The sequence below is a fragment of the Malus domestica genome, chromosome 09 (assembly GCF_042453785.1).
Source record: "Malus domestica chromosome 09, GDT2T_hap1".
In the NCBI taxonomy this organism is placed as follows: domain Eukaryota; kingdom Viridiplantae; phylum Streptophyta; class Magnoliopsida; order Rosales; family Rosaceae; genus Malus; species Malus domestica.
This window is the reverse complement of record NC_091669.1, coordinates 18,967,830-19,039,918: the sequence shown is the minus strand read 5'-3', so window position 1 is coordinate 19,039,918 and position 72,089 is coordinate 18,967,830. Positions and strand designations below refer to the sequence as shown.

Below are 72,089 nucleotides of genomic sequence, written 5' to 3'. Positions count from 1 at the left end.
CACACTCAACATGGCTTGCCAATGTTATACTGGTACAGAAGAAAGAGAAGGGTAAATTGAGGGTTTGTGTAGGCTACATCGACCTCAACAAAGCATGCCCAAATGATTCTTATTCGCTTCCCCGAATCAATCCATTAATATATTCAACTTCTGGGAACCAACTGCTTAGTTTCTTGGATGCATACTCTAGCTACAACCAAATAACCATGTACGAGCCTGACAAGGAGAAAACCATGTTCGTGATCGATCGAGGCACATACTGCTACAAGGTTATGCCTTTTGGCCTAAAAAACGTAGGAGCCAGCCACCTAATGGTGAAGGGTATGTCGACGACATCATGGTGAAGGGCAAACAGCGATCAGACCACATCGGTAACTTGGCGGAAACTTTTAACATCCTTAGAAAGTGCAAGATGCAGCTCAATCCCTCCAAACGAACATTTGGAGTATCTTCAGGCAGATTCTTAGGCCACCTAGTAACCCAATGAGGAATCAAAGCACATCTTAAGAAAATCCGAGCGATCTTAGAGATGAAATCTTCAACTACCTTAAAGGAGATCTAAAGCTTAACCGGACGAATAGCCACCCTCAACCATTTTCTCTCGCGGTTCATAGATCGATGCAAGCCCTTTTTCAAGGCCATCAAGAAGGCACAAAGAGACAAATGGGATGATGAGTACGAAAGAGATTTCCAAGACTTGAAGAAGTATCTCATATCACCTCTCTTACAATCTAAGCCGAAAGCAGCGGAGAACTTATACATCTAATTGGCAGTCTCAGAAGTAGCAGTGAGCTTTGCCCTTATATGAGAAGAGTTGGGGGCCCAACTACAGGTATTCTACACTTCTAAAACTCTTCTCGATGCTCAAACTAGATATCCAAACATCGAGAAATTAATTTTAGCGCTGGTTATTGCGGCTTAGAAGCTCAGATCAGACCATACTTTAAAGCTCATACAGTCATCATCATAACTCAATATCCTCTACGATCAATCCTACATGGTCCAGACACTTCTTAACGAGTAATGAAATGGACATTGGAACTTGGCCAATACCGTTTAGTTTTCGACCCCGCACGACGATAAAGGCCCAAGCTTTGGCGGACTTCATAGTAGAGTTCACGTCTAGCCTAGGTGATGCAACAGAGTGGCTCAACGACACCCTAGAGGCAGCTGAGCACACCTTAGCTGAGCCTGCTCTACCCGATGGAAACTTCTGGCACTTGCATGTTGACGGTGCATTCAACTACAAAGGCTCGGAAGCAGGCGTGGTCCTTGTCATCCTGAATGGTTCGATGCTTGAGTAGGCGATCATTCTAAGCTTTAAAGCATCTAACAACGAAGCGGAGTATGAAACCTTATTGGAAGGCCTCTAAATGGCAAAAGACTTGGCCATGAAAAAACTTGCAATTCATTCCGATTTCCAGCTAATCACTAGCCAAACTACTAGGGAGTACACGGCAAAACATTCAAGCATGTCGCAATACCTAGAGAAGGTACGTAACCAACTTGAGGCATTTTAGACTTACACTCTCACTCAAGTTCCGCGGGCAGACAACGCCCACGCAGATGCACTAACCGGCCTAGGCTCTGCTATTGACCACTAACGCCCACGTAGAGCTGGCAGCTGAAGTGTCACATGTTAGTACAACTCTCAACTGGCAAAGTTCTATTATAGACTACCTGGTCAATGACACACTCCCCACGGAAAGATTGGAGTCTAGAAAACTCTAAATAAAGGTTGTTTGCTACTACATGTGGAATGGCATTCTAGTCCAAAAGGTCCTACACCAGACCACATCTTTGCTGCCTAACGTCTCCTAAAGACCTAAAAGTTCTAAGCTCAATCCACAATGGCATTTGTGGAAATCACTCCGGAGGCAAATCGTTAGCGCAAAAGGTTTTTAATGCAGGCTACTATTGGTCTACCATGCATCAAGACGCTATGAAGTTAGTTTAAAAGTGTGACTGTTACCAACGCTACAAGTCAGTACCAGCACTGCTTGCCAGTGATCTACACCCGCACACAAGTCATTGGCCGTTCATGCAGTGGGTAATCGACTTGGTAGGGCCAATGTCACCCGCTACTAAGGGCAGGGGCATGATGATAATGGCAACCGATTACTTCACCAAAAGGGTAGAAGCAGAGCCCATGACGACCATGACTTAGGCAAACATAGAGCGCTTCATATGGAGGAACACCATTTGTTGATTTGGCATCCCTTAATCCATCGTCACTGACAACAGCCTGAAAATTCTTGAGGAAAGATTTGGCGAAGTTCTTCCAAAAGTACGGCATCAAGCATCATATGTCCACGTCGAGATATCCTCAAGGCAATGGGCAGGTCAAAGCATCTAACGAGACGATTCTCGACTGCCTCAAGAAGTCTTTCTTCGATAAGAAGGGAAAATGGCCAGATGAACTCCTCGGATGTCTATGGGCGTATCGCACCACCAAACAACGAGCTACGACAAGACTCTTTTCTCTTTGGCATTTGGTTAAGAAGCAATCATTCCTCTCAATGTCATTATGCCAAGCTTCAGCACTCTATTGCCAAGCATTGGGCAGAATAGTAAGGAGATGGCCACAAGCTTAGATCTGGCAAAGGAGAAGCGCGAACATACCATCACCCGTATCACAGCCTACCAGCAGCAGCTCCTCTCCAGCTACAAAAAAGGGCCAAGATCTGGCAGTTCCAACCTGGAAATCTAGTTTTAAGAAAATACTTCACCATTGCCCGTAGAAAAGGCTCCAAAAAGATGGATCATATCTAGGAAGGTCCGTACAAGATCAGCAGAGTAAGCGGCAAAGGTAATTACACATTCGCCATCATGAACGACAAAGAGATCGAAAAGCAATAGAATGACTACAACCTGAGGAAGTACGATATGTAACATCTCACTACATCAAAGCCCGAAGAACTCAAACAGCTCAATGGGCACCACATCACGAGCCAAGGCTTATCCAGTTGTTATGTAGTCTCTACTTTATAGGTAAGTTTTCTTTTGTTTCACTCGTTTTTCAATGAGGAATTCAGAAGTAATTTACAACTTGGCTCGACTACATGTTTACAACAACTGAACACTCATGCACTTCGAAAGAAAACCGCGCCCTTCTTAGGGACTCATCCAAAAAATTGCACCCCTTGAGAGACCAACCATGTTTTCCAGTGCGAGAGGGTAAACCAATTCCCTGACACCCACATGGGTCTACTTTCCAAAGTGGGAGGATAAACTCAACACTCCAAATATCCAGACATGGATGAGCCGGGCTGCCCTAGTATAGCTAGATGCACAATAGCTTATGCTAGGATTCCTAGAAGTAACACAATGGTCTTTTTCAAGGCTTAGTTAACTGAAGGACTTTGGGTCTCTTGGCCTAATTTGCGGGGAATCGGGTCCTAGAGACGGAGGGGGCACATTACGCAGTACACCCTATGGACAGCTGCCTTGGAACCCTAAAATTGCTACTGAGTGCACTAAGGTAGCCTACGGTTTTTGGAATACTGCCTACAGCTTGCCCTTCGAGCAGTAAGCTGCGCTAAACTTATACAATCGTACATTTTTGTGAGAGGTTAAACAAGTTAGCGCGCATATACGAAGCTTCATCCACTGTTGACATGCTACATAGTTGATGGGTTTCATTTCTTCCAAAGCGCGGAATGACCTACATTAAGTCCTAAAGTGTTGTGATACTAGTTACATAACCTACGGTATTGGAGAAAGCCAACGTTAACATCATAGTGGTCACGTGGACTAGTCTGCTTCTGTAAGTAAGACGTCCGGCTACCAACCCTATGGCTAACAACTTTGCAAAGTTCTAAGCCAACACCTACGGTTGCATAGGTTACGCAAGCCTGTCTGCTTATAGAAAAGTAGCACGTTTGCCACTGGCCTATAAAGTCTAAAGGTTAGGGCATGAACAAAAGAAGCGAAGGTGGAGAAAAATGAAGGAAGCAAGTTTATTAAATTTTCTAGCAAAATTGATAAACAACTAGCAAAGGCCAAAGGAGTTCAAGCAAAGCAAAAAACAACAAGGAAAGCAAAGGAAATCCTAAAGACTACCTAGAAAACTACTATTCAGCAGCTTGACCATCCCATGACTACTCGATCGCCACACCTTCAGCAGCTACAGCATCCTCAGCAGTGTCACCATCTGGTGTTTCACCCCCGGCTGCTCCATCTTGGGCATCAGCCTCTCCGACTACTTCACCAATGGAAGCCTCGAAAGTAAAGGCAAACAAGTCTTCCAAAAAAATGGAGAAGGTCTCAAAGTCTTTACCAACAAACTCAAAGTCAGATGGCCTTTCAAAGAGATGGTCTACATAACCCAGCTTGTAGAAATCGGCTTGACTCTAAGTAAGCGAAGCATCGAACCTGGCCTTCTCACTCTTCAACTGCTCATTCTCCTCGAGTAGACCAACACTGACTCGCTGCAACTCCTCCACTTCCTTATTCAAACTGTCGTTGGTCTTCAAAGCACCTTGGAGTTCCAACACTTGAGGTTCAAGCCTGTCAACGACCTTCTTTATCCTTTGTGTAAGCAGTAGAGTGGAACTCAGCAAATGGCACGATTAAGATCTTGAATCTAAGGTATGTAACACCTGATCTCTTTCTCTGCACTTTCATACTTTACTTGGATTGTGTCAAGCCTAGTCTTCAAATCCATGATATCTTGGCGAGCGATCTCAAGTTGTAGAGAAATGGGGGCAGAGATATTAGACCCCTTAAAAGCAACAAGCTCAAATTCCAACATCTTGACTTTCTCGGCCGAGGAGTAAGCTTCGGATGCCACAATTCTTGCCACCTTCTTGGCAGCCTTGGTATCCTCTTGATTAAGGAACATAGACTCAGGTGCTAGAATCATTGTTTTCTACATCATAACTAGCAGAGCAGTCCTTCTATACTCGGTCGTAAGCTTCGCAAAGGAACTTGTGTCAACGGCCCCTTTGACGCCATCAACAAACTTGGCGCACACATCCATGTCCTCGAGCAGATCTAGTCTCAAGAACACACAAATCTCAGCAGCTTCCCCAGGAACAGACTTGGTGGATTTCTCACAACTGCCTGCACGAGCAATTTCTTTCTTCTCAACAGGCAAATTAATCCCGGCAGCACGGGAGAGGGTTTTGGCGCCACTTTGGTAGTAGAATCTGATGAAGCGATATTATACTATATATTTTACCCTATTCTTAGTATTAATTTATTGATTATTTTGGTAGATTTTTTATACTTTGTTATGTATTTTTAATATAGGACATTCGACTTCATGTAGAGTAAAAAGTAACCAAATTGATGAATTTTGGAGTGATTCCAATTGAAGAATGTTCGTGGGTCTTTCAAGATGATTGTATCAAAATTCCAGATTTTTCTATCAAGCTATTTAACTGTGGTGAAGAAATAAAGGCCCAGCGTGCAGCTTTCCCAGATTGATGTTTCTGGACATTTTGGGTATTTTGAAGGTCAAAATGACATATTTTGAGGAGGATTCCTTCTGAATATTTGTAGGGGACGTCTTCAGCTTTCAAAAGAGACCTTTTGGGACCAAATCGGAGTTGATTTGGTCGGTCAAAATACTAATTGTCTGAGAACTCCGAATTCTAGTTCAAATAGGAAACCTTTTATTTTCTGTTTTATCATTTAATTATTTTTCCTAGTTTTATTCTAAGACCTTTTCAAGGTAGGGTTTTATTTTCTAGTAGTATAAATAAGACTTTTTAGCCATTAGGTTAGGAAGAGGAGAACGCACGCACTATTTGGAGAATTGCTTTTGACAATTCAAGTTTATTTTCAAGGTGTTTTCTATCCATGTTCTTAATAGTATTTTGTTTTATGGTTGTTAGTAGCTAATTTTCGTTTGCTAGGGCGAAGCCTTGAGCCTTAGCATGAATAAGTAGTTTTTATTTAATTGCTTATGATATTATGCTTGCGTGCTTTGAATTATTAATTACTATGCTTTAAACTGTCTATATATCTTAATGCTTAGCTACCATTAGGATGTTTAGATAAGTAATCGGATGCAATTCGATCGGAATACCACGGGGAATTAAGTATTGCTTCTTGTGATTAATAGTTGTAATTTTACTTAGGATGAATACCATGTCTTAGGGGTTGCATGGTTTTTCAAAGGGTTTTCACAAAGCGTAATGAGTCATGCATGTTTATATTTGATCTGAATACCACAGACGGATTGCATGTTTGATATACGTTCTATCTTGAATACCACGAGTAGAATATGCATTAGGAAAACCTAACCTTCAAAGTTGCATGGGTAATTCATAAGTAATTGGTAAATTTACATAGGATTGTTAAGAGGACGGCGGAATCCTAGTCTTTTACAATTTGGTTTTCAAAACGTTTTCCTTTGTTTTCTTTACTTTGCTAATTTCTTTAGTCATTTTAATTATTTTTAAATTAAAAACCAACCTCTTCGAATCTTTGTTTTCAAATAATTCATTAAGATTTGATATTTACATAAATTATTCATTCAATCCCTGCGGAAAACGACCTTACTTAAGCTGCTATACTACGATAACCTTGTACTTTTGCAAGTATTTTTAAGTGTTTTTATCCCTATTTTTGTAGGTGGTAAAAATCCTATCAGAATCCACCTTATCGCTTTTCATGGTAGTAAGTTTTTCCGAAGGTAAACCAGACTTAGCCCCTAACCGATGTTTGGGCATAAATTTCAGCACTGGGGGCACGGCGAAACTTCTACATTAAGCAATACTGTCAGCAATCAAACCCTTCGAAATGGCATGCGTCATTGGCACAGATCTAGCAGCCTCCTCTTTCTCACCCTTGGAAAAAGTTAAGTTAATCACAAGCTTGGGGGCAGTCGGCGAACCTTCGCGAGCAGCGGAAGAAATCCTAGACTTTTTCTCAGCCAACATCTCTTGAGCCGATGGGGAAGATCTTTTTTCCCACCTTCATTTGCAGTAGGCTCCACAATGGTGATCAGGTGAGCCAACGCGTCAACCTTGATTCTATTTACCTCATCTTTTAAGGGCATCCCACCTTTCTCCCAACGAAGATGACTGAGTAGCCAGCATCATTCCTGGTACTCGGAAGGAATACCCGGTGCAATATGCACCTTCTTCATGTCTGGAGAAGTTTTGGGAGTCGAGCCAAATTCTGAATCTATAAGAACATAATAAGACAATCAATAAATCAGAGAGCAACTTAGTAAAAGTACAAAGCAGCCGAGGGACTAGTCTACTTACCGAAGATGAAAACTATCAGAACACGTAGCTCGGGGGAAGAATTAGACTCTCATTCTCCACTTATCTCCAAAGTTTCCTTGGCCCAGTCATGATCTCCCTTGCTCGAATTGTCAAATAGCCTATGGCGGGATCGCAACTGCCCAACTCCCTCGATGTGGCCTATGTCAAAGAAGTACCAGAATTCGTTGACGGTCATGTCTAAGTCGAAAAGTTGGCTTAGATTAAAGAACCCCACCATTATATGGACCGCGTTCGGAGAACATTAAGTGAGGGCACACTTCATGGAACATGGCACTTCTTGGAAGAAACACAGCATATGAAAAGTGAACCCCAACACAAAGTAGTAGGGGTGAAACTTAATGGCTCTCCGAGCCCCACTACAAGGCTCATGGCTCCCACCATCCTTGACGCGCTTCTCATGCACTCTTGACGGAATAACGTGCTTATATGCCTTAAGGAAGTCTCTAAACAAGTTATCAGAGCTAATTTTGAAGTGAGTAACCTTGAAGTAGCCAACCTTGCTCAAAGACCTGCCTTAACGATATAATGGCGGCACACCATCATCATTCTTATGGCTCAAAGAAGACATGCTTGAAGAAATTCTATAAAGACGCAAGGAAAATTCATTAGACGGCTGCACACACACAAAAAAAAAAAAAGGAAGACACGGCACAGCAAGCCCCACGGCCCAACAAGGCTCTCGACCTCTCTCTCTTTTCCCTCAAGCACGGGCTCGAGCCTAGCCTAAAAAAATTATAAGGCAATTTTTGGTCCAATCAAGCGGGCCAAGCCTAGCGGCCCGCTACTCTCTCTCTCTCCTTTCATGCACGGGCCCTAGCCCAGCATTCAAAAAAATAAAAAATAAAAACAAAAAAAGACTACTCATGGCCCAAGCCATAAAAGCCTAGCAACCATGCCAAGCCCCATGGCCTGGCTAGATACTTCCTCAGCCCGCAGGCCTCACAGCCGAAATAAAAGGAAAATGAACCAGACCCCCGCTCTTCCACTTCTTCTAACGAGCCAAAGCCTATTCATCTAGCCCAACTTCTTAGCCCATACCATCCATATCAACCTTCGGCCCAAGCTAAGCCGAGCCACCACCACTCCGCATCTTGCCACCCACGGAAACAATGTCGTGAACTTGTCCAAGCCCTTTTTCACACATCCTCGACCCCCGTCGAGCCAAATTTCAAGCCTCGAGGCTCCCAAAAATTGAGAAGACAAGGACAATTAATTTTTTCTTACCTCTGAGTGGCGTGAAGACGAAGAAAGCAACAAAAGACGGTCCTTTGCACGGGCATGTGTAGAAGATTGCTAGGGGAGGGGGAACAAATATCCTCTAACTTTCTCTCTCTTGTAGGGTAGAATAAATTGCACTCCAAAGTTGATTTAATAATCTACTTAAGGTAAACTTAAATAGACTTTGGGAGAAATTTATTTCCCTTTCCTTGAATAATCTAATTTCCAATGAAAGAAGGAATCTACATCAAAATAGGAAACAATCTTATGTTTCCCGAAGCAAGAAGATCTCTACACCTGCTGCCTGTTCCTGCAAGCAGCCCAATAGGTGTGGGGGCATTTGTGGAGCCAAAAATAATGGAGAAAAATATGGAGGCAACACGTGGATTCTTGGGTTAAAAAGACAAAGTACCCTTGAGACACTCCGGAACTCCTACTCGCAAGCAACAAACAATTGCAACTCAATCAAGGTCAAAAGTGATCAAAATAGGTATTTATTCAAAACCTATTCCATCCATCCTCATCAAATCCTCCCCACAAGGTAACCTTTAATTATTCATTCAAAATATGATTAATTATCTAAATTAATTGATTAATTTTCTAATTAATTTCATAATTGATTGCAAGATATTATGCAAGATAGATATTATGCAAGATATTATTTTGACATAATATCTTGCAATTACACCAAAAAACCACCATAAGTGGCTGGACCCCTTTACTCCAAATAGGGGTGTTTGAGCCCAAAAATATTGTTTTGAGCCAAGTTTAGAATGATCTCGGCCCAGTGTTGGTTAGGCCGAGTTCAGAGTCCTTCTCGGCCTAGAAGTCGTGGATGGGTATCATTGGGGGTTTTTTTAGTTTATGGGTTACGCAGTCGAAATTGGCCATATCTCGTCAGGGAATTAGGTATATGGATGAGTCCTATTATGAGAAGGAGTTTCGACATGATCAGGATGTTGGAACTGAATGAAGGAGTTTCGACATGATCAGGATGCTGGAACTGAATACGGCCTGATAACGAGTTGTGTTCAAAGTCCTAGTATGAGTAAGATTGGCCGAGATAAAGCTGGATCAGGGAAATGAGTTCTAATCCTGGAGTGATTGGGATTTAATATAAGTTGGCTGTTATAAATAGGGAGAGAAGACATCGAAACAACCCCCTCCAATTCAACACACAAATTGCTCTGCGCATTCTCTCGCTCTACTCAAAACCTCTCAACAACCTTGAGATTTTTGTTTTCCTTTCTTCACCAAAACACCTTCAGTTTGGATAAACAGCACTGTGGAGGTAACCTGTGAACATCTTCAGTTTGGATAAACATCACTGTTGCCGTAGAATCAGCCGACCGTTAAGCACCTTCAGTTTGGATAAACAGCACTGCGACAGGGTCGACTGGTTATCTATTCAAGTCTCGATTGAGAAGGATTTTCGAATCCTTATCAGCAGAGGTTATTTTGTTAGCCTTCTTGGCGAAACGAGGTTTACAAGTTATTATACTCGGCACATTGAACGCCGAGTCGTTTATGATTGGTTATTCGCAAGTGGGTTTTAGAGTTTGGCATTCTGACGGTCGAACCACTTTCACAATCAAGACACACATTTATTTTGAGTATTTGTGCCCTTACACTTTGGTGTCGATTCGGCGTGCTTATACTCTCACGAATATAATCACCATGACTGAATCTGACGCCGACGATTATTGAACTTTGTAAAACTAGCAGCCTTGTCTTCAGGCTTTAGAACCCGAAGGCCAAGAGTGTTCCTTCCTAGGCCGCAGTCGCGAGATTCAGAAGTCAGCAGCGCACCTAACACATCAACAAATATTACTCCTCGGCAAAGCTCGGCCGACGAGTTAGCACGCCCCGCATACAACCGAAAGACGTAGTTAGCTTATTAATCACTCGTCCTATGAACCACGTAGACTCGGTAGTTTTTAGGGTCAACATTTTGGCATGCCCAGTGGGACCCAATGCTAAGACTATGAAGTTCATGACCATCGAGACACGACCAGTAAAAAGAAAACAACCATGGGAAAATCAACGACTGATCTGCCGGTTCAAAGTTCTGGACAAGAGGTGTCACTTGCGTGAAATCTTATCATCGCAGTGACCTTTGAGGCTATAAGTGTGACACACCGGGAAAATGAGGTGTGCCTCGGTGGCCAACCTCGAAATACAGAAATACATAACCAAACTGCAGGCGTTTTCATTGAAGGAATAGTGGAGGATTGCGATGAAGACGGTGGCAAAGGTTCTGATCCTCCGATAGGTCGTTTCTTCGAAGACGACTTGACGAGCAGTCTCAACAAGTTGAGCAGACAGTGGGCCATAAAATGAACTGTTTGCTTAAAGTGATACAAAGCAATGGTGAGACCCAAACCCGATTGCTCGAACTAATAGTTAGTAAAGTCTTCGAAGAGAAACCTGTTGATCAAACTTGGCAGCTTCCGCTTAAAGGTAATTCCCTACAAGTCGAAGTGGTATCTATTCGGCCCAAAACAATTGACTTAGAAAAAATGGGAGGAAAAAATGGGAAGATCAAGTAGTAGGTTAGATGGATCCGACCAGAGAGTGGAAGCAACACCGTTAATATGACTGAGGTCCAGCGGATGATTGATTCGGCCATGAAAAAGGGGTCGAAGTTCCCTAAATTCATCCACCTGTATCCAGCTTATGTGGAAAAGTTTGAATATCCTAAAGGTTTCAAGATTCCAGATTTCAACATTTTCGCTAGAGAATCGTCCTTATCGTTAGAACACGTGGCTCGTTTCACCGCACAATGTGGAGATGTTAACAGTGACTTTCACAAGTTGTGGTTGTTCAACTTTTCGTTGACAGGCTCAGCATTTACCTGGTATATCAACCTCCCACCTAATTCTATCCAAAGCTGGGAGGAGTTGGTCGAGAAATTTCACGAGCAGTTTTATCGACCAGGGATGGAAATGTCAGTTTCTTCATTAGCAAGGATGGCTTAAGCGTCTGATAAGTCACCAATGGATTATCTTACCAGATTTAAATCGGCCAGAAATTGATGCCGAGTACCTCTCCCCGAAGTTGAATTTGTTAGACTTGCTCTGAACGAACTCGACGTAGAATACAAAAAGAAATTCTTAGGGGCAAACTGTCGGGATATGTATAGCACGTCGAGCAATATGATTATTTACTCCGATAAGAGAAGATCTCGAAATCGCCATCCCAAGGGATGATTTACAAAAATCCCATGGTCAGCTACGCATCGACCAAATGCGAGGATTCTCAATACGTTAGCGTGGACACGGCCGAGATAGTAATAGATAAACCATACGTTTGCAAGGCATTGACTCAAATTAACTCCAAGGATGTCAAAACCCGCTCGGCCACTGAAGAAACAGCAAAAACATCGAAAGTTTACACTTTTGATATCACAAAGGCCGAAGCAATTTTTGATCAATTGTTATTAGCAAAGATCATCAAACTTTGGCCTAGGCATAACATTCTTAAGGCAGAAGAGCTTAAAGGAAAGACTTATTGCAAATATCATAAATTAACCAAGCATGCCACAAGCAATTGTGTCATATTTCATGATGATATCCAAAGCTGGATTGACAAAGGCAAACTAAAGTTTCCTGAAAAACGAATGACGGTTGATACGGATCCATTCCCTTCGGCAACAGTTGGCATGGTAAAAGCCCGTTTGCCCAAGAGCAAAGGGAAAGAGAAGGCCAGGTTTGCCCCAGTATAACACATTCTAAAGAAAAGTTCCCAACCACGACTCAAGATCGACCTATTTTCCAATGCGCCACCTACCTAGTTCTCAGGACCGGCCATAGTTGAATCCATGTCAGACTCCAGCGAAGAAGAAAATGGCGGGCTGATAGTTTTGTGTAGCAATTGTAAGACATGTGTTGAATTAACTAAGCCCAAGGAGAAACTGCCCCAGACGTCGACACCGACGTCACGACAACAATTGACGACCACGACAACACCTTCAAAGGAACCTAGTGAAAGCCAGCGCCAGAAAGTATTCGATAGGCTCGGCCCTAAGAAACAGATGGATGGACCTACCTCGGTCAGACGGTGTCTTGATTTCGATGCACCGTTTTATAATGAGGATTATTATTCACGTAATTCCAGTAGCCCGAGCTCATCAGCGAACCCAAAGACTTTCAGGCTGCCTGAACCACGTGACCAACGTTGGTATAGCTATAACTCCCCCACCGGCATGTATACCGCACTTCCAAATCTCAGAAACACCGACGTCAGCGTATAGATTGCATGGCTCGACGGTAGGCAGCCCAGACTGTTTCGGCTATTAAATGGCAGCCAAAAGAGGCGATAGGGAGCGGAAATGACCGGCTAACCCCAACAATCATGACTGAGTTACAAGGGCAGAAAGAAACCAATCGCGACTTCGAAACTACCATCGAAGAGTTCGAGAAGCGCATCAAACTCCTCATTCGGCCTAGAGAAATGAAAGCTCGCTTCGAGCAATTTAAGAAAGAGGTAAAAAGCCAATTGTCCTTGTTACCTTTGAAAGAACCGCTAATCAGAGTTCGGCGGAATATGCACCCCCCATTCCTCAGCAAATCTTTAGAGTACATGAAAGAGTTTCATAAGAAATATTCTGCCAACGATTTGTATAGTTTGCCCAATGCATGCCAAGAAGCTCTTGACCTGGCATTAACTTGCCCCGATGCTGAACAAATCATCCAAAAAACCACTAATCCAGCGATGAAAGCTAGATTCCAGCACATTCGAGAGGCTAAGGTTCTCAGCTTCAAGGTCGACCCATACACGGACATTGACATAGCCGAACTTCTTTTTTCTCTCGAAGACCTTCAACACCTTCGATATTACTTCGAAGTCTTCTTGGTCGCATCCTTATTCGATTTAACGGTCAATGAGAAAGATCGGGTGGCACGTCTAGATGCCTACCTAGATACAAGGGACGCCCGAATCACCTATGAGGAACGAGCTCGTAAGACACGGCATGAGCAAAATCAGCCACTAGATGCATACAAGCCCGACGACGACAGTCAAAAGGACATAAAGTCAGATTACATGGCACAAGAGCAAGAGCATGTTGAGACACACAATAATCAGGCTAAGGATGCTCTGACACATGATGCTATAGTCCTCACTAACCCGGAAGACGACGACCAGGATCCAATGGGCCCTTCAGTCCTTGAAAATATGGAAATCAGCATGGTTCATGTTTTACCTACTGAATTCCAACTGACTACACACTAACCAAGTTCCTTGGATGGCGATGTGGTCACCGAGGAAGCAACACAAGTTGATTTCATCACCACCACTGAAGATGAGTCAGCAAACAACGACGATAAACTTAAAATAGCCTTAGACATCTTGTTTCCTCGTCCCTCATCGGCTAATCTTCAGCTTTTAAAACCATTGTATGTCACGGCCCACATTGAAGGTTACCTAATCTCCAAAATTTTCATCGATTGTGGGGCAACGGTCAATATCATGCATGTATCCATCATGAAAGCATTACGACGATAGAACGACGAACTCATTCCTTTAGGAATCACCATGAGCAGCTTTGTCGGTGACAAGTCTCAAACCAAATGAGTACTCTCTCTAGAGGTAAACATTGCAGGTCGCACTCATATGACCATATTTTTTATCGTCGAATCCAAGACCGAATATAATGCTTTGCTCGGTAAAGATTGGATTCATTAAACAAATTGTATCCCTTCTTCTTTATACCAAGTTCTCATTTTTGGGGATGGTAAATCAGTCGTAGTCCACCCAGCCGATACTCAGCCATTTAAAACCAACATGATTCAGGCCCGTTATTACGATGATCACGTCGGTTACATTACCTTATAAGGTTTTAATGAAGATGGACGACCGACTCGGATCTCAGTCCAGAAAGCCATCGAGGTAGGTGCCGAAACTGTCCACCAGGATTCGGTAAGACTCAACTTGGCCAACTTGATCCCTAAGACTGATGATTGATGTCAAAAGTAAGAAGCGTCAGGCCTCGGTTTCATCCACGATGGAACGCTTGCTGGCCTATTGGTATGCTATTTCCAAGCACCCATATTCGGGCATCTACTTAATTGAATTTTTGGCAGAAGAAGATAACGGCCCAATACTGTAGTTAGACAGAGTTCAGGCCGTATCGGCTGAACTCGATGACAGTCGACCCCAAGTTAAGGACCCTTTAGAGGAAATAAATGTCGGAACGATAATGACCCTCGGCCGTTATTTATTAGTGTGTTGTTACCCCATACCAGGAAGGTCGAGCTCTGTCAATTACTTAACGAGTTTAAAGATTGTTTCACTTTGAGTTATCATAAGATGCCGGGTCTTGATCGGACCCTGGTTGAACATGAATTACGCATCAAAACGGGTTGTAAGCCTTTCCGCTAGCCCCTTTACCAGTTCTCGACCGAAGTACAACTCGGCATAAAGGACGAACTAGTTTGACTTTTAAACATCGGGTTTATTCGAACCGCCCGATATGTCAAGTGGTTGGCATAAAGAAAAATGGCGCCCTGCGCATATGCATCGATTTTCATAATCTAAACTTAGCAACGCCCAAAGACGAGTACACGATGCCAATCTCTGATTTGTTAATTGATGCCACAGTACATCACGAGATTCTATCCTTCATGGATGGACATGCCGATTATAACCAGATTTTCATCGCCAAGGCGGATGTCCACAAGACTGCTTTTCGGTGTCCCGGGGCACTCGGCACGTACGAATGGGTCGTCATGCCCTTCAAACTCAAGAACACCGAGGCTACATACCAACGAGCTATGAACATTATTTTCCATGATTTAATAGGTACCATCGTCGAATTCTATATTGATGATGTGGTCAACAAATCAGCACGACAGCAGACGTATTTGGATTACCTACGTCAGGCATTCTTGCGCATGCGCCAGCACAATCTGAAGATGAATCTCGCCAAATGTGTGTTCGGCGTATCAGCTGGGAATTTTTTAGGCTTCCTTGTCCATCACCGTGGGATTAAGGTAGACAACAACAAGGCTCGCACAATCATTAATGCTCCACCGCTGATGACCAAGAAACAATTACAGTCGTTGCTTGGCAAGATTAACTTTCTTTGACGATTCATTGCTAACTCGGCCGGGAAAATGAAAGCCTTTTCCACACTTTTGAAACTTAAGGACGCCGACACCTTCGAATGGCGTGCCGAACATCAAGTGGCATTCACGCATATCAAAGTTTTTCTAACGACTCCACCCGTCCTCGTCCCACCACGACAGGGTCAACCTCTTAAGCTATATATCTAGGCGGTCGAAGAATCCATCGGTTGCCTTCTCGCCCAGGATAATGACGTCGAGCGAGAACATGCTATTTTTTACTTTAGCCGGAACCTCAACCCACCAGAGATTAATTACTCAGCTGTTGAGAAGCTCTGCCTGGCTCTATTTTTCACCACGTCAAAACTAAGACATTACATGCTCCCATCAGTCACTCAGGTCATCGCCCAGACCAATGTCATCCGTTACATGCTCACTCAGCCGATCGTAAAGGGCAGAATTGGCAAATGGACAATGGCCATTTCTGAATTCAGCGTGCAATATGTACCTCAGAAAACTATCAAAGGTTAAGCTCTAGCTAATTTTTTGGCCCACCACCCTTCCCTGTACGAATTCGGGAGCAATAACGTTGACATCGGCTTGATACAAAAACATGATAATTACTGGATGATGTACTTTGATGGGTCCAGTACCTCAGTCTCGGTTGGCGTTAGGATTGTTATTCAATCCCCCACTCATAATCGTTGGTATTTCTCTCTCAAGCTCAATTTTGATTATACAAATAATCAGGCCGAATACGAAGCCCTTGTTATCGGCCTCGACGTACTGCACGATTTGTGGACAACTCGTGTACTTGTGCTTAGTGACTCCGAAGTTGTCATTAATTAACTCAACGGGACTTTTCATTGCCTGAGTTGTACTATGGCGCCTTACCACATGGTTGCCAGCTATTTGGCCAAATCTTTCGACGGAATAACCTTCAAACACATTTCACGCGTTCATAACACCGACGCCAATGAATTGGCTCAAATAGCCTCCGGAGCCCAACTCATGGGGGCAAATTAGACCGAGAAATACGTGTGTTATGACAAGTACATTCAGCCTTGATTAATCAGCAAGTTCTCCAACAAGATTGCATGATTCAGACACGAGTCATGTCCTTGCCGTCGTTCTTAGAACGTAAGGACATTGTCAAGGTTTATGTCGTCGAAGCATTACCAGACGATTGAAGAATGACGATTATGCAATATATTGATAACCCCAACGACAAACACGACCGACGGACAAGGGTTCATGCCACAAATTACGTATTATACCAGAATGAGCTGTATCGAAAAGGTGAGGATAGGTTACTGTTGTTGTGCCTTGGCTCGTAAGAAGCTGCTCAAGCAATGGCAAAAGTGCACGAAGGAATTTATGGAGCCCACCAATCTGGACGGAAAATGCGTTGGTTACTTCAACAACACGGCTATTTCTGGCCGAGTATTCTAAAGGATTGTATTGAGTATGCAAAAGGTTGTGTATAGTGTCAAATCTATGGTTGTTCCGAGGATGGGCTATGGATGTTATCGATAAAATTACACCATCTTCTGGTGCAGCCAAACATGCGTGGATACTTGTTGCAACGGACTACTTCACCAAATAGGTCAAAGCCAAGTCATATGCCGAGCTAACGTCTAAATAAGTCTGTAGTTTTGTTGAAGAAAACATTATGACTAGATTCGGTGTGCCAGAAACAATCATAACAAATAACGGTACGATTTTTACATTCGACAGATTTAAGGATTATACGGTAAATCTAAATATTCGACTCGAGCAATCTACACCATACTACCAGTAGTCGAATGGACAGGCTAAAGCAAGTAATAAGGTTCTTATCAGTATTCTTGAAAATATGATAAAAGAAAGACCAGGTATGTGGCATTTAAAGATAAGCGAAGCATTATGGGCTTATCAAACCTCTCCACAGACAGCCACCGGGGCGACTTCATACGCGTTGACTTATGGACACGACGCAATGCTGCCCCGTTGAGCTAAGTGTAAACTCGTTATGAATAATTGAACAAAGTAGTTTATTCAGCGCCAAGTACAGTTAAGCCATGAGACAAAAGCTAGAAGATTTGGAAGATGTTCGGCTTGATGCTTATAATTTATTAATGGCTCAAAAAAAGATCGCCGAGCGTGCATATAATCAACGAGTTAGACAAAAAACGTTCGGTGAAGGTGAATTGGTTTGGCAAACCATACTACCCATAGGAATTAAAGACCCCAGGTTCAGCAAGTGGTTGTTGAATTAGGAAGGGCCATTCGTTATTCATAAAGTCCTCGGCAAGGGGGCATACCGTCTTATAGATCGAACCGGTATTATTCATAAGTTGCCAATCAATGGAAAGTTTTTAAAGAAATATTATCTAGTCACATGGGAGATGTAAGAATAAAAGCCCATTTCATTGACAGGTCGGTTTACAATTAAATAATTCTAGGGTGATGAAGGAAGAAGAGTTCCAAGAATGGCTTTCAGCTCCAACCACCTCACCTCACCCATTATGACCTCAGCTTACCGGTTGCTCTTGTCCATCTTAAGCTACTCGACCCACTTCACGCTCACCGCGTATTCGGTTAAGTAAGATTTACCGACCGACTCAAAATCCCTCGCAAGCTTAGAAGCAATGGCCGACCTTCGATTTGCCAGTTTGGCCATTGCTTTTGTCAGGGCCTTTTTTCACCTTTAAAATGTCGATCTTCAGACGAAGAGTGTCTCGAAGGGCTATTGCAGCTTTCAAGTCATCGTCAGCCCGAAGAGCGTTCTCGAAAATACTGAAGTATTTCCAGGTTCGTTCCAAGGCGAACGACGCCTGAATGATAGATTTAGCGCTCAATTGACCATCAGCTCCGAGGTCATTTAGGCATGCACCCAACGAATCAAGGCCTTTGCGCTCGAGGACTTGTGAAGCTGAGAGAGACAAAACTTCTTGCAACCGAACAATAACAGCTGACTCGGAAGGTTCAGTCGTAGTTTCTGAAGGACCAGCCGCTCCATAAGTGCTTGGTAGAAGAGCATCAAACTCGATTTCCCATGAAGGATGCACATGAAAACAGTTTAAGCGCAAGGAAAACCACAAAAAATATAGCAAGAAGGTTTTTGTTTTAAACCTGCCGAGATGAGACTTTGGCCATGTCTTCGGGTTCATTGTTCGAACCTAAAGAACTTAATGGCCGAGCCCAATGTTTTAGACTACTTCTTAATTCATGCGGCTGATGAAGGTTATCTACGTTTGATGGCCACTGAGGTGGCCAGGAAATATAGATTACACCTTTCGGCGTATAAAATTGTTGGTGAAATGAATAACTGGGCACCTAACATTTAATGTTTTCTCGGTTCAAACATGTTATAACAAATTGACAACAGAAACTAATCGAGCCTTACAAAAGTCGAGGTCACTTCTTGAGAGGGGATGCCAAGGTCTTGGTCCTGTGGGTGAATTGAGGTTTCTGACGTCGCTTCAGGCTCAACAATAAGCCTCTTTCCGTGATCGACCGCAGGAGGATCAACCTGATCGGCCGCCTCAACCACGGGGGAAAGAGCAACGGAAGGAGTTTGGGTTAGCCGAGGGCAACTTGCTAGCGAAATCTCGTCACTCTCATCATCCTAAAACAAAAAGTGTTAATATTTTTATTTAATATGGGAAGGGATTTGATAGCATAATCATACCTCTTCTAAGATGACTGCCGAATGCCTGGGATTCTTAGGGAGATCTTTCTCAATCGAAGGGGTTGTCTTCCCCAATACGGGTACTCCTGTCGACCCCGGAGCTGCAAGCAAGTCGACCAACGGTACAACAACCGGCTCAACCACAACCTCGGGAACTTCAGGTATTGGTCGAGCTTGGGTTACCAGGTTGGCCAAAGAAGGCCGATTCTCCGCCGAAGCCTGAACAACAAGAGCAGGAAGAGAGGCACTCGGAGCAGTTGTCCCAATGGTGTGGCTGGAGATAACATGAATCTCCTGTGCTCCCTTCTTCGCCAGTTTCTTGACGCGTTTTGGGGGACGGGGAGTTTCGCCTATTGTCTTGGCGTCCAGGCGAGGTCGTTTGCTCGATGGGTTATGTGCGGTGGCATTGGGTTTTTTGAAGGAATGGGCCAATTTTTTCTTAACCACTGTCGAGACAGTCACGTTAGCCTGTTTCAGTACCCGACCACCTAAGAAATTGAAGGTTTGTTAGTAAAATCATTCAAATATCTAAAGAATAAAAGTAGAAACAAGGGTATACCTTGGGGTGCCATTTTAGATTGAGGGACGGATGGTTTTTTGGGCCGGTCACCAAAAATTTTGTTGACTACTTCCTCGATTGAAGTGCCAAAAAAGTTGTGAGTATATTCTTCCCATTAGTCGCTGAAGATATCAGTGCCGAGAGATTCAGGAGAATTTGGTTGAAGACGAAATTTCTTTCATCATTCCTGAAATTCTTTCTCAGCATCTCTACACTCATTTTCTAAAGAACCAGAGACGCACCCTCGGTCTAGAAGGGAGCAAGAAGAAAGTAAAGGCAATGGGCAACCTTGGAGGTAGCCGAGCTGTCAGGCGGCAAAGTGGGGGTGATAAACTTCCCAACTTGCTCGGCGAGCATCACAACCAAGGGGAAGGTCACGAGTTAACACGAACGACCCCCAGTTTTGACGAAAAGAGGAATCCTCGCTTTCACTCCAAGTTGATGTGGGAAGTCTGATGGAGCGAGGGTATTCTCGATGATGATATATCAAAAATTCATCATCAGAAAGGACATCCAGGCTGAAGAGGTGTTTAAAGACTTCTTCGGCTCGATGAGGGGGCACTGGTCAAGATGCCAATTGAAAGTCGAGCACTACGATAGACTGGAGGTCAGAGACTTCTGGCCGAAGTGTAGTGAGGGGGCAATGTTTGAGCCCAAAAATATTGTTTTAAGCCAAGTTTAGAATGATCTCGGCCCAGTGTTGGTTGGGCCAAGTTCAGAGTCCTTCTCGGGCCAGAAGCCGTAGATGGGTATCATTGGGGGTTTTTCTAGTTTATGGGCTGCGCAGTCGAAATTTGCCATATCCCATCGGGGAATTGGGTATGTGGATGAGTCCTATTATGAGAAGGAGTTTCGATAGGATCAGGATGCTGGAACTAAATACGGTCTGATAACGAGTTGTGTTCAAAGTCCTAGTAGGAGTAGGATTGGCCGAGATAAAGCTGGATCAGGGAAAAGAGTTCTAATCCTGGAGTGATTGGGATTCAATACGAGTTGGCTGCTATAAACAGGGAGGGAAGACATCGAAACAACCCCCTCCAATTCAACATACAAATTGCTCTGCGCATTCTCTCGCTCTACGCGAAACCTCTCAACAACCTTGAGATTTTTGTTTTCTTTTATTCGCCAAAACACCTTCAGTTTTGATAAACAGCATTGTGGAGGCAACCGGTGAACATCTTCAGTTTGGATAAACAGCATTGTTGCCGTAGAATCAACCGACCGTGAAACACCTTCAGTTTGGATAAACAGCACTGCGACAGAGCCGACTGGTTATCTATCCAAGTCTCGGTCGAGAAGGATTTTTGAATCCTGATCGGCAAAGGTCATTTCGTTAGCTTTCTCGGTGAAACGAGGTGTTGGAAGTTATTGTACTCGGCACATTGAATGCCGAGTCATTTATGATTGGTTATTCGCAAGTAGGTTTTAGAGTTCGGCATTCTAACGGCCGAACCACTTTCACAATCAAGACACAATTATTTTGAGCATTTGTGCCCTTACACTTTGGTGTCGATTCGGCATGCTTATACTCTCACGAATATAATCACCGTGACCGAATCCGGCGCCGACGATTATTAAACTTCGTAGAACTAGCAACCTTGTCTTCAGGCTCTAGAACCCGAAGGCCGAGAGTGTTCTTTCCTCGGCCGTAATCGCAAGATTCAAAAGTCAGCAGCATACCCAACGCAACATCAACAAATATTACTCCTCGGCCGAGCTCGGCCGACGAGTTGGCATGCCCCACATACAACCAAATGACGTAGTTAGCTTATTAATTACTCAGCTTGCGCGCCATGTAGGCTCGGTAGTTTTTAGGGTCAATAAATGGCTGGCCACAACCATATAAATAGTTCCCATGTCTCCCAAAAGTCAAATTCCACTCTTTTACAAAATTCTCCAAATTTCTCTAAGCACTTTTCCCTCAAATTCAAACTTTGGCATCAGAAGTTCTTCGACCAAGCCCCCCCTACCCCAATTCATCGTGGGCGCATGAGGCTCTTGGCCTTGACCTAAGATGTTAATTGTTTTGCAGGTGCATTTTCGTCCAAGAAGAAGATGGCGGAAATTTGCATTCACACTTAAGTGTAACTAAGCTAGTTTCTTCTATTTGTGTAGGATTTCAAAAAAGAAAAAGAATATGTAGAATAAAAATTAATATTACGTAAGCAGTTTGAGGTTTAGTTTGTAAGTGGCAAAACTCAAGAAACAAACCGGTCTAGGCCAAAATTGATTATTTCGGATCTATTTGCCTAAAACCAAGCATAAACAAATGGAATATTTCGACATTTGAGAAGAGAGCACATCATTTACCAATAAAAAAACACAGAATTAATGAGTTATTTTTTTCTTTCTTATTTTCAATATTTACGGCAAAGAACAATAGATTTGAACTAGATAAATGCTAAGGGGACTCACTAACCAATGGAACTATCCATGGATTTTCCGTCACTTCATATAAAATCTCACTTTTGTGAGAGTCTCCTTATCATTTCTCTTTAAACTAAAACACACAATGAGTATCAAACTATTTGACGTCTCTAAAAGTACTGTATTTGAGAAGAGAGCACATCATTCACAAAACAAAAACACGAAATGAGTTTTTTCTTCTTCTTATTTTCAATATTTACGGCAAGAACTATAGATTTGAACTAGATAAATGCTTAGGGGACTCTCTAAACAATGGAACTATCCATGGACTCTCTGCTATTTCACGTAAAATCCCCCTTTTGAGAGAGTCTCCTTATTATTTTTCTTGGAACTAAAACACACAATAAGCCAGATAAAGTGGATGAAAGTAGCATATGAGAATAAAATAAACTTCCCCATGGGTTTCTTCACAGGCAATCATTGTGCAAGAAATTGGCGAGTTAGAGACAAAATTTTATAGATTGATGAATCTAGCTAGGCCTGCATAAACCAGACCCATTAAGATCATTACAATTCCATCCTCCATCACAAGTATTCCTGTTCGGGGCAGGAATTCCCGTCGGGGGTGTTTCCTGGCCGACGAGCACACAGCTCCCCTGGAGGTTCGGCGTCGGTTGAGGACTACTGTCGGGCTTCTGCTTTCCTGTCGGGCTTTGTCGGGCAAGTCTCGTCGGGCAAGACTCGTCGGGCGAAACTCTTCGGGCAAGGCTGAAAGAGAAGGACAGCGTTAACTTTGAGAGGGTGCCTTTGTGGGGCCTTAGGTGTAGGCCTTGAGGCTCACAATCAAGGTTAACATTTTGGTGCTCAGGCGTGCCACTGCCATCTTCATTATGGCAGATGTCGAATAGATGTCAAGTTTTAGTTGTGAATATGCATATGCCCGAGAAACCGTGTTAGATATAACAGGTGCCTTTGTGGGGCCTTAGGTATAGGCCTTGAGGCTTCCTGTCAAACTAAACCAGTGCTTGAGCATATTTATTTGGTCTTTATGGTTGTCGGGGTCTTATAACTATTATATTTCTGATTATCCGAGCCTGAGAGGTAGAGCGAACCCAAATAGGTGCCTTTCTGGGGCCTTAGGTGTAGGCCTTGAGGCTTCCCATTAGAATCCGTTCTTATACTCAAACCATCTAGACCGCAGAATAGAATAAATCCAAATAAGTGCCTTTGTGGGGCCTTAGGTATAGGCCTTGAGGCTTCCTATCAGAATCCATTCTATACTTAAGCGTTCTATAATAATCATGATATAATAGAAATAAAACCAAGAGGTTGGTCGATTACTTGCGCCCCAAGTAACTTCGGACTTCTCGTTTATCAAGGATTGTCGTGGATGGGTTAAGTCCACATAAAGTTCTTTTTTATGCCTTGAGGCCAAGGACTTTTAAACTAATCAGATTTACATGCCTGCGGGCTTAGGACTTGGATCTGATTTAAGCATTGAAGATATATTTAAATCGGATCCAAGTATTGAGAAAGCTTTGTCATCGTGATTTTGCTAGAAACGACTTGCATATAACTAAAAATATACAACATATTGCTAGACTTTAAAGAAAGAGAAGACAAAGACAGAGCAAAGCAGGTCGGGCAAGATTAAACCTTATCAATTAAGGCTGATCGTCTTGCAGGTCCCTATCTTTGTGGTTCTATCAAAGGTCTGAAAGCTTAGAGGGGGAGAGGGGAAAGGAGAATACAAAGGGTGAATCGATACTACAACTTGTTCGAACAAGGTAGCAGAGCTATTACAGGGGTTGGGAGAAAAGATTATCCCGCGGGGGATGAAGGCTTGGGCTGACTACAGCTTCGTTTTGAAAGGCAAATCTGGCTTTTTGAGCAGAGTTTGTGCTTTTGTTTGTTTGATTGAGTGTCTTTATTCCTGTCTTCTCTTCCTCCTTTTATAGACGACTCGGTTTGGCTCCTGTAGCGACAGCTTTGCCCGAATGCGGTCTGAGGGTGATGACTCATCAGTTTTATTAAATGTAATGCCATCATAAAGTACTTTATGGGCTGTGCAGTCTGATCAGTCTACACCACTTGGTCCTTGGGTAGGTAGGCAAGTGGCCTTTATGAATTGTATCAAGTCAAAAAAGGTCATTTCCTGCTTTCCCAAGTTTCGGCTGGGCTTTGATCTTCTATTCCTCCAGGCCTCCTTTTGGGCCTACTCCATCCTTGGGCCAAAAATCAAGTTTTAATCCAAACAATTCCACACGTTGGAGCATGTACGGCCCAAACCGTGAACACTTCGGAAAGGAAACTCCCTCGTTCATATTAGATAGACAATTTGAATCGTTAAAATACATTACGTAATAGGTTAGGTCTCATAAAAATGTGTCAAAAGTTGTCTAAAAAAGTAATGTTACGAATCTATTCTCTCCTCAAGAAAAATTGTTCTGAAATAAATTGCAAATTAGTTACCCATACATACCCTCAAACCTATCCTCCCGACAACACAAAATGATTAATGACCATGGTATCTCATCGCTTTTTTTTTTTTTTTTTTTTTTTTTTGTTAAAAAGGCAAAGTTCATTGCCAACAGAAACAAAATTTACATAGCATAGGCCCCAAACAAATATACAAAGAAAACGTGGGCCTGCAAAACAAAACACCAAGACCCAACCAAAGATTATGCTCACAAACGAAAACAAACCAAAAGAAAGAGAAAACCGTAGCCTTTTGCAACAACAGCCGTCGCAACACCTTCCGATAAACAACGCCTCAGAGATGGAAGGAAGGAAGACTCCATCATCCAGCAAAGAAACCCTCACCGATTGCAGCCACCAAGTTGAAAAAATCAAAGAAGTCAGTGGGAAACCCACTTGCGACACTGCCAACGAAGGTAGATCAAGAGAAGGAGGTGGTGCGAGCACCCGAGCCGGTGTGAACACCGGAACTCTACACACCTCGATGTTCCGCAACAGGTCGCGGTTAAAAGTGATTGCAAACCGGATTAGGTATAATATTGATGGAGGATGGAGCCAAATCATAAAAGATGGAGAAGGATGGAGAAGGGCCTTGAAGATGGAGTGATAGCAGGGATTAAAGAAAAGATAGGATTGGTTCTGAGGACATAGGTGAGCAGGACCAATGGCTTGTGGGGTGGACAGAACACACTGGTGGGAAAGGATAACTGTAGCACAAGGAGAGGAAGAGAACAACAAAAAGCAGAAATGAAGGACCAAACCGACCTTCTTAGCCATAGCTAAGGCCCGCGGCTGAACAAACCAACCTGAACTGGAGACCCTCACACAAGTTGTGAGAAAAAACTCTCAGGGAGAGAGAGGAGCTCTCAAAGAGAGAGAAATGTGAAACGTAAATACAGACAAAGCTTTTTCCCGTCGCAAATTTTGGACTTGAAGAATTCCCTAGTTACTTTATGCAACCAATTTGCAAAAACACACACAAACAAATGTAATTCGATAAGTAAACCAATTCTACAATTCGCACGTCAACATGAACAACAGACTCATACAAACAAGCATGTAACTTACATCAACTTCTGTAGTTTAAGTAAATAGAGTAACTTGCAGGATATTACGGCAATGTGTCTTGCGCGGCTGCAAAATATTTTATAAATATCGAAAGAAAATAAGGACTTGCAAATCAAACCATGTCCAAATGTCAATAGAACCAAAACAGTCAAACTGATTGTAGTGCATATCACTCGTACAGACATATCAACAGTAACACAGTATGAAACTTTTAGGGTTCATCAACGTCAATCAAAACTGATAATTTTTATGATACTTTAATGAAATGAGCTTCATTGTTAAAGAGGTTCATATATAATCTGCTGTAACAGAAGAAAAGTTCGAAAACAAGTTTCTATGGGTCAACTGTTGTCACCTGTTGCCATTCCCCATCTACTGCTTCCTTCCATAATGTCACGCTGTTGTTCCCATCAGCCACAGCCAATATGTTTCCAGTCAGCGACCATGAGACCCTCCAAACAGGTGCATTGAAATCATGCAGCACCTTACCTTCCCATTGATCCCCATCCTTGCCCACGGTCCATATAATCACTTTACCATCCTGTGAGGCACTGGCAATGGTTGATTTTGGTAGTCCCAAGTTGGGTGCCCAAGCAACATCCCTGACCCAATCAACATGCATATGAAGAGCCGGAAAGCAGTCCAGCTTCCAAATGCCATTACCAAGCTTCCACACTTTTACAGTGTTATCACAACCACCAGAACACAGCTTCTGGACAGGGTCAAGCAGACCAGAACCAACAAGAGCACCGGGGGCTGTTGAGGGAGCCCAAGAAACAGAGGTGACACCAACTGGGTGAGCTTGATCGATCCTCGAGGTATCCCAGCCACCATCAGACCTTGCAGTGAAAACTGAGATGTTCCCATCAGAAGAACCACACGCCAAACAAAGACCGAGTTCATGAGGAGCCCAAGCAATTGAGTTCACAGAGGATTTGTGATCATCAAAAACATGAGCTTGGGTCCACTCATTCTGATTACCTTCCTTCCACAGTATGACACGCCCATCATAAGAACAGGAAGCAAGTAAAGACCCGAATTTTGGATGAGCCCAAGCAACCTGCCAAACTGGTCCCTGGTGACCAGTCAGGGTTGCTAGATGCTGAGAGGATGAATTGCTCACCCCAATTATCTTAATTGTGTTGTCGGATGAAGCTGTGGCGAGGCGCTTACCATAGTAATCCATGACCACATCATGGACTGTGTCCTGGTGGCCAGTCTCAACCTTTTGTGCAGGCATTTCTCTACTCCTATGTTAATGTTTCAACAATTTGATATCAATAAGGTCGCCAAAAATTCAATCAAAACTAATTCTAATCTTATAAATTCCAATGGGTCCCTCCAGAAAATCCCAAATCCTACAATTCTCTTTTTCTCAAAAACCCATCTGTTTGGTTGCTGAGAAAATTCAATAAAACATATACATCACAATGTAGAAAGAAGCAATGATGTTTTCGTATTTCAAACATTAACATTAACGATATCAGAGCAAAAGCAACCAAACAGAACAATTAACCAAATTATGTACTCAATATAATCAGCAAATTTCAATGAGATCTCCTAAAAGGAATATCACACTTCTGCTAAAATACTATGAAATGGATTGGGAATTTGGGACTAAAAAAATTTACAAACCCTAATCGATTTGAGCTAATATCAAACGCAGAAATTGATCAAATTCAATATGTTACGGATTTAATACAACGATCTTACAAAAAAACAAAACACCCAATCCAAAATTCTACAAGAAATGCAGTAACAGTGAAGAAAAAAAGGGATCTAACCAGGGAAGCAAAGATTGGGATCGAAAGGACGTAGTTTCAGGACGAAGTGGATAGCGAATTGCTCTGCTGCTGTGAAACCAAGAAACTCGCATAGGCACAAGACTTCCTCTGTGATTTCAGTTTCCATACGTTCCTACGCTTTTGCTTATGAACAAGTGGGCCTTGATATTCGGCCCATTATTATTCCCAATAAGCCCAGTCGGTGGAGAAGAGCAGCCCATTGGGCTTGAGAGACAGACTTCAAAAACACGCAAGGTGACATGAGTGCGCGGGTGTGCCACGGTCCCACGACATGGCCGCGCCCCACCCTGAATCAGAATCCATCATTGCGTTTCGTCGCCACGTCGTCGTTTCGTTTCTTGATGTCTTGCACCCTTTGTGGGGCCCACCGTCTCCTTGTCAGGTCATGCCTTGTCCCCTCTCGCTCCCTCTGAGCCCACGTCCAGCCTACCAAATTCATAAGGCCCCTCTGCGGTTCCTGCTCTTCCCACAAAACACTTTTAAAATAAAATATAAAAATAAATTAAGAAAATGTAAAATATTACTATTTGGTAATTGCCTTCAAGTGCTCGTTATGTAAATATATGTATACCCATTTTGTTGGGATGATTGAATTTTATATTTAAATTAATAAAAAATTATTTAAACAATTACCTAACTAGCTATATAATTTACAAAATATAATATTGAAACATGATTTTTATAGCATTTTCCTAATGGAAACTAGCAGATGCACACATACTGTGTGTGAACAATTTCATTTCATTTTGTTTTTTATTATGAAGCGGAATTAGTTTTTAAATTTTATTTTTAAAATAAATCTGTTAATGAAAACTGGGATAATGGTGAGTGGTTTCTTCCAATGTGGGAATACTTTTTATTTTATTTTATTTTATTTTTATTTTAAAATAAGGCATGTTATACTAACCTAACTGTGAGGTTACTGTAAAAAATAACAAAATTTATGTTCATTTAATTACTAAATTGTCCATATCTTTTATTTGAATTCAACTTTGGTGAAGGGTTAAAATGATAATTTTCAAACATTTTGGTTGACAACCAGAATTTTATTAATGGGTAGTGTAGATATGCATACATATCCGAAAACAAAAAAAAATTAACAATGTATGGAATACAATACTCTTTTTTTTTTCTTTTTTTTTTCGGGGAGAAGGGAATACAATACTTTACCGGGAAGTAGATTTGTAGTTTTGTCCAATAATGAAATGGTAACCCAATTAGTTAATTTTAATCTAATACTAGAACTCTTGATTTACTAATCATCGTCCATATTTACTAAAATTAAATTTTTACATTTTAGCTTGGATCCTAACTGGGGGAAAAAAAAATTAAATTGAAAAAACTTGACGTGCCTTTTTTGCATCAGTTACTTCAAAAAGTTTCGGCCATCTTTTTCTTTATAAATGGTAAAAGATATAAGTTAAATATCAACTATTAAATTCATGCGAGATTTGTTATGAACACAAGATACTCCAACTTTGGACACTTTATACGTCCCGAAAAAACATACTTGGAGAAAAACATATTATGTTTATGAAAGAAATAATCAATAATACTTATTTAATGCGTACAAATGTTTGCCTATTTTAATCCAAACATTGAAAAAAATGTTCATTAGAGTTTCTATAAATTTTTTAGAAACACTACGAAGATTAGTTGTTCAATATACCCTCTTATTAAGTAAACATGCCATAAAAGCCTAGTTATTTTAACCTTCATTCTTTAACCTCTTACACAATAATGTTAAATTTGAAGTGTGTGATAGGAAAGAAAAGAAAAAAAAAACAGGAGTGAGAATGAGTATACATTTTTGTGGACCATGATTTTTCATGACCAGAATAAGACAGATCAGAATAAGAATACTTTAGAATTCTTGTTATAGACTCAACAGCTACGATCAGATTGAGCTACACAAACGGATCAGCGATGCCAGTATTATCATGTGTTCTAAAAAAGTAGACAAACTTTGCTAAGATTAACTATTCTTACTCTGTAAGTCACAAAAACTTGATCCGATTAGGGATCATATAAGTTTCCTCTATTCTTTGAGATTCATACAATCTAGGGATTGACGTGTGTTGTAAATAATTACACTATTAAAGAAAGCAATATCTATCTCTAAATATCCTTTCAGGAATCTTCCAATTTAAGACATATTCTATATTCTAAAAGATTTCTCTGCTTACTAGTATAAATACACCTACCTAGGAGTTCATCTTTGATATCACAATTAACGCATACTTTATTATGTTGCCCATTGCTTGAGTCTCATATGTTTCTTATTAACTTGATCATCGAAAGACCTTTGGCCGGTAACTCACCATTGCAGGTTGTCTTACGATCATTTGTTCTTTTACATGCATTCGAGGTTGTGCATCTCCTCCACATATGGGTAGTGCGCAAATTTGGTTCTAATAATTTTAGTCTTTTTTGTTAGAGAGAATTGACTTTGAAGGAAGAAATAGATGACAACTTGTTTATTTTGTCTAGATGTATTTTCCTTATGAGTAACCTTTAACTTAGATAAAATGTTAAAGTTGTTATCCATTGAGAGTGCCATTCACATATTCTTCTTATCATAATGTATACAAGATCTCTTCTTTAGAGATGTTCTCACCTCGTCCCTATTATTTTGTTCTTTGAGTAGTGCTAAAAACACAATCCTCCACTTCTCCAATAAACATGGGTTCACACATTTCATTTTATTTCTCACATTTTTTTTTAATTTTCAATCATCGAATCAAATGAATTGAACAAAATCAAATAAAAAAAATTAACAAAAAAATGTATGATAAATAAAAATAATATGTGAATAGCACACTATATATATATATATATAAAAGTAAAATTGTAAAGTATCTTGTGATGTGAGGCCATATAATATCAACGAACCGCTACCAGTTTGGACTATTCTGTGACTGATTCTTATCCTAAGCCTAAGCCTAACCCTCCCTGACTGACAAACACACAGAGACAGAGCCAAAAGATAAGGCCTCCTAACCCCTTATTGTCGAGAAATTTTTAGTTATTACAGAAACATAAATGATATGTCACGTGTTTTAATAAGATTGATAGGAAATTTTATGTTTTAAATTATTAATTTTTTATCACACATACCTCACTATTTGTATAGTAATACATGATATACCATCCCATATACCGATTACACTGAAAAATCTTTCTTCGTTATCCCTACAAACACCTTACATCACCACCACACCCAACCAAACATCCAATCACCAATTTTTATTTTTCATCTCAAATGTCACATGTCTTGTCAGCTGCGAGAGTATATTGTGCCTGCATTCTCTGCATTTTACTGCAATATATCGAAATATTTATTAATTTATAATTATAATTATTATCATGTAGTAGGATCTATTCCATAGCCTAGTGATGATGATGACGTAGCCTCCTAATAAATAACAAACAACAACAAAAAAAAAGGCTTAATTCCCCTAAGACCATCTCTAATCTCTGAGTTAAAACTTAAATAGTATTTCTCTTTATTTAAAAGTAAAAAGTTTTTAAATTCAAATCTTATGGATGACGAATTCAATATCAATTAGGTTGCTTATTGTATGGTTTAACTGAACTTCCCCTTTCTCTAATATAAAAATATCGATGTACTAATAAAAAAAAACTAAAATTTTTAGCTCATAAAATTTAGGTTTCAACTCAGAAATAGTTTTTCTCTCCCAACCCTTCTAAGTTAAATATTTAGCCCGATATTATTAAAAAATAAATTTAGGATAATTTATTTCTTAAAGTAACTTTTAAAAAAAATAAATAAATTATCTATACTATCCTAATTTAATTTTATGAATATTTTAACCTAAACATATTTAGATTCCGATAAATATTAAAAAATTACTAGATCGATATCATGAAATTTGTGGAACACTATGAAAGAATATGAAATACATAAATATTTTTTAATTACTTTAACCGTTGGATTTAAATTTGGATAGTAAGATATTTTTTTTATCATTGGATTAGATTAAATTAGATCTTAACCGTTGGATTCAATTAATTCATAAATATAAAACTAAAAAATAATATACATATATAGTGGGCCAGCCCCACTAACCCAGGGGAATTCTGGACTAAATTTGTCCTATAAATGAGATTTGAGTTTTACTCCAAGAGTTAGAGTAAATCTAAGTAAGGTTGATTATATAAATTTTAGAATGCTAATGTGCTTAGCTCAGTTTTGTGTTACGTCTTTCATTAGATTAAAATAGTTCAAATTTTTTTCTAGAGTATTTTTTCAAGTCTTCTTAGGTCTTCTTCTATCTCTTTAGTTTCTTGCTCCTGTCTCGTAATCACATCTTTTAACTGGATCATTTGTAAGTCTTCATTTTACATCAAGGCATACTGACATTCCGATTAGAATATATGATTACGAGATAGAAATTCAAAGCAAAAAAAGTAGAGGAAAATCTAAAATTTTTTGAAAAGAGAAGCTAAAATATAAATAAGAAACTAAAAATAATATATTGGTGTGCGTCTGGTGTGTGAGTAATAATCTTTGGTTTCTTTTTCGGCATAGCTTTGAAATCGAGACGCATGCAAAAACCTAATGATGATGTCCTCTGCTCCTCCTGCTCTGCTCTCCTCACCACTCTCCCACGCGTTTTTAGTATTTCTACAGATTTTCTCATTTATTTATGAGAATTGTTATTAATATTTTAAAATTATCATTATATATTTTAAATTTTTTATATTTAAAAATAAAAAATATTTATAAGAAATGTAGAATGAGATTTTTAAAATATAATTTATTTATTTATATTTTTCTGTTTATCTGCAGTCTGCACTTCTACCTCTGCTTCCCAAAATTTGAACTTTCTCCTGCTCTAAAATTTCTTTGACCAAATTGCCATCATTCCATTATCCGTTAATAGTGGCTACCTGGAATCAAACTCGCTCACTCTCTTTTAATAGAAAGATCCTATAAAATCTTTTGGGCTGGTCGTCTGGACCATTCATTCAAATTGTATCTTCTAAAGATTTCATCCTATTTAATCCATAAATGTAATAACATGAATGACTCGTTATTTTGCATGCACTTCAATAAAGCAATCTTATTAGGTCTAATTGAATTATTAGTTTACATGATAATAGGGTAGTTGGATAATAACTCTGTAGTAAAAAATTAGAATTTAAACTCCTGTGGTAAGTGAACCTCACGTGCTAACAATTAATGAAGAATTGTCGGAACTTTTAATTATGGGTCTAAATCCGAGCAGCCTTCACAACAGGAGTTTAAGTTCTAATTTTTTTATTGCACGAGCTATTTTCTGATTACCCTAGTACTACGAAAACTATTAATCTAATTGAGCCTAATTATGTAATAACAAATTCTAAATAAGTCATTTTGCACTTCAAATTTTCTACATTTCAAAAGAGAATGCACTTATGAAATGTAAAGCCAATAACATCTCTTTTTTTGCCAGTAATTTTTTTAGAGATTTTAAATCCTATCTATTGACATGAGTTTGTAAGTAAGTTATAACACTTGAAACCAACAATGCTATTACTCATTTCTATTTAGATGATTTGATAAATGAGATTGTACAAAGTTTATTACTTTCAACGCTTTTGGTGCATTAGAGGTGACTCTATAATTCTAAATATTTCTAAAGTTTCTCTAATAGAGTGATTTTGTTTGTAGTTTCTACTTCTTGACATGAACTTCATTTATATTTTTATGATTCGTTGATACATATTGTAAATTCAAATGGCATCACATTATCAAAAAGAAAAAAATGATAATAATAACCAATGCCGAATAATCTTTGTTTGTTACGAAAACTTCTCTGTACGCAACGTTTTTCTCATAGCAGATCACATAATTAACATGTAAAGAAACAGTTAAAAAAACATTATATACATTTGTAGTTTACACGAGCTCACATATAATAACATTTAAGAAAATCGATAGAAGAAACATGGTATACATTTTTTGTTGGCAAGAACTCATTGCACATGTAGTTGTATCACAATTGACACACTTTGGTCTTTTTATCTGTGGCTGGTCTGAAAATTCAAAGGCATTGACGAAAGGGTAATCATGCGATTTGAGTGGGAAAGTTGAGCAAAGGTTGTCTTTCTCAAACTTGTTCAAGGGTATTTTGGTTAAATCAAGAAGCATGAAAGAGAAACGAAAAAGATATTTGAAGGTAAATTTTATTTTTTCCTCCGTCTTCCTACACAGTGGAGCGAGCAAAGAACACCCTCTCTCTCTCTCTCTCTCTCTCTCCCTCCCCTCATCCGAGCCGAAAGTGACGAACCAATGAAAACAAACAACAGCAACAACAGCATCATCAGCAACAGCAAAACCGTATGAATCCGAAAGCAAAACCAAGAAAAGCAAACCAAAACCAGAAACAGAGCAAAACACAATAATAGTGCTTTCCCTTTTCTTCTTCTTCTTCCTCCAGCTCCAAAGCCTTCAACTTTCAGCTCCCAAAACCCAAATCCCACACACAAAGACCATGCTGCTTCAGCCCTTTAAATCGTAGAAAATGTCTCAGGGGTTGGGTATGGAAGCCATCGAAATCGGCCAGACGGTGACGTTTCTCTGGTTCTCAGGCCGTAGTACAGAGATCGGCTTCAACCCGGCTGGGTGTATAGGGAATCGTTCCACTAACTGAGTCCACTGACTCAGTAACTCGTCCTTCGTCGGTAAACGCTTTTTGGGTAGTGGTCTTTTGGGGAGCGGATCGGTTGTGTTTGCTGATCTCGAAAGATTTGTACAGCTTCTTTGTGTTCGGTGCTAACTCCGTTCCAGCTAAGGATAGTGCTTTCCCTTGTTGGTTTATCTCTATCCTCGAAAAGTTTATTTATTTCTAAGTATTTAGTCATCGAGTTCTGCAAGTTAGCACATTTGGTTGAGACCCAGTTGCCGTTTTGGTGCTCTGAGGGTTTGGGAATTGGTTTGGATTTCTGGGTTTGGTGTAATTTTCTGTGGTTTGGAAGTGGTTTCTGAGCTGAGAATTTGGAAATGGCTATGTCCTGCAAGGATGGTAATAAGCATGCATTGGATAATGGCAAGTATGTGAGGTACACACCTGAGCAGGTTGAAGCCCTCGAGAGGCTTTATCATGATTGCCCCAAACCCAGTTCGATTCGCCGCCAACAGCTTATTCGGGAGTGCCCGATTCTCTCCAACATCGAACCGAAACAGATTAAGGTCTGGTTCCAGAACAGAAGGTAAACAAAGATTGGATCTTGAATGCTAGTTCATGGTTTTGATTCTTAAGGTTTGTAATCAGTTGGAATTTACATATAATAATGTTCTGGATTATGGTTTCATGAGGTTTGGTTTCCTTATTTATGCGAAGTTAGTTGTTCAAAAATCTTAATTACATTGCATTTAATGTGTTTCCTGAGGAAGGAAATTAATTTTGTGGCTTGGGTTTTACAGATGTAGAGAGAAGCAGAGGAAAGAGGCTTCACGCCTCCAAGCTGTCAACAGGAAGCTCAGTGCTATGAATAAGCTACTAATGGAGGAAAATGATAGGTTGCAGAAGCAGGTGTCTCACTTGGTGTATGAAAATGGTTACTTCCGTCAGCATACCCAGGGGGTGAGAATTCATTAACCATTCCAAACCCTTTTTGGGTGTTGATTAGTAGTGGGCGGCTGGTCTGTCCCTCTGAAATCTTAACATTCTCGTTTAGAATCTTAGAATAGCTAAATTCATTAGCCATTCAAAACCCAGGATTAATTTTTTGCCTTTAAAGAACAATTAGTGAGCAACTTGAGATACTCAAATGCGTATTGTTCAGATGTGGGTTAGGCCAGTTGGCTGAACGGTCTCCTTATACTTAAGTTCGAGTACCTCTCTGTGTAAATTAGAGTAGTTTAGATTAACACTTTACAAACAAAAATGCCCTGAATTATAATTTTTATTTTTGTTATTTCTGAACTTATGGGGTAAGTGACATTTAAATGTTGTTTATTTTTCTTACAGACAACGCTTGCAACCAAAGACACGAGTTGTGAATCAGTGGTGACGAGTGGCCAACACCATTTGACACCTCAGCATCCGCCAAGGGATGCAAGTCCTGCAGGGTTAGTAACTAAGTAGTGGGATGTAGTTGTTAAATCCTTTTCAGTTCATTGGGCTTTCTGACAGGAGCTTTTGTTGTTTTGTGTTTTGTGGCTTATGGCTTCGTGCTTTGTTTGTTTGTGTTTGCTAGACTTTTGTCCATTGCAGAAGAAACTTTAGCAGAGTTTCTTTCAAAGGCAACTGGAACTGCTGTTGAGTGGGTCCAAATGCCTGGAATGAAGGTATTTCTCTTTCTATACTTTTTTTAAGTATTCGTATACGTATTTGATTGACTGAGGAAGAAATGCCTGAACAATGTGACAATGGAATTATTATTCTGAACATTGACATTTCAGTGATCTGAAATTAAATCAGAAATAAAAATTGTACCTCTTGAGATGATGTAATTGAATTGTTATAAATATGGAAAAGTACTTTTTGAGATGGTGTTTGTTGCGCTCTTGAATGCCGTTTATTTACCATGACTTCCATTTCTTCTTTGTGGTTTTGTGGAATGCTGTAATATGCAAATTTTTATTTATATATTGTGTTTCAAAAGGGGATACCTGCCCTTTTAATATGTTTCTCTTCCTGATGTTCTCAGCCTGGTCCGGATTCCATTGGAATCGTTGCTATTTCTCATGGTTGCACTGGAGTGGCAGCACGAGCCTGCGGCCTGGTGGGTCTAGAGCCTACCAGGGTAAGTAATCACAATTTGTTTGAGTCTGTTTTCTTCTTATTTCAGCTTAAGAGAATTTATGAATAACTAATGAATATATTATGTGGCTAGGTTGCGGAGATCCTCAAAGATCTGCCGTCGTGGTTGCGTGATTGCCGCGCTGTAGATGTTTTAAATGTATTGCCTACAGCTAACGGTGGAACCATTGAGCTGCTCTACATGCAGGTAGGCTTTACTTCCATCTAAAGTTAGAGCATTGTTTTATCAATTTTGTTTATTATTAGTAATTTCTTAAATTTTCTGATATAGCTATATGCGCCGACAACTTTGGCGCCTGCTTGCGATTTCTGGCTACTGCGCTATACGTCTGTTTTAGAGGATGGCAGCCTTGTGGTATGCTGTCACAGAAGTTATGAAATTTGATTCGTATTGCCAAATAACTATCAAGTTGATTGAGCAATTTTAATACCTTGCGCAGCACACAAGTAAACATACATCTTCACTTACTGGTTTAACTCAAGTTGTTCTCACTATGTTTACAATGCTCAGGTATGTGCGAGATCTCTGAAAAACACTCAGAATGGTCCAACCATGCCTCCAGTGCAGCACTTTGTCAGAGCAGAAATGCTGCCTAGTGGATACCTTATACGACCCTGTGAAGGGGGTGGCTCGATTATACATATCGTTGATCATATGGATTTAGAGGTTAGAAAGTTATATGTCAAGTGTAATGGGTTAATCTTCTTTAATTCATTCTTGTTCTGATACATCTGTTAAGAAACGAATTATAACTCTACATTTGTTTCATCAACTAGCCTTGTAGCGTGCCTGAAGTCCTGCGCCCATTGTATGAATCATCTGCTGTTCTTGCTCAAAAGATGACAATGGCGGTAAGATTACTACATATGGTGGATATTTTGACATTGTTTGTAGGGGTCAAAACGAACAAAGCTGCATGTTAATCTGTCACACAAGCATGCTGTGAAGGTCAAAGAGGAGAGGTTAAGTTTTAATTAGTCTTTCTTACTTTGGTTCAGGCTTTACGTCAGCTGAGACAGATAGCGCATGAGGTTTCTCAATCTAATGTCACAGGTTGGGGAAGACGACCTGCAGCTTTACGAGCATTAAGCCAGAGGCTTAGCAGGTTAGTATATTTTGGTGGTTTTAGTAAATATCTTTCTGTCAGAGAAGGGTTCTTTGTTTCTTGGAAGCTAATGGAGTTTTCTGCCAGGGGTTTTAATGATGCACTTAATGGATTTACCGATGAGGGTTGGTCCATGATGGGAAATGATGGCATGGATGATGTTACTATCCTCATAAACTCGTCTCCTGACAAGCTGATGGGCTTAAACCTGTCCTTTGGTAATGGATTCCCAGCTGTCAGTAATTCTGTCTTATGTGCTAAAGCATCCATGCTGTTACAGGTCAGGGTGCTTTCCATCTTTCATTTCAATCAACTGGAGATTAGCAATAAAACACTAAGATATGCATGCATGTTATTTTTGTAAATTATGTATGTGGTAACCTAATGGACAATGACTGGAAAATTTAATGTCGAGCCTATCTTCTAACCTTTCCTGTTTTGCTGTGTACTATTTTTTTCCAGAATGTGCCCCCTGCTATCCTTCTTCGGTTCCTGCGCGAGCACAGATCAGAATGGGCAGACAACAATATTGATGCTTACTCAGCTGCAGCTGTTAAAGTCGGTCCTTGTAGCTTAGCTGGGTCTCGAGTTGGTAGTTTTGGAAGTCAAGTTATACTCCCTCTGGCTCACACTCTTGAGCATGAAGAGGTAAGCAAGTTGGTATCAAGGAACTTACTGCATTTAAAATGTTTTCTTTTACAATGGTAATACACTGCTTCAATTTTTCTTTTCATTGTTTAATATGTTTCTTTTCTGTGCTTATTAGTTCTTGGAAGTCATTAAATTGGAAGGCGTTGGCCATTCTCCTGAAGATGCAATGATGCCAAGAGAAATGTTTCTCTTGCAAGTAAGCATCAGTTATTCTTGTTGTGTTAATGATGGTACTTATTCATGAGAATGCTTGTCTAGGGTTGGTGTCGTGTAGCTTAACTGGTACTGTCAAAGCCTAATAAGATAAACTAATACTTAATCTGAATTTATTTCCTTCTTGAAAATAATAGGTGTGTCTTGCGTTTAGCTTTATACCTCTTCCTGCAATCGGGAATGTTAGGGATAATGTTCGTTTATGATTCCTTTATTTTCTTTTTTAATCTTAAACATGTTCAGTGCCTTACAAAATATCCTATGAATCTGTAATAGAGTATTATCGGGAAAAAAAGCCATGAGAATTTGCGATTTTGTTTTTTTATTTTGTTTTGGAGAGATGGTGAGTTCTTAAATTACCAAGGGAAAAGCAGAAAACATGGACAAAACGATATGGATAAGAAGTAATATCCAGTTTCTATTTAATTTCTTTTATCGTCTTGAATATTCAGTTTATTCGATGTTTATTTTCTGACTTGTTATTCTGCTTAAATTCCATGGCTGTGTTTTTTAATAGCTATGCAGTGGAATGGACGAGAATGCTGTGGGTTCCTGTGCTGAACTCATTTTTGCTCCAATTGATGCTTCTTTTGCTGATGATGCACCCCTTCTACCTTCTGGGTTTCGCATCATTCCTCTTGATTATGGGAAGGTTAGCCTCTAAACTAAATCCCATTCCCAAGTGATGTTATAGGACAGAATTTATGTCTTTATAGGAAATGTTCATTAGTGCGCTGAAAAACGTTTCAGGAAGCTTCCAGTCCAAATCGCACCTTGGACCTTGCATCTGCTCTTGAAATTGGGCCAACTGGAAATAAAGGATCTAGTGAATATTCTGCAAGTGCTGGTTGTGTGAGATCTGTCATGACTATAGCATTTGAATTTGCTTGTGAGACCCACATGCAAGAGCATGTAGCATCCATGGCCCGACAATATGTTCGCAGCATTATATCTTCAGTTCAGAGGGTGGCATTAGCTCTCTCTCCTTCAAATTTGAGTTCACAGGCTGGTCTTCGGTCACCACTTGGTACTCCTGAAGCGCAAACACTTGCTCGTTGGATCTGCAACAGTTACAGGTCTTGTAACTCTCTCTCTCTCTCCCTCTCTCCCCTTCATTTTATTTGGACCGAGATATATGGTGCACTGTGCAACAATTAAAAATGGGCTTTTCCCTACACACCCGCACCATATTGTTATATATTCTTTCTTCTGTTGCAATGAATGTTACAAGTTGTAATAAGAAACTTTGATCAGTGTAACCATGTGATGATCATATAGGTGGCTTAGCTGCTAATACTATTGATATTGCAGGTGCTATCTGGGTGTGGAGCTGCTCAAATCGGGCAATGAAGGAAGTGAATCCATCCTCAAATCTTTGTGGCATCACTCCGATGCAATTATGTGCTGCTCTCTGAAGGTGAGCATATTACTCTTAACCTTGAAAAAACACCCAATACAACACTCAATGAAGGTGCATCGTTCTTTGAGTTACTCTCTTGCCTACTTATCTTAAGCAAATATACTATGGAACTCCAATTTTTCAGGCATTGCCAGTTTTCACCTTTGCAAACCAGGCAGGGCTTGACATGCTGGAGACCACCTTGGTTGCGCTGCAAGACATAACTTTGGAGAAGATATTTGATGACCATGGACGAAAGACTCTGTGCTCGGAATTCCCCCAAATAATGCAACAGGTGTAGTAAAACATCTCTGAATTGTATAATTTTTTTTTCATGTCATTTTTACCTAACGTGCTAAAGACGAGCTATGGTTCAAACATCACGAGAGATTTTTCATTGTGACTAGAACACGGGATGGTACATCACGTCTTACTATACAAATGCTGAGATGTGTGTTCAAAAGTTAATAACTTAAAAAATACAATTTCTCACCACTTATATCAAAACACGTGTACCATCCGTGTTTCGATCAGAATGAAAAATTTCTCCAACATCACAAACTCCTGTTGGAATCCATGTAGATCGAATTGCTAAAACACGATAACCAATAGAGTTGTAAACTTTGTATTGATTTCTTCGTGCTATTTTTGTAGGGTTTCACTTGTCTTCAAGGTGGCATCTGTCTTTCGAGCATGGGGCGACCAGTGTCATATGAGAGAGCAGTGGCGTGGAAGGTGTTGAACGAAGAGGAGACGGCTCACTGCATGTGTTTCTTGTTTGTAAACTGGTCTTTCGTCTGATATCAGGACCAGGTCACTAAGACTAGAAGATATAATGTAATAGGCTTGAAAAGAGGAAGACTTTGAACCTTTCATGTTTAAACCATCTCCTGTCCTTTTGGTGTGATTAAAAATGTTGTATGGATGTTAAGACTTAAGTTGTGTTAGCTTGTTGCGTACCCTATAAATGCTTTGGATCTGTCCTGTTTTACGGTTTTTACTTTTCGGGTGGTTTTGGATGGGAAGATTGCGAGGGGTACCTACACGCAAGTCTGGCTCGAGGTTGTGAGTATGCCTGTGTGGTGAGAGTAACTAATCTTCGGTACATTTTCATAACCAAAACCTAGACCGGAGACCCTTTGGTTACACCAGCATTTGTTTGTATGGAGTATTGGATTTAGGCGTGTTAATATTAACCTCCCACAAAAAAAAAGGAGGATTGCACGATGATTAGGACCGTCATACTTTCACATTTTAAAAGTCAAGTTTTTTAAAATTTAATTAAATAAAAATTGTTTAACAGTTATCACAATTTTAGTGTTTAATTGAATAACTATTTTGGTGTTGGCCACCTGAAATAACCCTATATATTTTTCTCGTTAGATTTTAGAAAGTTATAATAAATAAAAAAAGACAATTATTATTAAGACCTCAATTTCTGATATTTGGTTCGTCCATCGTCCAATTCAGTTACAACAATGGAGGATGGGGTGCCATTCTCGCTGATGTGTATGCTCGTAAGGTACTTCATCAAATTTGTTCTCATCATCTCTTTTAAAGTATTACTTATAGTTATGTGGCAAGACTTGATTTGTTGGTCTTTAGGTCTTAGGAGGTCATTTTACATAAGGATAAATTTATCGTTCCCAAGTGGATGAGAAAATAAGATAATGAGGTGGGCTTATCAGCACTCGAATAAATTTATGGACAAAAATAAGTATGGGTTTGCAAAAAGAGAAAAGTGATGCCGGAAATCATTTTCCCATAACATACCTCTTTTTACCTTCTACACATCATTGTTAAGTTTTATCCATTGATCTTCTTCAATTCATTTAGTTCAATAGGCGAAAATTGAGAGGGGTGTGAAAAGTAAAAATGTGTGGATAACATAATCCTACAAAAATAGTAAAATTTCACAACTTACAAAATGATACTAATTTGACCAAAACATTTTACAGGAAAAAGAAGTTTCACAAGTGATCAATGGAACCGCTTTCATTCAAACTAATCTTGTTGAAGCACTGAAAACTGTACAACTCAAACCATAGTGGCTAGAAGAATATAACACACGAAATTATTAATGAAAACCGCACGTGCACACACACACATATGGTTCCGATACATATATCTGGACTGAAAATTACATATATCAAAGACTTGAGGTTGGATTCAAAGCGAGGATCGAAAAGGTAGTAGCTCTTCACAAAATATAACAACTAAGCCTTCTTATTTATACTCAAATACCAAATAAGCACGTTCGGTTAAAGAAAAAGAAAAATGAAACCGTAGAGGAAAACGGCAGTGATGGGCATTTAGTACTAATTAATTAACCCCAAAACCCCATAGGTTATCATAAGTACGTGCATGGTGTGAAGTGAAAAATATATGACCAGCGAAAGAAAACCCTAGAGGGTGACTGCAAGAGGGAGCATTGGAAAGCCCAAGGATAGCTAGGAGGGATTGGACTAACCCAAAAAACCAAGAAGGAAAAGGTCGGTCCATTAAATAAGTTTATTTAGAGGGAAGCTTTAGTACTAGTTAATGATTAGCGTATAAAAAGGGGAGAGCAGGTTGACAAATACAAAACCATGTCCCCCAGATCATGATCAGATATTATATGCCTTAGCTAGCCTTTTAGAAACTCATCATCAAGCCATGGTGAGATCGTTCATCTCCCTCGTGATCGCTGGAATGCAGCTTGAACTCCGAGTAATCTTCCCCTTTGGCTCTCCTTTGTCTCTCGGATTAAACGACTTAGCCCTCATGACTCTCCCCTCCAACTTGCTCTTCTTCAACATCTCCCTCATAGCCTCAGCTTGAAACAACACTGGATACGCCCTAGTATACTTGTTAAACCTAACACATGCACTTATATGTGAATTTAAAGCCTCTTCCTTATTTCCTCCATTTTTCTCCACCTCTTCTTTCACTGCCTCAGAACACAACCCGCATATCCACTTCCCAAAGAACTTGTCTCTCACTCGGTCTATGTACTCGGGCGTGTACTCTTCACTCATGCCACAGCATTCACACTTTGCATCTTCAACCTCCGATATTGGCGGGAGGGATTTCAGGTCCTGATCAATGTCGGCTTCTTTGCTTAGCTCATACGAGATGTCGGACATCGTTCTTTTCAGGCTATCGGATGAGAATGAAAGCCTTGGTGGCTTAGACATGGAGGTGTTGTTGGCCCTAGAGTAGTTAGAGCCAGAAATAGACTCTCCATGAGGTGCCATGTTTGAAAATTTGGAAAATACAAAAAACCCTAACGTAGAACTCAAGCTAATTGGATTGGGTGACAATGGGAAGCAAGAGTTAATTAACTTGGCCAAACTCTGAAGATTGTCGCATGGTAGTAGAAGGAGGTCTATAGTAAGCCTATTTATAGTAATCACTTCGGCCTTTACTGGAAATCTACAGCCATTATTTATTTGAATGGATCTTGTTCATTCATATGTCACTTATCAACGGAAGGGCTGAATAGTTTCGTGACCGTGCTAGAGATTTCAAGAAAGTTTTGAAAGAAAAGGAAATATGTTTTGCTTTTTTAGGTTTGAATAAATGCCAGCTGAAATTTGTTACACAACTTTTCATGGGGTTTCTAAATATTTTCCCAATGGATCATGTGGAGGAGGATGTTTTAGCTTCATGAAAAGGTCTTACATCTATTTTTCTTTTGAAGGATATAATATGAAAGGCCATGGCACATCCTATAGCCCATGACTATATATGTTTTGTTATTGGAGAAGGCCTATTGACGCTCCGGTTTGAAGATGTGACTACGGGATAGAGGTTCAGGGCCGAAGGGGTAGAGGAAGACCTAGGAAAACTTTGGAAGAGACCCTAAGAAAAGACTTAGAGTACTTGGATCTAACGGAGGACATGACACAGAACCGAGCGCAATGACATTTTAGGATTCATATAGCCGACCCACTTAGTGGGAAAAGGCTTTGTTGTTGTTATTTGTATTCAAGATCTCAATTAATAAAAGAAATATTAAACATTTATTAATTAAGTGGGAATGCCATACGTTAATCTTTTGTTTTGTCATAAAAAAAATATAAATTCACATTTAAACTGTCTTTACTTGATAAAATCAAAGTTATGTATTGAAAGCATTACTATATATCAAAGTAATAGCAACAGAAAGTATAAAAAACTATATGCTTTATATGTAAAACTAGAGCAAAACACCGATGAACTGGTGCGAAACACGCATCAAATTAATATGAACATGAAAAGAAACTCATATTGACCTTTTATAATTTGATAACTTCCATTATATATTTACATGTTATTTCTTCTGAAAATGAAAAAAGTGAGACGTACGCAGCCTTTTCAGGATGTACAAAAGGGTTCTAAAAGAGAAGCATTGTTTGGTTTCTGGCTTGACAACCATTGTCCTTTGCTTTCAACAATTATTTGTCCTTGTAAAAAGCTGAAAGTTGCATATTCACGAGTGAGCCTACTCAAACCGTATACACATCACGTATGGTCCCTATATCTTCAACTATACTAGCAGCATACAAGGCCAACATGAAAGAAAATGACTGCCTTGCTCACTCATGGGTTCTCTCCCACAGCCACAAGTCTAATTTCACGAGCAGTTAAATCAATCATATCCCTATATGCATGAGAGAGAGAGAGAGAGAGAGAGAGAGAGAGAGAGAGTAGGGTGGTGTATGTGAGATTATGGTATATGACAAACCTAAATCATGAACCAAATCAACAGTCTTAAGCTCACAGGTAAAATGGCTGCTTTAAGTATGTGGGTTTCATTGGTAGATCGCAATAAGAACGTAGATTCTCCGTTTTCTTAAACATTTTCTAATTCTTAACTTGTACAGTACAATATAAATCAAACACTTTTGTCTAATAAAATTCACGAAACAAAAGTTAACCTATAGATTTGTAATTCAAAACTCTAATAAACCTCTAACTTTTGATGGATCTGGCTGAGTAGATGTTGGTACTTGTAAACCCACGTTTGGCGCAAAGTCTTCGGATAAATAGATCAGGATATTGGATGAAACAGTTATCGTGTGATTGGAAATGCAAAATTATATCTTACGGGAACTGAGTTTTGCACTATTTTTGACATTTGAATTGAACAAGTCGAAAGAGAATTTGTGGATAAAAAAATAAACAAGAGTGTGAAAATTATTTTCTATCTTTATTTTTAACTAAGTTGAAACTGGCTTGGTGAGGTGATTTCGAGTAATTAAGCAACAGTCTTTCTCTCCTGCGCATCACCCACATTCGCATAGATTGCTCATCATCAACTTAATTAAATCTCAGCCTTCTATTTTTTCAAGTGAAAACAAGTAACTGTGATTTGACCAAGTTGATGCGCAACCCATGCGGAGGAGAGAAACTCTGCATTGTGCTATGCTATATTGCTGCAGTGCCATATTCCTTTCCCCAACATTGCCGCATAACCAATAAACCCAATTAGCATCCAATGGCCAAAACCCAAAGGCAAACAGAGATAGAAGGCCCAGAGATGTAGAAGGCCTAGCCCACATTGGGAAGTAAAGTCACCTTCTTTATATTCATTGTTGGGCCCAAAAAACGCACATGCAAAACCAATTACATCTCAAAGTTTGATTGTCGTAAAAACACCTCAAACCAAGTTTAAATACATGCAAAGGTGCAAGATTGAGAAGAAAAGATATTTACAATCACGACATAAATTGGCGACTTCATGAATCAATGGCTCCAAGTTCCAGAAGAAACGCTACCAGGAATGACAATGCCTCGGAAGAGGTAGGCGAGTCTGCTTTCCGGTTGAACGAGTCCCAATGCGAAGAACAACATTAGGAAAGCTAGGAAAAGTTGGACGCGTACGCCATGCCAGATATCATCGCTCCCATTCACGATATGGGAGAAGCCCAAAAAGAAATCGTATCATTTGTGAAAGAGTTGAAAAACTCAATCCCGATGTCAAGTGAAAAGATGAGTGAGAAGCATTACGCACACAGAGAAAATATTCCCAAGAAGAATCAACCGTTGTTGTGAGGAAGGGTTATGAGAAAGAACCATCCTTTGTCACTTATGAAGATGTCACTGCTATGTTGGAGAAAGAGTTGCATGTTTTTGAGCTGCCATACCCTAAGGGTTATCAAACCTTTAACTTTGTCCTCTTTGACAGAAGGAAGGGCATCCCTAATGAGCTTATAAGTCATTTCATCGACGTTTTGGGTCTTCATGCCCGCAATTATAACCCTTGTCTAAAGAGTTCTCGAAAAGCCTTTTTGACTGTGCCTACACTTGGTATACTACACACGCGTTGGGATCCATTCGAACTTGGGAAGAGTTGACAAGTAAGTTCTTCCAACACGAAGATAGGGTCACCATAAACCAACTCAACAACACAACCTGAAGCATGAGAAAGACCCTATGACTTTTGTTAAATGCTTCTGGGACCTTGCCCTTGAATGCTACGATGAAAAGGATGAGGAGACGTTTATGGAAATTTACATCAGCAACATTGTCACAAATTATAGAGTGTATTTGGAGAATGTTGGTATTAGCCAATTCTTTAGGATCCTAGAAGTAGTGAGGAATATCAGAATGTCGGTCAAGTTTTCCATGGGAAGGTCTTAGAAAGGTGAAAAGAATAAAGCTCACCAAGCCTTGGTTATGGACGACAGGTCCGATTACAATCAGCAAAAGAGTAAGGAAAATAACGAAAATAAGGAAACATATCCTCCACTATCATGCAGTGACGAGGAATTCCATGCTATCCTTGACACCATGTTCACAAACAAAGTCATCAAGCCGCCCAGACATTCTAAAGTTCCTTCTAGGGAAGATAGGAAAGACCCCATATATTTTCCATACCATCAACATGTGGGACACCCTTCCATTACATGTTAAACCCTGAGATGTATCCTCCATGCAAAAATTTATGACAGAACACTAGAGATGCCATGTAAGAAGCAAGCCATCGATACTGACCCTTTGCTGAAACACCGAGGGAAAAATGTGGTAATTGGGATAACATGCTCCAAGGACGATGATGTTTATCGTCCATAGAATAACGGCCTAAGCCATATGAGGCCATTTGAGAGCCTTATGCGAATAGGGAAAAAGCTTACTGGTGCAAGTACTCATAGCCTTGGAGTTACGACACGCCATGGCCCCAAGCCGAAGGATGAGAGACGAAGGAAATAACCTTATGGACTTTGACCTAGGTTTTGTGACGAGGCCTTTGCCATCGAAATGCTAGAATAATACGTTACAGGAACCTCATGAGGACAACAAATCAACCAGAAAATTGCAGTTGTGACTTTGCACAACCTTTCTAATGCGAAAACAGAAGCGGTTGAGCGTTACCTTGCCCATAACCAAAGACCTACCGCACCGTAAGTCCTCCAAAGGAACCCAAACCTAACAATATGCAAGAAGACTTTGTCGATCCAAGGTGGAAAACATCAAAGGAACAAGAGATGAAGTCTTTCAACAAAAATGAGATGGGTTTACAAGATGAAATATTATTCTGATAGGTTTAACCTAGGTAAAAAACCTAATGGTGCCGATGGGTTTACACGGTGCAATATAATGCTGATGGATTGATCGAAAGATACAAAGCAAGACTTATGGAAAAAAAGGATATGCTCAGACATATGAAATTGATTATGACGAGTCATTAGCTCCAATAACAAAACTTAATATCAATAGAGTTCTCATCACTGGTAGCAAATCTCGACTGACTATTACACCAGTTTGATGTAAAGATTGCATTTATGTATGGAGAAATAACTAAAGAAGTGTACATACAGCTCATGCTTGGTTCGAACAGGCCGACTGAACATTGGATTAAAGTTTGTTAATTGAAGAAATCATTGTATGGTCTCAAACAGTTGCCAAAAGCATGGTTTGAGCGATTCAAAAATTCTATGAGAGGCTTTGGTTACAAACAAAGTAGTTACGATCATACTTTGTTCCTAAAGAAGAAGATATGTAAGATTACGGTACTCATTGTCTATGTGGATGATATAGTAGTAATTGGTGATGATCTTGAGGATCGACAAGTATTGCAAAGTTATTTGGCACGCAAATTTGAGATGAATGATCTTGGTCTACTAAAGTATTTCTTAGGTATTGCAGTGGCCCGTTCGAAGAATGGTTTCTTTCTATTACAGATGAAATATGCTCTTGATTTATTACATGAGGCTGGAATTTTAGCCTGTCTGCCAGTTGATATGCCATTGGAAGAAGGTTAAATTTGTGGTATGATCTGGTTGGGAGGAAGATTGATGTATCTGGCGCGTACGCCGCTAGACTTGCCTTATGTTTTAAGTGCGGTAAGCTAGTTTATACACGATCATAGGAAGCAGCTTATGGAGGCATTGATGCGAATTTTATGATATGCGTCAACTCAGATAAATGGGTTTTTCTCTCAAAGATTATTTGGAGGTTGAAGTGTATACAGATGCAGATTAGGTAGGATCGATTGAGGACATGTGATCAACATCAGGTTACTTCATATTTGTGGGAGGTCATCTGGTTACTTGGAGAAGTAAGAAATAGAATCTTGTTGCTCGCTTAAGTGGTGAAACAGAGTATAAAGGAGTTGCTTTGGGAACTTCTGAAATGCTTTGGTTATGAAATATCTTGAGGGATTTGGGATATGTGATCCGAAAAAGGACATGAAGTTGTATTGTGATAGTAAAGCTGCATGTAAGATTTCTGCTAATCTAATTCATTATGATCGAACAAAGCATGTGGAAGTAAATAGGCTCCTTAACAAGGAGAGAAGCTAGACAGAAAGATTATTGAGATACCAAAAGTCAAGTCGGAAGATTAGTTTGCTAACGTCTTAAGAAAAATAATGTCAAATAGAATATTTGCAAAACTAGTGAATTAAAAACTTCCTTTTAATTCACCTTTCTTCTTTGATGACTACATTTAATCATCTAGAAGAACTCACAAGCTATGAGTGACATCTAACCATATGTCATAGCTACCCAAGCTAATGTAGAAGTTGTTCGGAGAACCTATTCAGTTGGAATTACAATGTAATTCGATCATTCTCTAAAACAATACTCTCAATCACATTACTAGGGTATGGATATATATGTCAAACCCCTAATGTGATTATTCCTTCTTATATGATTCATTTGAGTCGTATAGGAACACTTTCCTTTATTACGCTCGATACTTCGGCCGAAGATTCCCGAATCATATCTTAGAGTATTCTTCCTCTCTAATCGAGGATTAGAGATTCCTTGTTGCGCATTCACTTGCCTTCATGACTAAGTGGCTTAACCCCAATTATGCCGTGGACATCCGCGAATGGGGTGACTTTGACATAATCAAAGATTAAGTACTTAGCCACAAGACAACGACGATGCCTCAGGTCAAAGGACTACTTACATTATTCCAACCATTAGAGTTACTTGCTTGACATGTGAGTAGACCTCCATGCAAGTACTCTCGTTCGATTGCGTTCAGTGAACTCATTCTCTTAATGAGCACCTACATACTTGTCTTAGTGTCACAACACGAATGGGATGAGACTTTCCATCCTTCCATTTGAAGCGGACACAGTATGTACCGGTCTAACCATTGTCAGTTTCCATCCAACAATCCAATGACTAGGAACCTTTTGGACACAATGGTTATGTGAAGAAGGTCTCTGTAGTCTAACATCATTAGATTACTTCTTCAATCGATCCATTGTCCATGGATACACTATTTAGGACATATATCGGTAATTGAGATAGTCCTAATTCATGTCTTTGCCATTCGATGTATAAGATTCATCCATACATCGTTTCATTTGTCCTGAAAGGTTTCTTCCAAAGATTGACCTTCAGGGCATATTTCCAACAGAGAGACGACTGTTGCCTCCTCTTCCTACCATCAATCCCATATTTCCTCTAACCATGGAGTCTACTAACCAAAAAGGTGGCCCTAGCTGTAGTCGTAAAAGAAAGTACAAGGAAGAGGTTGGCAGCATTCATTGGAAGGACTTGAAGGTTGCCATGCAGCCAAGTAGTTTTAGGTATGTCAATAATTGCCTGGCAGGATGTCGATCCATTATTGATGAGCTTGGCGAGCCGCTAGATGAGAACGAATCAGATCGTGACCGGATGATGAGGCTATCTTCTTATGTAAGTGTTACTTTGTCATTTCTTTGCTTTCTCCCCTCTTTTTCTTGGTAGTGACGATTATCTTGTCATGTAGGTCATGACCGAGTACGATGACAGATTACGAGAAGTCGAGCGGTACAAGGCAAAGTTTAAAGAGAATAAGCAGCTTGTGAATAACGCCAGAAAAACAAGCAAAGCTTTGGCTGATGCCATCCGCCTTAAGGATGAAAACTTTGAGAGTTTGAAGAGGTGGAATGGTGGGAACGTGAGGCTCAAGAAACAATTGGAAGCAACTAAGGAACAGTTGGAGACAACCATCCTTGAGGTTTCCAAGGTTAAAGAGGAGTTGGATAGTGCCTTGGTTGAGGTTTTTAGGCTGAAGATGAGTATCCCAACTGAGAGGGATGCTGCTGTGCAGGAGTTCTTAGGTTCCCAGGCCTTTCACGATGCTTTTAGACCTCACTGCATCCGAGTGGCTAATTTTGAGAAAAGGAAATGGATGGTTGTCCTTGAGTGTTACGACAATGGAAGCATTATCCGAAAGTACCGTGATGAGATGGATGAGTACCGACAAAAGGGTGAAGCCTTCGTCCTCGCAGTTGATCCTAATAGTGATGATGACTCTGATAATGAGGCTAGTATCAGTGAGCAGTCTCAGGAGAGTAAGGATGGTCCTGGAGATGCTGAGGAAGGTGGTGATGACGATGGGGTTGAAACGCAAAGTGATATTGTCAAGGGTTCGGCCTCAGATGAGGATGACTCGTAGTGCCCTCTCTTTCTGCATGTACTTTAGATGTACGAGTTTGTTGTTAGTGTGGCATGTGCCATGTACTCTGGATGTACTAGGTTGTTGTTTGTGTGGCTTGTGCCATGTACTCTGGATGTACTAGTTTGTTGTTTGTGTGGCTTGTGCCATATACTAGTTTGTTGTTTGTGTGGCTTGTGCCATGTACTCTGGATGTACTAGTTTGTTATTTGTGTGGCATATGCCATGTACTCTGGATGTACTAGTTTGTTGTTTGTGTGGCTTGTGCCATGTACTCTGGATGTACTAGTTTGTTGTTTGTGTGGCATGTGCCATGTACTATGGATGTACTAGTTTGTTGTTAATTACCAAGTATTTGCACTATCATTGATGAATGCCTGGCTATGTTTGAGCAAATCCTTTGTTTAGATATAAGCTATAACTCGGATGTACTAGTTCTATCCAGTAATGTTTGTTTATTTGTATAGTCTTATTGACATATACTTAGACTCGATTTCCTGTTGGAAGCATTCATGTCGAAGCTTTGAACCCGAGTGTTTCATTGCTAGGAATGTAAGAGGATTAGGACCGAGTTGTCTAAATCACCTCTTTATTGAATTCATGCCAAATAGTTTTTGTTACATAGAATGCCGAACGGCTGAAGCTTAACACTTGTACAATGTGAATTTACTTGTAATAGTACTTCAAGTGATCGGCGTTCCATGGATGGCCAATGGTCTTGCCATCGGAGCTTCTAAGCTTATAGGAGCCAGGGCGACTATGCCAACAACTTCAAACGGTCTATCCCAGTTTGGACTAAGTGTTCTTTCACTCGGGACTCTGTCGCAGAGTAATCTTTTCTTCAATACCCAGTCCCCCACTTTGAAAGAACGAGGTTTGACCCTGGAGTCATAATAGTTGGAGATGCACTGCTTGTAGGCGACATTCCTCAAGTGAGCCTGGTTTCTGTGTTCCTCGACTAGATCTAAGTTGAGGGTAAGTTGTTTGTCATTTTCACTTTGCACATAGTTCTGGACTCGGAACATTGCTTGCTCAAGCTCAACTGAGACAATTGCCTCTGTACTAAAAGCAAGTGAGAATGAGTTTTTTCTTGTTGATGTCCGATACAAAGTGCGGTATAACCAAAGAACTTGGGGTACAAATTCTGGCCAACAACCTTTAGCCTTGTCTAAGTTGGTTTTCAAAGTTCGCTTGATTATTTTGTTGATGGCTTCAACTTGTCCATTAGACTGTGGATGAGCTGGGAAGGCAAAACATAAGTTGATGTTGAACTTAGAGCAGAACATCCTGAACTTATTGTTATTGAATTGTCGCTCGTTGTCAGTGACTATCGTATTGGGAATGCCGAATCTGCAAAGGATGTTCTTCCATACGAAGTCTTCTATTTTTGCCCCAGTAATGGTTGCCAAGGGTTCTACTTCGTCCCACTTTGTGAAGTAGTCAACTGCAACAATTGCATAGTAGACCTTGCCCTTCCCTGCAGGCATTGGGCCGATCAAATCAAGTTCCCATTGGGCGAAGGGCCAAGGGCTGATCATAAGAGTGAGCGGCTCGGGAGGGGAGTGAGGAATAGTTGCGTAGCGTTAACACTTATCACATGAGCGGGATATTCTGATGGCATCTTGGTGGAGTGTTGGCCAGTAATATCCTTGGTGAAAAGCCTTATATGCTAGGGATCGAGATCCAGCATGATCTCCGCAGACTCCATCATGTATTTCCCGAAGGACAGTTTCTGCTTCTGCGGGCGTAAGGCATCTTAGGTATGGTAGGTTAAAACCTCGTTTGTAGAGTTGGTCATTAATGATCAAGTAACGGGTAGCCTTGTATCGAATCTGCTTAGCTTGGACTTTGTCATTTGGAAGGGCGCCATGAGTAAGGAATCTATAAATCAGGGTAATCCAACTATCCCTCTATTGTAAGTTGCACACTTCTGCAACCATGGTGCTTGGTGCTGCCAACAATTCAACTTGAATTTTTCTCCCAATCTTGTCTTCCACAGCTGAGGCGAGGCAAGCCAAAGCATCTGTATGACTGTTTGCCGCTCGAGGAATTTGGGTGATCTGGTAGTGGAAGTGCTGGAGCAACAATTGTGTTTGTGCCAGATATGCTGCCATAGAGCTATCCTTAGCATCAAAGTTGTTGGTGACCTGGTTAACCACCAATTGGGAGTCACTGAAGATATCAATTCGTTTAACCCCAAGGTATTTGGCCAAACGTAAGCTTGCTAGGAGGGCTTCATATTCGGCCTCATTGTTCGACGCCTTGAATTTGAAACGAATAGCATACTCTATCGCCACTTTGTCAGGGGTCGTAAGGATTAGTCCTGCTCCACAACCTTGTTGGTTGGATGAGCCATCAACATATAGACTCCATGCTGGGGCTGTTGGTTATATTTTCTGAGCTTTCGAGCATAATGAAACCACTTCTTTAGGCGAAGAAACAACGTCGACAGGATATGTGAAGTCGGCGATGAAGTCTGCCATTGCTTGGCCATTCTCAGCTGGTTTTGGTTGGTAAGAGATGTCAAACTCACACAATGCTATCGCCCATTTGATCATTCGCCCGGAAGTGTCAGGACTTTGGAGTATCTGTCGAAGAGGATGATTGGTAAGCACGATGATGGAGTGTGCTTAGAAGTAAAGGCGAAGTTTTTGAGCAGACATGACCAATGTTAGAGCCAATTTCTCAATGTTGGAGTATCGTGTCTCTGCATCTTATAAGGCCTTGCTAGCGTAGTAGACAGGCCGTTTGACATTACCATCATTTCGAATGAGAACGGAACTTACTGCTGAAGCCGATACCGACAGATAGATAATGAGAGTGTCACCAACCTCAGGTTTGGAGAGCAAAGGGGCTTTACTCATGTAGTCTTTGAGGTTCTTGAATGCTTCAGTACATTCATCAGTCCATGTAATGTACTTCTTACTTCCCTTAAGTGCTTTGAAGAAAGGAGCACATATGTCTGTGGCCTTAGAGATGAACCTAGTTAAGGCTGCCACCTTGCCAGTAAGGCTCTAGATGTCTTTTGAAGTTACCAGTTCCTTCATGTCGAGGATTGCTTTGATCTTCTCGGGATTAGCCTCAATGCCTCGTTGGCTTATCATGAAGCCTAAGAATATGCCAGAGCCTACGCCGAAGGCACATTTATTGGGGTTCAACCTCATTCGATACCTCTTCAGAATGGTGAAAGTTTCAGATAGGTTGGTGATGTGTTGGTCAGCATGTTTGCTCTTGACTAGCATATCATCAACGTAAACTTCCATGCTCTTCCTAATCTGTTCAGCGAACATTGAATTGACCAGTCTCTGATAAGTCGCTCCTGCATTCTTTAGGCTGAAGGGCATGACTTTATCGCAATATAGTCCCCTGTCAGTAGTGGAGGCTGTGTGTTCTTGGTCTAAAGGGTTGATGAGGATTTGGTTGTATCCTAAGTAAGCATCCATGAAGCTTAGGAGTTCACACCCTGCTGTAGAGTCTATAAGTCTGTCTATGAGAGGAAGAGGAAAGCTATCATTCGGGCATCCTTTGTTTAGGTTGGTGTAATCGACACACATTCTCCACAAGACATTTTGGAGCAGGAGACTTTCCTTGGTCGGATTCTTCTTAACAAGGATAACATTTGCTACCCACGTTGGATAATTGACTTTGCGGACGAAGCCTATGCCTTTGAGTTTTTCAACTTCTGCCTTCATTGCCTCATACCGTTTAGCGTCATAAGATCTTCGCTTCTATCTCACTGGCTTAGTCTTGGGGTCAATACTTAAGCGATGACAGATTATATCAAGAGAGATGCCTGACATGTCCTCGTATAACCAGGCGAAGACCTCAGTGTTCTCTTGCAAAAAATAGATCAATGCCAACCGAATGTGTGGTGACAAGGTGGTACCAATCTTCACCATGTGATTCGGATAATCTTTTGAGATAGAGACATTCTCCAACTCTTCAGCGGGTTGTGCTTGCTGGGTGAAAGAGTCATCTCGAGGATCGTCAGGTTGACTGTTGCCACCATGAAGATCCAAGTTGGCTTCGTCTAGGCTAGTCTTTATGACTTGGTCATGTATAGAAAGGGTTTCCTTGGGCACATGCAGGTGTTGTTGCTTGACCGAAGTGTTGTAACATGATCGTGCACTAAGTTGATCTCCTCTGATGTAACCATTGCCATAAGGGGTTGGAAATTTCATCAACAACATATGTGTGGATACCATGGCCTTGAGATCATTGATGCCTGTGCGTCCGAAGATGACATTGTATGCCGTTGGACAATCAACCACCAGGAAGTTAGTGGTAATGGTAGCTGTGTAAGGGCCTGTACCAATGGTGAAAGGTAAGTGTATGCTCCCTAAAGGTTGCACGATATCACGGGAGAAGCTTATCAGAGGGGAAATCGAGCGGTCGAGCAAGTGTTCAGCTTCATTAAGTGCCCTGAAAGCTTCAGCAAACATGATATTGAACGAAGCCCTTGTGTCTACCAGGATTCGTCGTACTTTAAAGTTAGCTATGTGAGCTTCCACGATCAGTGGATCGTTGTGAGGGTAGATGATACCTCTTTCTTCCTCAGGGTAGAAACATATTGGATCCTAGTTAGGCTTTTGATACTTACCTCCTCTGATGTCTTCCACGTGAAACACTTGGTGGCCAGACCTTAAAGCTCGTTCACTATTTTTCATGGCCTTGTTGGAAGATTTAGATATGGGTGTGCCACCACTTATGGAATATATCACATTTACCTGGCGTTGGTTACGGTTACCCCTTGGAGGGTGAAAGAGGAATTGATCAATTTTTCCTTCACGTGCCAAAGCTTCAATATGATCACGAAGGGTGATACACTTCTCGCCGTCATAGCCGTTATGCTCGTGGTAGCAACAAAACATGCCCGTGTTCTTCGTGGGCTTGTAATCCGGGTGCCTCGGCTTTGGCTTCGGTATCAAATGTGCTATGCTGGGGTAAATGGCCACGCATGTGGCGTTCAAAGGTGTGTATGCCTCATACCTCGGGGTAGGGGCTATCTTGACACGTGCTTGACCCACTGTGTTGACTACCTGGGGTTGGGGATTATCATGGCGATACCCTTGGTTATCGCGGTAGTATCCCTTACTCTTTTTACTAAAATGAGACTGGTGAGGATGGAAATCTTTCCTTTTGCCCTGAGATTGATATGTCTATTAACTTGGCAAAGTATTAAGTAAGGCAGGGGGAGGCACCGCTGCCGTTTGGAAGGTCGAGGTCTTCTCATTTGGTTGGATCTGGCTTTCATTCCCTACTTGCTGATAAGAGGTGGTTGTGGGGGGTTTCCCTTGATATGTCTTTGCCTCGACGGATGCATGGTTGTAAGCCTATGCCATCACCTCAGAGTAAGTCTTCCAAGTATTGGCATTGATTATGTACTTGAAAAAACAATCACGTAGGCCTGCCGTGAAGGCCTTAAGGGCAGTCTTATCATCTGCCTCAGCGTAGCGAGAATACTCATGGCTGAAATGACCAGCATACTCTCATAGCGACTCGTTCGGCTTTTGGCGGATAATGTACAAGTCATCTGCAGAATGCAAGTGATCGGTTTGTAAGATGTGTTGAGAGACAAACAATTTCTTCAGTTCCTCAAATGAGTCTATTGTCTCAGGTGGAAGACGGCAATACCAATTTAGAGCTTCGCCAGAGAGGGTGGAGGGGAAGAGAAGACATCGCTCTTCGTCGATGTGCATCCGATATGCCATGGTGGACTCAAAGAGGTTAAGGTGTTCAATTGGGTCTTCCCTTCCAGTATAGAGTTGTAAACCAAGCTTTTGTTTTGTCTTCGCTTAAAAGGGGGTGTCAATGATCGTCCTTGCGAGAGGGCCAGGCCTGGGTTGGTTCCAGTCAGGTATCTCGGCCTGACGTTCGGCCTTCAACTTGTTTACTTCCTCAATGAGCTGTAGGACAAGGGGGTCTTGATTGGAGTTATGTACCACTGGGATTTTCTTTGGTAAGTCTTCATCGCCTCTTTGAAGTAGGAAAGTTTGAGCAAAGGCGTGTGATTTTTCCTTAGATTCACCGTACTGACTTCTAGGGCGAGTCTGTCGGAATACCTCAGAGTCCCCTGTACCTTCATGTTCCTCATGTCGTTCCTTCCCTAGATTGGCAGCTGGCTTGGGTCGTGGGAAAGGGCCAAGTCTTTCAGAAACCCTTGGGTTATTGATTTTCGAGCATATGTGGAGGGGATTCTCTCGACGTTGCTTTAGGAAGTCTCGGCAGTCACGATAAACGGCTTTCGATCCTTCCAACCCTTCTGCAATGAGGTGTCTTCCTCCATTTCTCCTGCTTCGGGTCGAAGCAGCTGGGTTGAGAGAAGTCTCATGTTGATCAATGTTTTGATGATTAGCTCGCTCCTCATTAGGGATACCCATGTCGAAGGAAGACGACCCTCCGTGTTGGGGGGCATCCAGATGATGGTTGATGTCCACAGGGGCAACAAGCTTGCGTGTTTGAGTACGTATAGTTTCGTGGAGCGTCTCAAAGAGCTTCTCATACTGCTCCTGGAGGACCTCATTCTTCATTGCTATTTTGTTGTTTTGAGCTTCTAACTCATCGACTTTAGCTTAAAGAGCAACCCTCTTTCCTTCCTTCTTTCGTTGCTTTGCACTAGGTGCAAGAGAGGTGTCATTCTGTGTGCTATGGCTTCCTTCGCTCCCCATGTTAGAGAGGGATGCCTGGTCAAAAGAGAGTGTACGAATGGTGGAAACCAGCTTGACAAAGCTGAAGAGAGTGGGAATAAGTGTCGTTCCCACAGACGGCGCCAAATATTGATGCACAAAATCAGTGAGGACTTTGGTACAATAGAAAATGTTAAGTTTGTGACATTCGCTAGATTGCTCCGGTCACTAGTGTGGATAAGTATGTAAATGGATAAAGACAGGGAAGCAAACACAAGATGTACATGGTTCACCCAGATTGGCTACGTCCATGGAGTAGAGGAGTTCTCATTAATTGTGAAGGGTTTACACAAGTACATAAGTTCAAGCTCTCCTTTAGTGAGTACAGGTGAAGGATTTAGTACAAATGACATTAGGAAATATTGTGAGAGAATGATCTTTATTTATAGAAGAGAGTTTCTAGTTTCATTCTGACATTGACACGTGTCGTGTTGTGATTGGCTTCTGATGTTGACACGTGTCGCACTATGATTGGCTTCTGATATCGACACGTGTCGCGCTGTGATTAGCCTCCTGGTTGGAGGGAAACTCTTCTGGGTCTTTGACAGTATAACGTTGACCGGTGCTCAGTAGTTTCGGGATTGGTCAAGTATGGTACAAACAAAAACCTTATTGGTTTTTAGTTTTTGATCAAAGTCCATTGATTTCTTGACTTTATACACCTCAGCATTTCACCATTAAAATACTTCCATGTCATCTTTTTATTTTTTTACAACAAATTTTAATTTATAATTTCTCCCACATTATCATGACACATCCCGACTTGAAATGTCTACTAGGACTCCGAATCGAGCCGTGCTAGCCGACACCTGGAAGGTGACGAAGCCATAAAGTGTGATAATGTGGAAAAAGTGAATAAATTTAAATCTAAAAGTGTTTAAATACAATAGTGCACCGTGAGCGGAAATGAACTCATTTCACACAGGACGTCAGAGCATAAGCAAAGTAAAGTAAAGTGGATTGAAAATCATACCATTGAAGGTAATCTCCAATACCAAGACTTGCCACAAATCCTTGTCGATACGAAAGCTCTGCTACTAGACCTAGAGGGATAAAACAAAGATGAGGCCAGAAAATAAAGTTTTAATAAAAGTCTTCTCAACAATATAATCCCTCACCGTAACACCTATTTAGCTTCCAAAAAATCATACTTCAGATAAACATGAAATCAAAAGTATACTTACATTACATACAGAAGTATACCACATCACAACATCTTATTAGCAATATAAATAATCAAGTGCTTAATAACCCATACTAGCACGCTAGTCGGAGTCACTTATGGTGACCTGTACGACTATCCATATCTTATCACATATGCTAGCTCATCATATATGTCATCCTATATGCTAGCTCATCATATATCTCATTGCATATGCTAGCTCATCATATATCTCATTGCATATGCTAGCTTATCATATATCTCATCACATATGCTAGCTCATCATATATCCCTACACACGAGTCGGAACCACCTATACTGGTTTATATGACAGAACTGGGTGTAAATAAGTACGCTCAAGTGCTACGATCACATGAAGACTGTGCGAATAATCGCGGGTCACCTACGAGTCGGAACCATCTATAGTGGTATATACAACAGGCATGTGCACCTACCTTGGATCCAAGGTGAGTGTAAGGTGCAGAGGGTGAACATCACGTGAAAGATTGTGCCCTGGCCACATGCAGGAACACTAATACCGGGGTGCAGGTTTATGAGCTCTAAATGCATCTCATATGACATATACAACTCATAGGCAACCTGTACAATAATGTCTGAGTTACCTAAAACATAATATAGTCATGCCATCACTCGATCATTTCAACTAATACCATAAACTCACCAGAACTTACCTGGGTGTCTTGCGTTCGCCTTTGCACTTCAAAGCATTTACAATAATTATGTGCAAGTAAAATACATATAGATAAACCATGATGCAATCTAATACTCAACCATGTTATAGCATTTTTCCAATATATATATACATATATATATATATATAATGTGGCGTAAAATGCACAATCTATAACGCCATACTACCGAATTATTTATATTCAGAAATAATTATCGGGGATAAGTCCAACTAAACACTAGTTTAATTAACTATCATTACTTACGTTTCCTTATTTCAATTTCTTGCTTCCTTCCACATTGATTTATGACCAACATCCAATCACTAAAAATATAAGGTTAAATCTCATATTTTCACCAGTTTCCTTCACTTTACTCAATTCCCAAACAAGGTTTTTGTTTCAATTATTGTATGGCTGCATCTAACGTCTCGTTAGACTGCCTACGTACCCTAAACAGGGATCAAGCCATTCGTAGTTCACAATAGTACTTCAAAGCATTTACAGTGATTATACGCAATAAGCAATTTATAAATGTTATGGAATTGTCAATCACACACACACACACACACACACACACACACACACACACACACACACACACACATATATATAATATACGATAAAAAGGAAAAGACCCATTTACTTGAGGTCCGTGCTACGACTCCCTAGCACGCATATCGAGACATCACGAACCATCGTCGCCTATGACCAATTATCAAAACATATCTCAGAGTTCGTACCGATAAAATACACAATTTATATAAAACACATCCCTACACAATTCAATTTGGAAGATCTGCGCATGGATTTTTGATCCGTTACTTCCAAAGATCCACATTATACCTCTAGAACAACATCCTAAAGTCCCATTACGATCCAACGGTCGGATCTCCGCCAATTGCCAAAACTAAGTGGCGGTTAACCTTTTATTTCATGAACTTACAAATCCAATTCGGGAAGATCCATACGTCAGATTCCCAATCCGTAAGTTTCTATGGTCCTTAAATATTATATATTATAAAGTATTAAAGTTTGGTTACGATCTAACGATTGGATTATTGATTCACATTTTTACTAAGTAACATATCATAAAGAATTTAGGTTCAAACGATCAACCAATGTCATACTAACATCAAAAATGAACTCAATACATCTAATTTAGGCTAAAAATAGTATTGACGGCCCTCCAGCCACGCACCGCATCACGCGTCGCCGCGGGTGGCGGTCGGCCGCCCCGACTCGCAGGAAAAATCAACTATTTCTAAAAATTCTCAAACTTCACAGAAATAAAGATCTCATTGAGTGGAACAACTTTTATACCTGTGACTAAGACCAATTTGGCCGTGAAGAGCTCCAATTTCACTCAAATCCACCGGAAAACCTAGAATGGGTGTTCTTCGATTCTCCTTTCTCGACGTTCCAACGTCCCTACAACTGGTTGGGTCTTGTTCCTGGGTCCAAGGGGATTTGATTAAGGGTGGTAATGAGTGGTGAAACTCCCCAGAAAGGAGGAATCACCGTCGAAACTCCACAGGTCACGCGCATGATTTTTGTACGGTTTTGGACTTAAAACCCTTCAATCTTGGGTGAGAAAGGTAGATGGGAGGTAGTGGAAGAGATTGTAAGTAGTATATGGTGGTTGTTCAACGAAAAAATGGCAAGAGGAGGCCGGAATTAAACCGGGTTTTGTTGGGGTTGCACGGGTCAACATGAAGGGGAAGTTCCCTCCCTCCTATTGATTTCTGATTGGTCCCCCTTCCCACTTAGTGGGAGTTCAATTTATTTAATAACTTTAGTTTAGTAACACCACTTCAAATGTCCGTAACTATACCGTTATAATCCTGACTAGCAAACCATTTTCGCCTATGTGTTCGTACCAACGAGTACTACACATATGCACTAAAGGAATAAGTTATACGTTTCTCTAGACGATGCTCCATGGAAGTCAAAGTTTGTGTCTCTAGGGGCATTTTTGTCAATTCCCTCGATTAAAATAAATAAGAACGTAAAATTAGGGACGGGTTGTCACAATCTCGTTTGTAATTGAAAATCCCAAAATTCTCTCACTCAAATTTATACTTATATTCAAATTCAACATTATTATATTGAATATGTATCTTCAAATTTAAATTTCGCCAAAAAAATTCAAACTTATTTTTTCTCCATGACCATCATATTGCAAAATCGTAACAACTGAACATTATATTGCTATGAATTCAATTTTAATTGCATTGGCTACATTCTCTTCTCTTGTTCCTTAATCCATGTACCCAACTTTTATTCTATACTACCATTGTAATTTTTTATCTAAATTTTTTGGTACCCATATATGTATAACTTTTTCCTATAAGATTTATATAGTATGTACCCTTAAGTAATTTGGTCCTATGGTTTGCTTCCATTTTGCTATCCTTTAATCATTTTTTACATTAAGAATTTATATGGGTACATTGTTTTTTTTGTTGTTGTCACATATGGGTTTTAATGTTGAAATTGTATATGGATACATTCTTGTGAATTACTATAATTGTACATGGGTACATTCTTATGGGAACATTTATCTTTTATCATGACATTCAATAAAAAAAAGAATTCTTTTCTAAGGGTGGAGTTTGTTGTTTAATCCCATAAATGTTAAAGTTCAAATCTTATGGGATTTTATATCCCATAAATGTGGTAATTTATTTTATTTAATTGCTTTAAATGTTCGGACAAAAAAAAATATTTCTTTAAAGGATGTCTATATTACAATATTTAATTTAAAATATAAAACAATTGACATGGAAATTGATTGGTGCTAATATGCTGATGTGTACAAAGTTAATGGACTTTGATCAAAATCTAAAAACTAATAGGATTTCAATTAATATACACTAATGATTAAGGACCGCATCTAAAGTATCCCATATTATTATTATTGTCATATTCTAGTATCATTATTTTTTTTTTGTTGAATTTTTTTTATAGAAATGAAATGCCGACTTTCAATCTTTTACACATTTATAAGAAGGTATAACAGTGTGTACCGATCTATAATTTTCAAAAGAAAATTAAGCATATACTAAAAAAGTAACACCATTGTGCATGCTTGGTCTCTGCAAAAAAGTAACACTAAAAATCTATGCAACCAAAAAAGTAATAATAAAAATCTATGAATCCACTCCACAACAAGCCATTCTAGCTAGTGCATACTTGAAATACAAACCCTACTTTTCGGACCATTTTGAAAAAGAAATTATTTATTCAAAAGAAATACAAACCCAATTCTCTTCTCTTCAATCACCTCTGGATCCACCTTTAAATACACCTCCCCCCCCTCTTTGTTTAGAACTCGCACCCAACAACTTTCTCTCATTCTCTCTCTCTCTCTCTCTCTCTCTCTCAATTGAGAAAATAAAATTAAAGCCTAAAATATGGAACAAAATAATCTACCAGAAATTGCCAAGAGAATATGGAGTATAGTACGTGTAGCTTTCTTCATGCTAAGAAAGGGCATTTCAAAGCGAAAGCTCCTACTGGACTTCAACATGATGATGAAGCGTGGCAAGCTCGCCAGCAAAACCTTAAGCAATCTTATGTTCCACAACCATCACCATAGCCAAAGCCACCCCCACTACAGCTGGGCCACCTCCTCTGCCGCCCAACGAGAGTACGAGTTTAGCTGTAGCAACACCCCCAACTACCATTTTCACCTCATGGGCAAGCGCCGCCACCACAACCTCTTCAAGTGTACTCAAGTGCCGCAGACTCAGGATGATGAGATTGCGAGCGCAGGTGCCGTCACGGCAGTTTTGGAGATGTTGAACAATGAAGCGGTGACTGTGGAGGCAGCAGCATACGTGGCAGCATCACCGGTGCTTCCTGGGTTTGGGAAGAGCCCTATGGTCTGCCAGCTGAGGATAACGGACTCACCGTTTCCGTTGAGGGAGGCTGATGAGGAAAGCCACGTAGACAAAGCGGCGGAGGCGTTTATAGAGAAGTTCTATAAGAATTTGTGGCAACAGAGGAGAATGCATGAGGAATGAGTTTGGCGTCATGCTTATATCCCATACTTTGAAGATTAATGTGATGTGCCCTTAATGTTCAATTTGGCAAGTTATGATCGTTTTAGTACGTCTTACTGTTGTTGAGTGTTGATAAACAATAAAAGAGAACTATCTTTTTAGTACATTATTGTTGTTGAGAGTTGATATACAATAAAAGAGAACTAGCTTAATTAGTTAGTTTTAGTAGTTGTGTCAAACTGCAGTTGTTTTTTCTTAATTGATCAGTTTTCAAGTACTTGATTGATTTCTATGTTCTTGAAGAAACTGCATAAGAAAGCACACACAAAAAAAATGTTGGTCATTCCAAATTTTTAGGCTTTTACCCTTATGTGTTTTCTTCTTTAATATTAACCTTCAAATCGAATATATATTTTTTGTAAAAAGAAAAATCATAAACAGATTCTAACCTTCCAGATATATGTTCGTACAACAGACATATCATATTGTATATCACTAAAACATTTGATGCAAAAAAAATATGCATAAATTCCACAGGAATTTGTTGATTTTTTTTTTCATATAAAAAAAATTACATTGTTGCAGTGTTACAAGTAATAATTGACAATGTACAACAATGCACGCATAACTTAATAAAAACGTTCTATATAATTTGTATATTCCAATAATCTTTTATGAATTTGACTCTGAGAACGCTTGTAATAATTTGAATCTTTGTTTCCAAGTCATGTATAACCTCCAATTTACAAGGAACATTTTGGGGGCCACATTATCCTACCATAATAATTGAAGGGTTAATTTGGACTTTGGAACATCAAGGAGCCAGATATTATAATTTTTATTGTGAGATTATATTCACACATCTCAAATTACTTCTTCCACATATTTTTAATTTTTTAATATTTTATACACACCACTAACACTTGATAGAAAAATATTAAAAAAGTAAAAAGGTATGGGTGAAGTAATTTGGAGTGTGAATATAATTTCTTTTTTTATTTCTTTTTTTCTATGTTAAAAATTAAATTTAAAAGTTCAACACGGCTTTTACAGCTACAGTACCACTTCCACTCCATCCTGATGTGATTCCACTACGTTAAAGTGAAACCAATATAGTAGCAACATACTGGCGCCTACCTAAAAAATATAATCTCCTTTTTATATATATTTATTTCTTCTCTCTTTTCCCTTTATTTTCATCAATTTTTATAAAAAAAACTAGCTGCTTTGGTTTGGTAATTGGCTACTTTTGTAGTCAAATACCCAAATACAAATGAAAAGAAAACAACACTATTGATGTTAGGGTTTCTTAAGGGGCCGTCTTTACCAGATAGCTAAGACCTGCTACGAAGACGATGATCATGACCGCAACAATACTTGATTTTTTAGGGACGGAAAAATAAAGTTGAAACTGTGGGTGAAAATTTGATCCTATTCCAGCGCATCTGATTGTGTAGGTGCATGAAAGCTTTAGGGACTGATTAATTTATTGGGTAAACCAAGTAATTATAAAATTAAAGGTTTTTCCTAGGACGTATAAAAGTAGTAAAAAGTTAAGATGATACTGAAGAGTATATAAATTAATTAAAGTTAAATTCAAAAGCAAGATCAACGTTAGGCTGTTAATTTGTTACCGAGGGGTTAGATATATATGACAGAATAGATATTGATTCATCAATTGAGGTTGCTCTGTAGTATTTTTAGCACCTTGTACGATTTTTTGTGTTACGTCATACTCGTTATTTATTGTAGTGATTTCTTCTTCATCCTTTGAGTTCTTTATTCTCATTACAACGCTCATCTTGAACTATAATATTGTGTAAGATTATGCATGCCTTCATAATGGATCCATTTTAAGGAGAAAAATGAACAAAGATAATAAGATGAAGAACTTGAAGGAAATTATCTCAAAAAACTCTCCCTTCACATACATAAAAAAACCATGGGCATGCATTATTTTCTTAGTCAATCTCATAGAACAAAAGTTACCAATCCAAGCCAAAAGTTTTGGCCGACAAAAAGGCAATACAAACTAGTTTAATTAATTTGGGCAAAGCTAATTTGTGTTTAAATCCAAAAGTGAACGTTCATGTTGATCCCAATAGTAGACGTGAAAGTGAGATGCATACATTGTTATTTCTTGCGGGCAAAGATGTTTGTGTTTGTAATGAATTTGTGCGCACATGTGTTACTTGCAAATTCCATATAATGATAGGTGTCATCAATCTAAACTCTCTTATAAAGCCAAAATTTTAGGCAAAATGTTAGGTGAAAATAAGAATCGAGGCATATTGCTAGACAGATGTCACTTTTTGAACTCATCTTTGGTCAAGATTGACAAGCTTCTCGTATAATCTGAATCGCAGATTGAGAGTTATCAAGGATTATTTGGTGAAAACAACCGATATATTATATAAATAAAGGTTTATTGAACACACACTTACTCAAGCACGCAGACTTAGCAACTAAGAGATATTTTCTTTTTCTTTCCTTAATATATTATGAGAGCATTGTCCCTCGCAAGTCGCAAATGATATGACGAAAAAACTTCCATAATTCCAATGACATTACAATGGATTTGTAGATGGAAGATTTTAGCTTCTATTTTTAGTTTTTTTTCTTTATTGTTTAGATCCTACAAGATTTTAGCTATTCCGTTGAGGTCTGTGGTGAATGATATTTGTCATTTTATATCCACTATTCCTCAAACAAAGTCATCCATGACTCTCATGGGGATGCCCCATAGTCTCCACCAACAATAATTGGTGGCGACAGAGTAACCCTTGGTTACAATCAACCTAGGTCTTCGGCAAATTCTATAACCCGAAGGACTACTTTAGAACACATGTGCGGAAGGTGGCAAGATGACGTAAGCATATATAATTCAATTTACATGCATGGTTAGTGGAACGTTGGATTCTATTTAATCTTATTAAATTAATCCACGTGATCTAAGTTAATCGACATGCTTGATTTCACAATACGTAAGAAATCCACTCTATATCTAAAAATCCTTTAGGCTTATGTATAGAACAACTCCATAACCCAGTAGGATTACAATTTAATCCGCCACTGCACATGCGTGCCGCATGCCTTAGGAGACACTTCCTTTTGGCTTGCCACACACCCCCTTTGTCACTGGGCTTTGGTCCGCTTCACTCCTATTTTATTTATTTAATTATTCTAGTCTTTCCTTTTGGACTGTGCTTACTTATTTTATTGTAGTTCAAATAACTTATAATAGACATAAGGATCAAATCAATATTTTTTTTGAACAAACGATATTATCTACACTAATGTATCGTCTTTGGCAAGAATCAAACATGAAGAGGAATACCACTAGACCGTAGTACTAAGTGGCAAGGTCCAAACCAATTAACCAAATATAAAACAAAACATTTAATATAAACAATTTATATTAAATTCATCCTTCACCAATTTTGTCCTTTGATATCGTTCTATTGTGTGTGACCTTGTAGGTTCTCACTAAAGCTAGCAGTGAATAATTTGATTAATCAAATTTTCTAGTTTTATATAATTAGAAACCATTCTAATTTAACCTGTAGGAATATCCACAAACTGAATAGTAACATCTAGCAATGGCTTTCAACTACCCAGATTGATCAAAATATTTTTATGGGAGACTTTGGATGCGGTCCTTAGTCATGAATATTCTTTGATTGAAACCTTATTAGTTTTTAATTTTTGATTGAGATCCCTGAAATTAATGTGATAATTTATTTCTATGTACGTGACTATTTTTTTTAAATTAAAAATTAGAAATTTTAGTTGTTTATATAAATGAGATTTTAAATAAAAAAACCATAATTTGTGGGATTAAAAATATAAAAATATAATCTACTATTGTGTGTGTGTGTGTGTAAACATGGGTAAATTCATCAAAATTAACCAAAAAAATCAAAACATGGGTACATTCTTCAAAATCACAAACACAAAAAGATATTAGGCTTAATAACATTAGTAAATTTCTTCGGTTAAACTTGACATAGATACATTTTAAAACCAAAGAAAAAAGAATGTACCCATATAAGTTTAAAAATGGATTAGAAAAAAATTGAATAGATTTTATATTAAAAAAATGGTACATTTTACATATAACAAATTTTTATATTTAACAATGAGTACATTTTAAGATTAAAAAGTTTTACATGAATGGGTACATATAATTAGCATGGGTACATTTAGCAAAATAAAAAGTACAAATAAAAAAAATATATGGGTACAAATACAAATAAGCTTTAAAAAATATGGGCACAAAAAGAAATTAATATATGAGTACAAATTAAAATTGAAAAGAAATTGGTACAAATTAAAAAAAAATTACAAATTAAAAATGGATACAAACTAAAACTAAAAATATATGATAAAAAATTTAGTCATAAATATAAATATACTAATTGTAACATTTTTAACATTAAATGAATATATTTAGAAATAAAAAATATTTTATTATTGAAATAATTAATGATTTAATAATACCAAGAACCTTGATAAAAAATTGAAAATGAATAGGATTTTAATCAATGGAGTAGTAAAAGGAAGGATGAGAACCTAATTTTTCCTATTTTTATACAACACATGTTTAGAACCTTAGTACGGTTACAAAGCAATTCGGTTCCTCTGTCTACTTTATTCCAATCATATATTTTTGACCATGAAAAATTTGTCAAACTCTAAGCATAAATATGGTCGCCCTATTGTATCTCATGTACATTGCTATGGCCAAAGAAATCTAGAGATAGATCGTCAAGGGGGTACTAGGATACCAACCTTCATGATTACCTAGAAGGTGACAGATTACTTATTGTGCATTCACATACCTTCATGTTGATGCACATTATCTAGAACATCACATTATAGGGCTCCGCTATTGTTTGAGAGCTTCGAGGCAAGACCAAAGACCATATTCATAAACACAAGATAACCAGTGATGCTTCAAGTCTAAGAATTAGTTGTATCCATAACTCAGAAGTGTGGTACAATTAACAAGTAGGTAATTTGTCATCCGACACTTCTATGGTTGGTCAATGTTCAATGAACTTGATCTCATAGATGAGCACCATTATGTCTATTCTATGTCTATACATGCTTAATCTGAGATTCACTACTGAATATGACATAAATCGACTTTTATGGATGTTCGATAGTTTTTTCAATCATCTTATGGCTAGGAACATAATTTAGAACTTAATATCTATAAGGTACGTATCTCAGGATTGGAACATCTTTGGCATCACGTCCCTACTACTTTAAGTTATTCCTTGGACTTATCCTAATCAACAACGAACCTTCCTAATTCGCTATTAGGTCACGTGCTTGATTGACATATGTTCTCACTTGCCGTTTATTGTCGATGACTCAACATTGGGCTGCCATGTTAATTGCTTTTTGGACATACTCCAGTACGTTCACCTTGTTCCATTCCAGGGGTGAGGATTTTAATAATCGCAACGTGTCACCAAGAAGGGGCTTCTTTCTTAGCCTAAATTACGTGTTTTTCCTTGGTGAATCGTAAACAAAAGTTTGTTAGGGACTTGGTCACTTGAACCTGGATCAAAAGTTCCTTTGGAATCCTTTTGACATGCACCTTATATGCCTCAAACCTAAGCATTTTCGATCGGACTACATTTAGCTTGACTTAGGTAAGACACTTTTGCGTATCAGTGCTCCGCTGGAATAAAATTTCTCATGAGGATTTCCTAGTCTAGATGCCTCATTCGGACTTACTTTAGGCACAAGATCGCCACATAATATACTTGATTTAGTATGATGGTCCGGTATTTAAGTAATCACACTTGGGGCCTAAGTTTATAGCAACCACTTGACTAATTTTAGTTTTGTCCTTTCGATTATTCCCTTGAATGGCCAGAGCCCAGGTTTAAATGTTATAACCTACAACCTTAAGGTTGCATAAACTTTCCAGGAGCCTAATGGTGCATTGGAAGTTCTGGATTAGGGGGCCATGTCCCTATGTCTATAGTCCACCTTACGTAACCTCGTTTATTACGGCTCGAGTTTCTCAAGCTACTAACCAAACTATGAAGAGGGCTATAAGAGACTCTTAACCCTAACACTTTAAATTTTTAAACTTTCACTATTGCAAAGTTTTTAAAGTTGTGTTATATTTTGGTATAATGCGGAATTCCTTGTACAGCAAAAAAGAAGAAAAAAAAATGAACAAACAAACAAAAGTCACGCGATAATTAACTAAATCTTATTCTAAAAGAATATGGGTTTGATGGCGCTTTCGTATTGTCATTTTGTTTTTATTCCGGGTTTTTTTTTATAATTTGTTTAATGAAAAAAGTGTAGACTGACTAGTTTAAAGTATCAATAACAGTTAATACCAAGTATTTTATTATGTCAAAGACATAAACCAACAAAAGGAAACGAACTTCTCTATCTATGCATTCAAAGTTTATTAGGGGGAAAAAATATCATCTAAATCCAAAATAGTTTCCACATCTTAAATGTGCAAAATCATAGTTCCTTCAATACAGCTCAAACAAAAATGTCAATTTGGCATGGATAATTCATAAAAAAAATTCTCTCCTCAAAATTTAACAATTCAGATCATTTAAGATGTGAATGGGTTTGGCTTCAGAATTACGTATACACGTGTCCAAATTCTTGAAAGTACTCTTCCAACTTCCAAGCAAAAAAGAAAATATTGATATGCAAATTTGTGGAAATATTAATAAATACTCGAATATCGGTATTGAGATCGGTTGCTTTTGATGGAAATGATGAAAATTTAAAATGAAATTTTAGGGATTATCAAACATTGGTTTGGACATATTTAAAGATGTGTAAGAAATATTAACGATATCTGTCTATTTTAGCTGAATTGAAGAGTTTCTCTGATATGAGGTGAAGTTTAGACTTCACCCCCTATTTCCATATCTTTTCTCTAATTATTTTGATATTTCCACAGAAATATCGACCGAAGAAATTTTAAACACTGTTTAGCACTACATGGAGCACGGACGTCATTGGTGGAATGGATTTGGACCATTTTGGTAATTTAATGTTTTATTAAAGAATGTAAACATTACTATTCGTAGTTAATAAATTTCCAATCGTTTGGTAAACAAAATACAGCTATTAACAAATGTTTTTATAGTATTTTAGTCCTGCTAAGCAACAAAGTTACGGTATAACAATCACCACGTACGATTTTCAACTCCAAATTTCAAGGCACTTGTTTGCAGCCTAGATTTTGTGTTGCAAATTCTCTCTCACACAATGAAGGATTTGCGATTCAATTAATGGACTCCTTTTCGTGTTATATTTGATATTTATATGTTTATAATATACCTTATATTGACATGATTTTCATTTATATATTTATTTGAGGCTAAATAGCTAAAATGGTCCATGAGATTTGCATAACTCATCACTTTGGTCCCTAACGTTTCAAATCAATCAAAGTGGCCCCTGAGATTGTCCACATTCATCATTTTGGTCATTCCGTTAAAAACTCCGTTAAGTGTCCCAGAGCTCTTGGCCGGAAGTTTGGGCAATTTTCAAAGCTTCGTAACTCAATCGTTTCTTAATCAAATTCGACCCATAATACATCAAAATGAAGATAGGAAAGTGTAGAATAAGATTATACCTATTTGGAAGCCCAGTGGTTGCTGGAGATAGCCGGAAAATAGCCTCAAAGTTGACTAGTCCAAGAGAAAACTGGAAAACTTGCCGAAAACTGGATAAACTTTAAACATTCATAACTTCTTCAATACTAAACGAAATCAAGTGATTCAGAAACTAAAATCATACTTATCGATGAGACTAAGAGAATGGTACCTATCAGAAAACGGCTCGAAAGTGGCCATGGACAGATGGCCACTTTCGAGCCGTTTTCCGCACGGCGAGTTAGCCATCTAAAAAGGTACCATTCTCTTTATCTCGTCGAGAAGTATGATTTTCATTTTTGAATCACTTGATTTTGTTCAGTATTGAAGAAGTTATGAATGTTAAAGTTTACCCAATTTCCGGCGAGTTTTCCTGTTTTCTCTCTGACCAGTCAACTTTGAGGCTAATTTCCAGCCATATCCGGCAACCATTGGGTTTCCAAATAGGTATAATCTTATTCTACACTTCCCTATCTTCATTTTGATATATTATGGGTCGAATTTGGTTAAGAAACGATTGAATTATGAAGCTTTGAAAATTGTCCAAACTTCCGGCCAAGAGTTCCGGGATACTTAATGGAGTTTTTAACGGAATGACCAAAATGATGGATGATCGACAATCTCAGGAACCACTTTGATTGATTTGAATTGGTAGGGACCAAAGTGATGAGTTATGCAAATCTCAGAGACTATTTTGGCTATTTACCCTTTATTTAACATTTTTCACATTCCATAGTAGTTGACGAGTCGGAATCATACAAATTAAACGAAAGGACAAAGTAAACTATTTCTACGTACGTATATACGTCGAAGGTTTTAGTCCATCAATCAACAAATATATAGTTGTCATATGATCAAGGCTTTAGTTTCCTTCAATTATATTTTCAGCCGTCTCATGTATCGTCTTCTCTTATACTTTTATTCATGTTATGACGTAGAATAATACAAGTGTCATGCATAAAGCATACAACAACAACAACAACAAAGCCTTTTCCCACTAAGTGGGGTCGGCTATATGAATCCTAGAACGCCATTGCGCTCGGTTTTGTGTCATGTCCTCCGTTAGATCCAAGTACTCTAAGTTTTTTCTTAGAGTCTCTTCCAAAGTTTTCCTAGGTCTTCCTCTACCCCTTTAGCCCTGAACCTCTGTCCCGTAGTCACATCTTCGAACCGGAGCGTCAGTCGGCCTTCTTTGCACATGTCCAAATCATCGGAGCCGATTTTCTCTTATATTTCCTACAATTTCGGCTACTCCTACTTTACCTCGGATATCCTCATTCCCAATCTTATCCTTTCTCGTGTGCCCACACATCCCACGAAGCATCCTCATCTCCGCTACACCCATTTTGTGTACGTGTTGATGCTTCACCGCCCAACATTCTGTGCCATACAACATCGCTGGCCTTAT

At 39.4% G+C, this 72,089-nt stretch overlaps 4 protein-coding genes across 6 annotated transcripts; 2 read left to right on the top strand and 2 right to left on the bottom strand.

Annotated features, from left to right (window-relative positions):
• Window positions 1-25,895: 25,895 nt before the first annotated feature.
• Window positions 25,896-27,666, bottom strand: LOC103443828 (protein transport protein SEC13 homolog B-like). Of its 3 annotated transcripts, none has more exons than XM_008382724.4 (2): window positions 27,453-27,666; window positions 25,896-26,918 (listed from the first exon to the last, which is right to left on the bottom strand). In XM_008382724.4, the coding sequence occupies exons 1-2, from the start codon at window positions 27,542-27,544 to the stop codon at window positions 26,003-26,005; spliced, it is 1,008 nt and encodes a 335-aa protein (XP_008380946.1). In that variant the 5' UTR covers window positions 27,545-27,666; the 3' UTR covers window positions 25,896-26,002. The 3 variants fall into 3 exon arrangements, with proteins under 3 accessions (XP_008380946.1, XP_070661669.1, XP_070661668.1); XM_070805568.1 differs by having other exon boundaries at window positions 25,896-26,912; window positions 27,453-27,589; XM_070805567.1 differs by having other exon boundaries at window positions 25,896-27,066; window positions 27,453-27,570.
• Window positions 27,667-34,290: 6,624 nt separating this feature from the next.
• LOC103443829 (homeobox-leucine zipper protein ATHB-15) lies at window positions 34,291-40,554 on the top strand. Its single transcript, NM_001293969.1, is given in 18 exon segments — window positions 34,291-34,691; window positions 34,906-35,065; window positions 35,453-35,553; window positions 35,682-35,772; window positions 36,135-36,230; window positions 36,321-36,434; window positions 36,519-36,602; window positions 36,759-36,914; window positions 37,025-37,099; window positions 37,247-37,353; window positions 37,441-37,633; window positions 37,816-38,001; window positions 38,120-38,200; window positions 38,735-38,869; window positions 38,968-39,293; window positions 39,529-39,634; window positions 39,762-39,911; window positions 40,271-40,554. Coding segments are annotated over 18 exon segments (2,517 nt in total). The 5' UTR covers window positions 34,291-34,482; the 3' UTR covers window positions 40,418-40,554.
• Window positions 40,555-41,593: 1,039 nt separating this feature from the next.
• Window positions 41,594-42,958, bottom strand: LOC103443830 (uncharacterized). Its single transcript, XM_008382726.4, has one exon. The coding sequence runs from the start codon at window positions 42,850-42,852 to the stop codon at window positions 42,265-42,267; it is 588 nt and encodes a 195-aa protein (XP_008380948.2). The 5' UTR covers window positions 42,853-42,958; the 3' UTR covers window positions 41,594-42,264.
• A 19,477-nt stretch (window positions 42,959-62,435) lies between these two features.
• LOC103443825 (uncharacterized) lies at window positions 62,436-63,047 on the top strand. Its single transcript, XM_008382720.4, has one exon. It carries the CDS (start codon window positions 62,436-62,438, stop codon window positions 63,045-63,047), a length of 612 nt encoding a protein of 203 aa, XP_008380942.2.
• The last annotated feature ends 9,042 nt before the right edge of the window (window positions 63,048-72,089 follow it).

Coding starts and splice junctions, on each gene's coding strand:
- LOC103443828 (XM_008382724.4), bottom strand. CDS start 27,544: ATGCGAGTTTCTTGGTTTCACAGCAGCAGAGCAATTCGCTATCCACTT. Junction 26,919..27,452: donor TCCCAATCTTTGCTTCCCTG/GTTAGATCCCTT, acceptor ACATTAACATAG/GAGTAGAGAAATGCCTGCAC.
- LOC103443830 (XM_008382726.4), bottom strand. CDS start 42,852: ATGGCACCTCATGGAGAGTCTATTTCTGGCTCTAACTACTCTAGGGCC.
- LOC103443825 (XM_008382720.4), top strand. CDS start 62,436: ATGGAACAAAATAATCTACCAGAAATTGCCAAGAGAATATGGAGTATA.